General features: G+C 43.7%; 1 long non-coding RNA gene and 5 gene segments (V, D, J or C); 3 read left to right on the top strand and 3 right to left on the bottom strand.

Moving 5' to 3' along the window:
- Window positions 1–24117: 24117 nt before the first annotated feature.
- Window positions 24118–25218, bottom strand: LOC140678970 (uncharacterized). The gene is made up of 3 exons (XR_012050555.1): window positions 24803–25218; window positions 24642–24732; window positions 24118–24202 (listed from the first exon to the last, which is right to left on the bottom strand). It is a non-coding gene; the product is annotated as an uncharacterized lncRNA (long non-coding RNA).
- A 3876-nt stretch (window positions 25219–29094) lies between these two features.
- LOC133612020 (Ig kappa chain V region 3547-like) lies at window positions 29095–29656 on the bottom strand. The segment is given in 3 exon segments: window positions 29095–29188; window positions 29236–29533; window positions 29605–29656. Coding segments are annotated over 3 exon segments (444 nt in total).
- An 80-nt stretch (window positions 29657–29736) lies between these two features.
- On the top strand, window positions 29737–35087 carry LOC133612021 (Ig lambda-3 chain C region-like). The segment is given in 3 exon segments: window positions 29737–29773; window positions 33052–33177; window positions 34644–35087. Coding segments are annotated over 3 exon segments (492 nt in total).
- A 15772-nt stretch (window positions 35088–50859) lies between these two features.
- On the bottom strand, window positions 50860–51421 carry LOC133612024 (Ig kappa chain V region 120-like). The segment is given in 3 exon segments: window positions 50860–50953; window positions 51001–51298; window positions 51370–51421. Coding segments are annotated over 3 exon segments (444 nt in total).
- An 80-nt stretch (window positions 51422–51501) lies between these two features.
- On the top strand, window positions 51502–59452 carry LOC133612025 (Ig lambda-3 chain C region-like). The segment is given in 3 exon segments: window positions 51502–51538; window positions 57422–57547; window positions 59009–59452. Coding segments are annotated over 3 exon segments (492 nt in total).
- A 5804-nt stretch (window positions 59453–65256) lies between these two features.
- LOC133612027 (Ig lambda-3 chain C region-like) lies at window positions 65257–70639 on the top strand. The segment is given in 3 exon segments: window positions 65257–65293; window positions 68608–68733; window positions 70196–70639. Coding segments are annotated over 3 exon segments (492 nt in total).
- The last annotated feature ends 1450 nt before the right edge of the window (window positions 70640–72089 follow it).

Below are 72089 nucleotides of genomic sequence, written 5' to 3' on the forward strand. Positions count from 1 at the left end.
GGGAGGAGCGACTGATTGCAGTTGGGAGCGCAAGCCACGCCCCCTGCAGGCTCTTCTATAAAACCTCGTTTTGCAATTCTGGCTCATTTTTCCTCCAGCAGATGAGGGGACATCTTGCTCAGAGAGAGGTAATGAGGCCAATTTCTCAAAATTTCATGCCTGATGAGGTCATGCAGACCGAAACGCGCGTCGCATGATGAAATTTGATTGAATAATGTGTCTGACGCCACGTTCGGCGGTGTTCGTTCGGGGTCCCTGGGGGGTTTGCGTCTGGTGGGGGGTCACTGGGCGGATTGTTGATGGACAGTGCCTAACCCTAACCCTACCCCCAACCCTAACCCTAACCTTAACCCCCAACACCTAACTAGCCCGTGCCTCCGGTCTGTCCGTTGGGTGGCGCCCTGCCCTTCGTACGGCCCCCTGGTGGCTCTGTTTGGCATCGTTTGAGTGTGGTGTTGGCCGATTGGCAGACCCAATTAAGAAAAAATAGGGGTCAGAGGTCACAGACATGGAGAACTTATCTGGATTTTTTTCTTGAAGTGATTTAATGATTTAATACTTCTTTAATTGTGTGTGGTGATATTGACTTGATATTTACTTGTGTGCAGTGCTGTGATATTAGAGTGCTCCACCCAGCTGGTCTGGATGAATTATACTTACCTTCTGGAGTGATTATGTAACCAGATAGTTCTCTTTTGTCTGTGGAGTGACTAAGTATTGCAGTTGTGTGCAGACGCCACCTGCAGGCACTCGGGAGGAGCGACTGATTGCAGTTGGGAGCGCAAGCCACGCCCCCTGCAGGCTCTTCTATAAAACCTCGTTTTGCAATTCTGGCTCATTTTTCCTCCAGCAGATGAGGGGACATCTTGCTCAGAGAGAGGTAATGAGGCCAATTTCTCAAAATTTCATGCCTGATGAGGTCATGCAGACCGAAACGCGCGTCGCATGATGAAATTTGATTGAATAATGTGTCTGACGCCACGTTCGGCGGTGTTCGTTCGGGGTCCCTGGGGGGTTTGCGTCTGGTGGGGGGTCACTGGGCGGATTGTTGATGGACAGTGCCTAACCCTAACCCTACCCCCAACCCTAACCCTAACCTTAACCCCCAACACCTAACTAGCCCGTGCCTCCGGTCTGTCCGTTGGGTGGCGCCCTGCCCTTCGTACGGCCCCCTGGTGGCTCTGTTTGGCATCGTTTGAGTGTGGTGTTGGCCGATTGGCAGACCCAATTAAGAAAAAATAGGGGTCAGAGGTCACAGACATGGAGAACTTATCTGGATTTTTTTCTTGAAGTGATTTAATGATTTAATACTTCTTTAATTGTGTGTGGTGATATTGACTTGATATTTACTTGTGTGCAGTGCTGTGATATTAGAGTGCTCCACCCAGCTGGTCTGGATGAATTATACTTACCTTCTGGAGTGATTATGTAACCAGATAGTTCTCTTTTGTCTGTGGAGTGACTAAGTATTGCAGTTGTGTGCAGACGCCACCTGCAGGCACTCGGGAGGAGCGACTGATTGCAGTTGGGAGCGCAAGCCACGCCCCCTGCAGGCTCTTCTATAAAACCTCGTTTTGCAATTCTGGCTCATTTTTCCTCCAGCAGATGAGGGGACATCTTGCTCAGAGAGAGGTAATGAGGCCAATTTCTCAAAATTTCATGCCTGATGAGGTCATGCAGACCGAAACGCGCGTCGCATGATGAAATTTGATTGAATAATGTGTCTGACGCCACGTTCGGCGGTGTTCGTTCGGGGTCCCTGGGGGGTTTGCGTCTGGTGGGGGGTCACTGGGCGGATTGTTGATGGACAGTGCCTAACCCTAACCCTACCCCCAACCCTAACCCTAACCTTAACCCCCAACACCTAACTAGCCCGTGCCTCCGGTCTGTCCGTTGGGTGGCGCCCTGCCCTTCGTACGGCCCCCTGGTGGCTCTGTTTGGCATCGTTTGAGTGTGGTGTTGGCCGATTGGCAGACCCAATTAAGAAAAAATAGGGGTCAGAGGTCACAGACATGGAGAACTTATCTGGATTTTTTTCTTGAAGTGATTTAATGATTTAATACTTCTTTAATTGTGTGTGGTGATATTGACTTGATATTTACTTGTGTGCAGTGCTGTGATATTAGAGTGCTCCACCCAGCTGGTCTGGATGAATTATACTTACCTTCTGGAGTGATTATGTAACCAGATAGTTCTCTTTTGTCTGTGGAGTGACTAAGTATTGCAGTTGTGTGCAGACGCCACCTGCAGGCACTCGGGAGGAGCGACTGATTGCAGTTGGGAGCGCAAGCCACGCCCCCTGCAGGCTCTTCTATAAAACCTCGTTTTGCAATTCTGGCTCATTTTTCCTCCAGCAGATGAGGGGACATCTTGCTCAGAGAGAGGTAATGAGGCCAATTTCTCAAAATTTCATGCCTGATGAGGTCATGCAGACCGAAACGCGCGTCGCATGATGAAATTTGATTGAATAATGTGTCTGACGCCACGTTCGGCGGTGTTCGTTCGGGGTCCCTGGGGGGTTTGCGTCTGGTGGGGGGTCACTGGGCGGATTGTTGATGGACAGTGCCTAACCCTAACCCTACCCCCAACCCTAACCCTAACCTTAACCCCCAACACCTAACTAGCCCGTGCCTCCGGTCTGTCCGTTGGGTGGCGCCCTGCCCTTCGTACGGCCCCCTGGTGGCTCTGTTTGGCATCGTTTGAGTGTGGTGTTGGCCGATTGGCAGACCCAATTAAGAAAAAATAGGGGTCAGAGGTCACAGACATGGAGAACTTATCTGGATTTTTTTCTTGAAGTGATTTAATGATTTAATACTTCTTTAATTGTGTGTGGTGATATTGACTTGATATTTACTTGTGTGCAGTGCTGTGATATTAGAGTGCTCCACCCAGCTGGTCTGGATGAATTATACTTACCTTCTGGAGTGATTATGTAACCAGATAGTTCTCTTTTGTCTGTGGAGTGACTAAGTATTGCAGTTGTGTGCAGACGCCACCTGCAGGCACTCGGGAGGAGCGACTGATTGCAGTTGGGAGCGCAAGCCACGCCCCCTGCAGGCTCTTCTATAAAACCTCGTTTTGCAATTCTGGCTCATTTTTCCTCCAGCAGATGAGGGGACATCTTGCTCAGAGAGAGGTAATGAGGCCAATTTCTCAAAATTTCATGCCTGATGAGGTCATGCAGACCGAAACGCGCGTCGCATGATGAAATTTGATTGAATAATGTGTCTGACGCCACGTTCGGCGGTGTTCGTTCGGGGTCCCTGGGGGGTTTGCGTCTGGTGGGGGGTCACTGGGCGGATTGTTGATGGACAGTGCCTAACCCTAACCCTACCCCCAACCCTAACCCTAACCTTAACCCCCAACACCTAACTAGCCCGTGCCTCCGGTCTGTCCGTTGGGTGGCGCCCTGCCCTTCGTACGGCCCCCTGGTGGCTCTGTTTGGCATCGTTTGAGTGTGGTGTTGGCCGATTGGCAGACCCAATTAAGAAAAAATAGGGGTCAGAGGTCACAGACATGGAGAACTTATCTGGATTTTTTTCTTGAAGTGATTTAATGATTTAATACTTCTTTAATTGTGTGTGGTGATATTGACTTGATATTTACTTGTGTGCAGTGCTGTGATATTAGAGTGCTCCACCCAGCTGGTCTGGATGAATTATACTTACCTTCTGGAGTGATTATGTAACCAGATAGTTCTCTTTTGTCTGTGGAGTGACTAAGTATTGCAGTTGTGTGCAGACGCCACCTGCAGGCACTCGGGAGGAGCGACTGATTGCAGTTGGGAGCGCAAGCCACGCCCCCTGCAGGCTCTTCTATAAAACCTCGTTTTGCAATTCTGGCTCATTTTTCCTCCAGCAGATGAGGGGACATCTTGCTCAGAGAGAGGTAATGAGGCCAATTTCTCAAAATTTCATGCCTGATGAGGTCATGCAGACCGAAACGCGCGTCGCATGATGAAATTTGATTGAATAATGTGTCTGACGCCACGTTCGGCGGTGTTCGTTCGGGGTCCCTGGGGGGTTTGCGTCTGGTGGGGGGTCACTGGGCGGATTGTTGATGGACAGTGCCTAACCCTAACCCTACCCCCAACCCTAACCCTAACCTTAACCCCCAACACCTAACTAGCCCGTGCCTCCGGTCTGTCCGTTGGGTGGCGCCCTGCCCTTCGTACGGCCCCCTGGTGGCTCTGTTTGGCATCGTTTGAGTGTGGTGTTGGCCGATTGGCAGACCCAATTAAGAAAAAATAGGGGTCAGAGGTCACAGACATGGAGAACTTATCTGGATTTTTTTCTTGAAGTGATTTAATGATTTAATACTTCTTTAATTGTGTGTGGTGATATTGACTTGATATTTACTTGTGTGCAGTGCTGTGATATTAGAGTGCTCCACCCAGCTGGTCTGGATGAATTATACTTACCTTCTGGAGTGATTATGTAACCAGATAGTTCTCTTTTGTCTGTGGAGTGACTAAGTATTGCAGTTGTGTGCAGACGCCACCTGCAGGCACTCGGGAGGAGCGACTGATTGCAGTTGGGAGCGCAAGCCACGCCCCCTGCAGGCTCTTCTATAAAACCTCGTTTTGCAATTCTGGCTCATTTTTCCTCCAGCAGATGAGGGGACATCTTGCTCAGAGAGAGGTAATGAGGCCAATTTCTCAAAATTTCATGCCTGATGAGGTCATGCAGACCGAAACGCGCGTCGCATGATGAAATTTGATTGAATAATGTGTCTGACGCCACGTTCGGCGGTGTTCGTTCGGGGTCCCTGGGGGGTTTGCGTCTGGTGGGGGGTCACTGGGCGGATTGTTGATGGACAGTGCCTAACCCTAACCCTACCCCCAACCCTAACCCTAACCTTAACCCCCAACACCTAACTAGCCCGTGCCTCCGGTCTGTCCGTTGGGTGGCGCCCTGCCCTTCGTACGGCCCCCTGGTGGCTCTGTTTGGCATCGTTTGAGTGTGGTGTTGGCCGATTGGCAGACCCAATTAAGAAAAAATAGGGGTCAGAGGTCACAGACATGGAGAACTTATCTGGATTTTTTTCTTGAAGTGATTTAATGATTTAATACTTCTTTAATTGTGTGTGGTGATATTGACTTGATATTTACTTGTGTGCAGTGCTGTGATATTAGAGTGCTCCACCCAGCTGGTCTGGATGAATTATACTTACCTTCTGGAGTGATTATGTAACCAGATAGTTCTCTTTTGTCTGTGGAGTGACTAAGTATTGCAGTTGTGTGCAGACGCCACCTGCAGGCACTCGGGAGGAGCGACTGATTGCAGTTGGGAGCGCAAGCCACGCCCCCTGCAGGCTCTTCTATAAAACCTCGTTTTGCAATTCTGGCTCATTTTTCCTCCAGCAGATGAGGGGACATCTTGCTCAGAGAGAGGTAATGAGGCCAATTTCTCAAAATTTCATGCCTGATGAGGTCATGCAGACCGAAACGCGCGTCGCATGATGAAATTTGATTGAATAATGTGTCTGACGCCACGTTCGGCGGTGTTCGTTCGGGGTCCCTGGGGGGTTTGCGTCTGGTGGGGGGTCACTGGGCGGATTGTTGATGGACAGTGCCTAACCCTAACCCTACCCCCAACCCTAACCCTAACCTTAACCCCCAACACCTAACTAGCCCGTGCCTCCGGTCTGTCCGTTGGGTGGCGCCCTGCCCTTCGTACGGCCCCCTGGTGGCTCTGTTTGGCATCGTTTGAGTGTGGTGTTGGCCGATTGGCAGACCCAATTAAGAAAAAATAGGGGTCAGAGGTCACAGACATGGAGAACTTATCTGGATTTTTTTCTTGAAGTGATTTAATGATTTAATACTTCTTTAATTGTGTGTGGTGATATTGACTTGATATTTACTTGTGTGCAGTGCTGTGATATTAGAGTGCTCCACCCAGCTGGTCTGGATGAATTATACTTACCTTCTGGAGTGATTATGTAACCAGATAGTTCTCTTTTGTCTGTGGAGTGACTAAGTATTGCAGTTGTGTGCAGACGCCACCTGCAGGCACTCGGGAGGAGCGACTGATTGCAGTTGGGAGCGCAAGCCACGCCCCCTGCAGGCTCTTCTATAAAACCTCGTTTTGCAATTCTGGCTCATTTTTCCTCCAGCAGATGAGGGGACATCTTGCTCAGAGAGAGGTAATGAGGCCAATTTCTCAAAATTTCATGCCTGATGAGGTCATGCAGACCGAAACGCGCGTCGCATGATGAAATTTGATTGAATAATGTGTCTGACGCCACGTTCGGCGGTGTTCGTTCGGGGTCCCTGGGGGGTTTGCGTCTGGTGGGGGGTCACTGGGCGGATTGTTGATGGACAGTGCCTAACCCTAACCCTACCCCCAACCCTAACCCTAACCTTAACCCCCAACACCTAACTAGCCCGTGCCTCCGGTCTGTCCGTTGGGTGGCGCCCTGCCCTTCGTACGGCCCCCTGGTGGCTCTGTTTGGCATCGTTTGAGTGTGGTGTTGGCCGATTGGCAGACCCAATTAAGAAAAAATAGGGGTCAGAGGTCACAGACATGGAGAACTTATCTGGATTTTTTTCTTGAAGTGATTTAATGATTTAATACTTCTTTAATTGTGTGTGGTGATATTGACTTGATATTTACTTGTGTGCAGTGCTGTGATATTAGAGTGCTCCACCCAGCTGGTCTGGATGAATTATACTTACCTTCTGGAGTGATTATGTAACCAGATAGTTCTCTTTTGTCTGTGGAGTGACTAAGTATTGCAGTTGTGTGCAGACGCCACCTGCAGGCACTCGGGAGGAGCGACTGATTGCAGTTGGGAGCGCAAGCCACGCCCCCTGCAGGCTCTTCTATAAAACCTCGTTTTGCAATTCTGGCTCATTTTTCCTCCAGCAGATGAGGGGACATCTTGCTCAGAGAGAGGTAATGAGGCCAATTTCTCAAAATTTCATGCCTGATGAGGTCATGCAGACCGAAACGCGCGTCGCATGATGAAATTTGATTGAATAATGTGTCTGACGCCACGTTCGGCGGTGTTCGTTCGGGGTCCCTGGGGGGTTTGCGTCTGGTGGGGGGTCACTGGGCGGATTGTTGATGGACAGTGCCTAACCCTAACCCTACCCCCAACCCTAACCCTAACCTTAACCCCCAACACCTAACTAGCCCGTGCCTCCGGTCTGTCCGTTGGGTGGCGCCCTGCCCTTCGTACGGCCCCCTGGTGGCTCTGTTTGGCATCGTTTGAGTGTGGTGTTGGCCGATTGGCAGACCCAATTAAGAAAAAATAGGGGTCAGAGGTCACAGACATGGAGAACTTATCTGGATTTTTTTCTTGAAGTGATTTAATGATTTAATACTTCTTTAATTGTGTGTGGTGATATTGACTTGATATTTACTTGTGTGCAGTGCTGTGATATTAGAGTGCTCCACCCAGCTGGTCTGGATGAATTATACTTACCTTCTGGAGTGATTATGTAACCAGATAGTTCTCTTTTGTCTGTGGAGTGACTAAGTATTGCAGTTGTGTGCAGACGCCACCTGCAGGCACTCGGGAGGAGCGACTGATTGCAGTTGGGAGCGCAAGCCACGCCCCCTGCAGGCTCTTCTATAAAACCTCGTTTTGCAATTCTGGCTCATTTTTCCTCCAGCAGATGAGGGGACATCTTGCTCAGAGAGAGGTAATGAGGCCAATTTCTCAAAATTTCATGCCTGATGAGGTCATGCAGACCGAAACGCGCGTCGCATGATGAAATTTGATTGAATAATGTGTCTGACGCCACGTTCGGCGGTGTTCGTTCGGGGTCCCTGGGGGGTTTGCGTCTGGTGGGGGGTCACTGGGCGGATTGTTGATGGACAGTGCCTAACCCTAACCCTACCCCCAACCCTAACCCTAACCTTAACCCCCAACACCTAACTAGCCCGTGCCTCCGGTCTGTCCGTTGGGTGGCGCCCTGCCCTTCGTACGGCCCCCTGGTGGCTCTGTTTGGCATCGTTTGAGTGTGGTGTTGGCCGATTGGCAGACCCAATTAAGAAAAAATAGGGGTCAGAGGTCACAGACATGGAGAACTTATCTGGATTTTTTTCTTGAAGTGATTTAATGATTTAATACTTCTTTAATTGTGTGTGGTGATATTGACTTGATATTTACTTGTGTGCAGTGCTGTGATATTAGAGTGCTCCACCCAGCTGGTCTGGATGAATTATACTTACCTTCTGGAGTGATTATGTAACCAGATAGTTCTCTTTTGTCTGTGGAGTGACTAAGTATTGCAGTTGTGTGCAGACGCCACCTGCAGGCACTCGGGAGGAGCGACTGATTGCAGTTGGGAGCGCAAGCCACGCCCCCTGCAGGCTCTTCTATAAAACCTCGTTTTGCAATTCTGGCTCATTTTTCCTCCAGCAGATGAGGGGACATCTTGCTCAGAGAGAGGTAATGAGGCCAATTTCTCAAAATTTCATGCCTGATGAGGTCATGCAGACCGAAACGCGCGTCGCATGATGAAATTTGATTGAATAATGTGTCTGACGCCACGTTCGGCGGTGTTCGTTCGGGGTCCCTGGGGGGTTTGCGTCTGGTGGGGGGTCACTGGGCGGATTGTTGATGGACAGTGCCTAACCCTAACCCTACCCCCAACCCTAACCCTAACCTTAACCCCCAACACCTAACTAGCCCGTGCCTCCGGTCTGTCCGTTGGGTGGCGCCCTGCCCTTCGTACGGCCCCCTGGTGGCTCTGTTTGGCATCGTTTGAGTGTGGTGTTGGCCGATTGGCAGACCCAATTAAGAAAAAATAGGGGTCAGAGGTCACAGACATGGAGAACTTATCTGGATTTTTTTCTTGAAGTGATTTAATGATTTAATACTTCTTTAATTGTGTGTGGTGATATTGACTTGATATTTACTTGTGTGCAGTGCTGTGATATTAGAGTGCTCCACCCAGCTGGTCTGGATGAATTATACTTACCTTCTGGAGTGATTATGTAACCAGATAGTTCTCTTTTGTCTGTGGAGTGACTAAGTATTGCAGTTGTGTGCAGACGCCACCTGCAGGCACTCGGGAGGAGCGACTGATTGCAGTTGGGAGCGCAAGCCACGCCCCCTGCAGGCTCTTCTATAAAACCTCGTTTTGCAATTCTGGCTCATTTTTCCTCCAGCAGATGAGGGGACATCTTGCTCAGAGAGAGGTAATGAGGCCAATTTCTCAAAATTTCATGCCTGATGAGGTCATGCAGACCGAAACGCGCGTCGCATGATGAAATTTGATTGAATAATGTGTCTGACGCCACGTTCGGCGGTGTTCGTTCGGGGTCCCTGGGGGGTTTGCGTCTGGTGGGGGGTCACTGGGCGGATTGTTGATGGACAGTGCCTAACCCTAACCCTACCCCCAACCCTAACCCTAACCTTAACCCCCAACACCTAACTAGCCCGTGCCTCCGGTCTGTCCGTTGGGTGGCGCCCTGCCCTTCGTACGGCCCCCTGGTGGCTCTGTTTGGCATCGTTTGAGTGTGGTGTTGGCCGATTGGCAGACCCAATTAAGAAAAAATAGGGGTCAGAGGTCACAGACATGGAGAACTTATCTGGATTTTTTTCTTGAAGTGATTTAATGATTTAATACTTCTTTAATTGTGTGTGGTGATATTGACTTGATATTTACTTGTGTGCAGTGCTGTGATATTAGAGTGCTCCACCCAGCTGGTCTGGATGAATTATACTTACCTTCTGGAGTGATTATGTAACCAGATAGTTCTCTTTTGTCTGTGGAGTGACTAAGTATTGCAGTTGTGTGCAGACGCCACCTGCAGGCACTCGGGAGGAGCGACTGATTGCAGTTGGGAGCGCAAGCCACGCCCCCTGCAGGCTCTTCTATAAAACCTCGTTTTGCAATTCTGGCTCATTTTTCCTCCAGCAGATGAGGGGACATCTTGCTCAGAGAGAGGTAATGAGGCCAATTTCTCAAAATTTCATGCCTGATGAGGTCATGCAGACCGAAACGCGCGTCGCATGATGAAATTTGATTGAATAATGTGTCTGACGCCACGTTCGGCGGTGTTCGTTCGGGGTCCCTGGGGGGTTTGCGTCTGGTGGGGGGTCACTGGGCGGATTGTTGATGGACAGTGCCTAACCCTAACCCTACCCCCAACCCTAACCCTAACCTTAACCCCCAACACCTAACTAGCCCGTGCCTCCGGTCTGTCCGTTGGGTGGCGCCCTGCCCTTCGTACGGCCCCCTGGTGGCTCTGTTTGGCATCGTTTGAGTGTGGTGTTGGCCGATTGGCAGACCCAATTAAGAAAAAATAGGGGTCAGAGGTCACAGACATGGAGAACTTATCTGGATTTTTTTCTTGAAGTGATTTAATGATTTAATACTTCTTTAATTGTGTGTGGTGATATTGACTTGATATTTACTTGTGTGCAGTGCTGTGATATTAGAGTGCTCCACCCAGCTGGTCTGGATGAATTATACTTACCTTCTGGAGTGATTATGTAACCAGATAGTTCTCTTTTGTCTGTGGAGTGACTAAGTATTGCAGTTGTGTGCAGACGCCACCTGCAGGCACTCGGGAGGAGCGACTGATTGCAGTTGGGAGCGCAAGCCACGCCCCCTGCAGGCTCTTCTATAAAACCTCGTTTTGCAATTCTGGCTCATTTTTCCTCCAGCAGATGAGGGGACATCTTGCTCAGAGAGAGGTAATGAGGCCAATTTCTCAAAATTTCATGCCTGATGAGGTCATGCAGACCGAAACGCGCGTCGCATGATGAAATTTGATTGAATAATGTGTCTGACGCCACGTTCGGCGGTGTTCGTTCGGGGTCCCTGGGGGGTTTGCGTCTGGTGGGGGGTCACTGGGCGGATTGTTGATGGACAGTGCCTAACCCTAACCCTACCCCCAACCCTAACCCTAACCTTAACCCCCAACACCTAACTAGCCCGTGCCTCCGGTCTGTCCGTTGGGTGGCGCCCTGCCCTTCGTACGGCCCCCTGGTGGCTCTGTTTGGCATCGTTTGAGTGTGGTGTTGGCCGATTGGCAGACCCAATTAAGAAAAAATAGGGGTCAGAGGTCACAGACATGGAGAACTTATCTGGATTTTTTTCTTGAAGTGATTTAATGATTTAATACTTCTTTAATTGTGTGTGGTGATATTGACTTGATATTTACTTGTGTGCAGTGCTGTGATATTAGAGTGCTCCACCCAGCTGGTCTGGATGAATTATACTTACCTTCTGGAGTGATTATGTAACCAGATAGTTCTCTTTTGTCTGTGGAGTGACTAAGTATTGCAGTTGTGTGCAGACGCCACCTGCAGGCACTCGGGAGGAGCGACTGATTGCAGTTGGGAGCGCAAGCCACGCCCCCTGCAGGCTCTTCTATAAAACCTCGTTTTGCAATTCTGGCTCATTTTTCCTCCAGCAGATGAGGGGACATCTTGCTCAGAGAGAGGTAATGAGGCCAATTTCTCAAAATTTCATGCCTGATGAGGTCATGCAGACCGAAACGCGCGTCGCATGATGAAATTTGATTGAATAATGTGTCTGACGCCACGTTCGGCGGTGTTCGTTCGGGGTCCCTGGGGGGTTTGCGTCTGGTGGGGGGTCACTGGGCGGATTGTTGATGGACAGTGCCTAACCCTAACCCTACCCCCAACCCTAACCCTAACCTTAACCCCCAACACCTAACTAGCCCGTGCCTCCGGTCTGTCCGTTGGGTGGCGCCCTGCCCTTCGTACGGCCCCCTGGTGGCTCTGTTTGGCATCGTTTGAGTGTGGTGTTGGCCGATTGGCAGACCCAATTAAGAAAAAATAGGGGTCAGAGGTCACAGACATGGAGAACTTATCTGGATTTTTTTCTTGAAGTGATTTAATGATTTAATACTTCTTTAATTGTGTGTGGTGATATTGACTTGATATTTACTTGTGTGCAGTGCTGTGATATTAGAGTGCTCCACCCAGCTGGTCTGGATGAATTATACTTACCTTCTGGAGTGATTATGTAACCAGATAGTTCTCTTTTGTCTGTGGAGTGACTAAGTATTGCAGTTGTGTGCAGACGCCACCTGCAGGCACTCGGGAGGAGCGACTGATTGCAGTTGGGAGCGCAAGCCACGCCCCCTGCAGGCTCTTCTATAAAACCTCGTTTTGCAATTCTGGCTCATTTTTCCTCCAGCAGATGAGGGGACATCTTGCTCAGAGAGAGGTAATGAGGCCAATTTCTCAAAATTTCATGCCTGATGAGGTCATGCAGACCGAAACGCGCGTCGCATGATGAAATTTGATTGAATAATGTGTCTGACGCCACGTTCGGCGGTGTTCGTTCGGGGTCCCTGGGGGGTTTGCGTCTGGTGGGGGGTCACTGGGCGGATTGTTGATGGACAGTGCCTAACCCTAACCCTACCCCCAACCCTAACCCTAACCTTAACCCCCAACACCTAACTAGCCCGTGCCTCCGGTCTGTCCGTTGGGTGGCGCCCTGCCCTTCGTACGGCCCCCTGGTGGCTCTGTTTGGCATCGTTTGAGTGTGGTGTTGGCCGATTGGCAGACCCAATTAAGAAAAAATAGGGGTCAGAGGTCACAGACATGGAGAACTTATCTGGATTTTTTTCTTGAAGTGATTTAATGATTTAATACTTCTTTAATTGTGTGTGGTGATATTGACTTGATATTTACTTGTGTGCAGTGCTGTGATATTAGAGTGCTCCACCCAGCTGGTCTGGATGAATTATACTTACCTTCTGGAGTGATTATGTAACCAGATAGTTCTCTTTTGTCTGTGGAGTGACTAAGTATTGCAGTTGTGTGCAGACGCCACCTGCAGGCACTCGGGAGGAGCGACTGATTGCAGTTGGGAGCGCAAGCCACGCCCCCTGCAGGCTCTTCTATAAAACCTCGTTTTGCAATTCTGGCTCATTTTTCCTCCAGCAGATGAGGGGACATCTTGCTCAGAGAGAGGTAATGAGGCCAATTTCTCAAAATTTCATGCCTGATGAGGTCATGCAGACCGAAACGCGCGTCGCATGATGAAATTTGATTGAATAATGTGTCTGACGCCACGTTCGGCGGTGTTCGTTCGGGGTCCCTGGGGGGTTTGCGTCTGGTGGGGGGTCACTGGGCGGATTGTTGATGGACAGTGCCTAACCCTAACCCTACCCCCAACCCTAACCCTAACCTTAACCCCCAACACCTAACTAGCCCGTGCCTCCGGTCTGTCCGTTGGGTGGCGCCCTGCCCTTCGTACGGCCCCCTGGTGGCTCTGTTTGGCATCGTTTGAGTGTGGTGTTGGCCGATTGGCAGACCCAATTAAGAAAAAATAGGGGTCAGAGGTCACAGACATGGAGAACTTATCTGGATTTTTTTCTTGAAGTGATTTAATGATTTAATACTTCTTTAATTGTGTGTGGTGATATTGACTTGATATTTACTTGTGTGCAGTGCTGTGATATTAGAGTGCTCCACCCAGCTGGTCTGGATGAATTATACTTACCTTCTGGAGTGATTATGTAACCAGATAGTTCTCTTTTGTCTGTGGAGTGACTAAGTATTGCAGTTGTGTGCAGACGCCACCTGCAGGCACTCGGGAGGAGCGACTGATTGCAGTTGGGAGCGCAAGCCACGCCCCCTGCAGGCTCTTCTATAAAACCTCGTTTTGCAATTCTGGCTCATTTTTCCTCCAGCAGATGAGGGGACATCTTGCTCAGAGAGAGGTAATGAGGCCAATTTCTCAAAATTTCATGCCTGATGAGGTCATGCAGACCGAAACGCGCGTCGCATGATGAAATTTGATTGAATAATGTGTCTGACGCCACGTTCGGCGGTGTTCGTTCGGGGTCCCTGGGGGGTTTGCGTCTGGTGGGGGGTCACTGGGCGGATTGTTGATGGACAGTGCCTAACCCTAACCCTACCCCCAACCCTAACCCTAACCTTAACCCCCAACACCTAACTAGCCCGTGCCTCCGGTCTGTCCGTTGGGTGGCGCCCTGCCCTTCGTACGGCCCCCTGGTGGCTCTGTTTGGCATCGTTTGAGTGTGGTGTTGGCCGATTGGCAGACCCAATTAAGAAAAAATAGGGGTCAGAGGTCACAGACATGGAGAACTTATCTGGATTTTTTTCTTGAAGTGATTTAATGATTTAATACTTCTTTAATTGTGTGTGGTGATATTGACTTGATATTTACTTGTGTGCAGTGCTGTGATATTAGAGTGCTCCACCCAGCTGGTCTGGATGAATTATACTTACCTTCTGGAGTGATTATGTAACCAGATAGTTCTCTTTTGTCTGTGGAGTGACTAAGTATTGCAGTTGTGTGCAGACGCCACCTGCAGGCACTCGGGAGGAGCGACTGATTGCAGTTGGGAGCGCAAGCCACGCCCCCTGCAGGCTCTTCTATAAAACCTCGTTTTGCAATTCTGGCTCATTTTTCCTCCAGCAGATGAGGGGACATCTTGCTCAGAGAGAGGTAATGAGGCCAATTTCTCAAAATTTCATGCCTGATGAGGTCATGCAGACCGAAACGCGCGTCGCATGATGAAATTTGATTGAATAATGTGTCTGACGCCACGTTCGGCGGTGTTCGTTCGGGGTCCCTGGGGGGTTTGCGTCTGGTGGGGGGTCACTGGGCGGATTGTTGATGGACAGTGCCTAACCCTAACCCTACCCCCAACCCTAACCCTAACCTTAACCCCCAACACCTAACTAGCCCGTGCCTCCGGTCTGTCCGTTGGGTGGCGCCCTGCCCTTCGTACGGCCCCCTGGTGGCTCTGTTTGGCATCGTTTGAGTGTGGTGTTGGCCGATTGGCAGACCCAATTAAGAAAAAATAGGGGTCAGAGGTCACAGACATGGAGAACTTATCTGGATTTTTTTCTTGAAGTGATTTAATGATTTAATACTTCTTTAATTGTGTGTGGTGATATTGACTTGATATTTACTTGTGTGCAGTGCTGTGATATTAGAGTGCTCCACCCAGCTGGTCTGGATGAATTATACTTACCTTCTGGAGTGATTATGTAACCAGATAGTTCTCTTTTGTCTGTGGAGTGACTAAGTATTGCAGTTGTGTGCAGACGCCACCTGCAGGCACTCGGGAGGAGCGACTGATTGCAGTTGGGAGCGCAAGCCACGCCCCCTGCAGGCTCTTCTATAAAACCTCGTTTTGCAATTCTGGCTCATTTTTCCTCCAGCAGATGAGGGGACATCTTGCTCAGAGAGAGGTAATGAGGCCAATTTCTCAAAATTTCATGCCTGATGAGGTCATGCAGACCGAAACGCGCGTCGCATGATGAAATTTGATTGAATAATGTGTCTGACGCCACGTTCGGCGGTGTTCGTTCGGGGTCCCTGGGGGGTTTGCGTCTGGTGGGGGGTCACTGGGCGGATTGTTGATGGACAGTGCCTAACCCTAACCCTACCCCCAACCCTAACCCTAACCTTAACCCCCAACACCTAACTAGCCCGTGCCTCCGGTCTGTCCGTTGGGTGGCGCCCTGCCCTTCGTACGGCCCCCTGGTGGCTCTGTTTGGCATCGTTTGAGTGTGGTGTTGGCCGATTGGCAGACCCAATTAAGAAAAAATAGGGGTCAGAGGTCACAGACATGGAGAACTTATCTGGATTTTTTTCTTGAAGTGATTTAATGATTTAATACTTCTTTAATTGTGTGTGGTGATATTGACTTGATATTTACTTGTGTGCAGTGCTGTGATATTAGAGTGCTCCACCCAGCTGGTCTGGATGAATTATACTTACCTTCTGGAGTGATTATGTAACCAGATAGTTCTCTTTTGTCTGTGGAGTGACTAAGTATTGCAGTTGTGTGCAGACGCCACCTGCAGGCACTCGGGAGGAGCGACTGATTGCAGTTGGGAGCGCAAGCCACGCCCCCTGCAGGCTCTTCTATAAAACCTCGTTTTGCAATTCTGGCTCATTTTTCCTCCAGCAGATGAGGGGACATCTTGCTCAGAGAGAGGTAATGAGGCCAATTTCTCAAAATTTCATGCCTGATGAGGTCATGCAGACCGAAACGCGCGTCGCATGATGAAATTTGATTGAATAATGTGTCTGACGCCACGTTCGGCGGTGTTCGTTCGGGGTCCCTGGGGGGTTTGCGTCTGGTGGGGGGTCACTGGGCGGATTGTTGATGGACAGTGCCTAACCCTAACCCTACCCCCAACCCTAACCCTAACCTTAACCCCCAACACCTAACCCTAACCCTAACCCTAACCCTAACCCTAACCCTAACCCTAACCCTAACCCTAACCCTAACCCTAACCCTAACCCTAACCCTAACCCTAACCCTAACCCTAACCCTAAACCCTAACCCTAACCCTAACCCTAACCCTAAACCCTAACCCTAACCCTAACCCTAACCCTAACCCTAACCCTAACCCTAACCCTAACCCTAACCCTAACCCTAACCCTAACCCTAACCCTAACCCTAACCCTAACCCTAACCCTAACCCTAACCCTAACCCTAACCCTAACCCTAACCCTAACCCTAACCCTATTAGAGTGCTCCACCCAGCTGGTCTGGATGAATTATACTTACCTTCTGGAGTGATTATGTAACCAGATAGTTCTCTTTTGTCTGTGGAGTGACTAAGTATTGCAGTTGTGTGCAGACGCCACCTGCAGGCACTCGGGAGGAGCGACTGATTGCAGTTGGGAGCGCAAGCCACGCCCCCTGCAGGCTCTTCTATAAAACCTCGTTTTGCAATTTTGGCTCATTTTTCCTCCAGCAGATGAGGGGACATCTTGCTCAGAGAGAGGTAATGAGGCCAATTTCTCAAAATTTCATGCCTGATGAGGTCATGCAGACCGAAACGCGCGTCGCATGATGAAATTTGATTGAATAATGTGTCTGACGCCACGTTCGGCGGTGTTCGTTCGGGGTCCCTGGGGGGTGTGCGTCTGGTGGGGGGTCACTGGGCGGATTGTTGATGGACAGTGCCTAACCCTAACCCTACCCCCAACCCTAACCCTAACCTTAACCCCCAACACCTAACTAGCCCGTGCCTCCGGTCTGTCCGTTGGGTGGCGCCCTGCCCTTCGTACGGCCCCCTGGTGGCTCTGTTTGGCATCGTTTGAGTGTGGTGTTGGCCGATTGGCAGACCCAATTAAGAAAAAATAGGGGTCAGAGGTCACAGACATGGAGAACTTATCTGGATTTTTTTCTTGAAGTGATTTAATGATTTAATACTTCTTTAATTGTGTGTGGTGATATTGACTTGATATTTACTTGTGTGCAGTGCTGTGATATTAGAGTGCTCCACCCAGCTGGTCTGGATGAATTATACTTACCTTCTGGAGTGATTATGTAACCAGATAGTTCTCTTTTGTCTGTGGAGTGACTAAGTATTGCAGTTGTGTGCAGACGCCACCTGCAGGCACTCGGGAGGAGCGACTGATTGCAGTTGGGAGCGCAAGCCACGCCCCCTGCAGGCTCTTCTATAAAACCTCGTTTTGCAATTTTGGCTCATTTTTCCTCCAGCAGATGAGGGGACATCTTGCTCAGAGAGAGGTAATGAGGCCAATTTCTCAAAATTTCATGCCTGATGAGGTCATGCAGACCGAAACGCGCGTCGCATGATGAAATTTGATTGAATAATGTGTCTGACGCCACGTTCGGCGGTGTTCGTTCGGGGTCCCTGGGGGGTGTGCGTCTGGTGGGGGGTCACTGGGCGGATTGTTGATGGACAGTGCCTAACCCTAACCCTACCCCCAACCCTAACCCTAACCTTAACCCCCAACACCTAACCCTAACCCTAACCCTAACCCTAACCCTAACCCTAACCCTAACCCTAACCCTAACCCTAACCCTAACCCTAACCCTAACCCCCTGCAGAACTCAATCACATAAATCCTCCTCCTGCCTTGCCGGCTCATTTGAGCTCCAGTTGTTGATGAGGGGACATCACGCTGTTGAGAAGAGTGACAAAAGCCGAGATATTTTAGCCTTAGGGGATTAGTAGTGCCCCATCTACTAGTGGAATTAGAAGTGTCCCGGTAGACAAAAGGTTCGCAGTAAAAAGATGGTGAACATCCTGCGTGATTCAAGTCATGCCTGAAGAGGTCCAGAAGACCGAAACGCGTCGCATGAAACATACTTGATTAGGTCAATGTGTCTGACACCGCGTCTGACGGTGTTCTTTCGGGGTCCCTGGGGGGTGTGCGTCTGGTGGGGTGTCACTGGGCAGATTGTTGACGGACAGTGCCTAGCCCTACCCCTTTCCCTAACCCTAACCCTAACCTTAACCCCCAACACCTAACTAGCCCGTGCCTCCGGTCTGTCCGTTGGGTGGCGCCCTGCCCTTCGTACGGCCCCCCGGGGGCTCTGTTTGCCATCGTTTGGATGCGGTGATGGGCTCATATAAAAATCAGACACATTTTAAAATAGGGGTCAGAGGTCACACACACCAAGGATTTATCTGGATGTTTTTATTATGAAATACTTACCTGGATTTGTTTGCAGTGTTTATGTGTGTGCAGTGATTATACTTACTTTTATTCTTTGGCGTGCTTTGTGAACACCAGATACTTACCTTGGTGATTGTGGAGTTACTAAATGACTGCAGCTGTGAGCGATAGCCCCGCCCCCTGCAGAACTCAATCACATAAATCCTCCTCCTGCCTTGCCGGCTCATTTGAGCTCCAGTTGTTGATGAGGGGACATCACGCTGTTGAGAAGAGTGACAAAAGCCGAGATATTTTAGCCTTAGGGGATTAGTAGTGCCCCATCTACTAGTGGAATTAGAAGTGTCCCGGTAGACAAAAGGTTCGCAGTAAAAAGATGGTGAACATCCTGCGTGATTCAAGTCATGCCTGAAGAGGTCCAGAAGACCGAAACGCGTCGCATGAAACATACTTGATTAGGTCAATGTGTCTGACACCGCGTCTGACGGTGTTCTTTCGGGGTCCCTGGGGGGTGTGCGTCTGGTGGGGTGTCACTGGGCAGATTGTTGACGGACAGTGCCTAGCCCTACCCCTTTCCCTAACCCTAACCCTAACCTTAACCCCCAACACCTAACTAGCCCGTGCCTCCGGTCTGTCCGTTGGGTGGCGCCCTGCCCTTCGTACGGCCCCCCGGGGGCTCTGTTTGCCATCGTTTGGATGCGGTGATGGGCTCATATAAAAATCAGACACATTTTAAAATAGGGGTCAGAGGTCACACACACCAAGGATTTATCTGGATGTTTTTATTATGAAATACTTACCTGGATTTGTTTGCAGTGTTTATGTGTGTGCAGTGATTATACTTACTTTTATTCTTTGGCGTGCTTTGTGAACACCAGATACTTACCTTGGTGATTGTGGAGTTACTAAATGACTGCAGCTGTGAGCGATAGCCCCGCCCCCTGCAGAACTCAATCACATAAATCCTCCTCCTGCCTTGCCGGCTCATTTGAGCTCCAGTTGTTGATGAGGGGACATCACGCTGTTGAGAAGAGTGACAAAAGCCGAGATATTTTAGCCTTAGGGGATTAGTAGTGCCCCATCTACTAGTGGAATTAGAAGTGTCCCGGTAGACAAAAGGTTCGCAGTAAAAAGATGGTGAACATCCTGCGTGATTCAAGTCATGCCTGAAGAGGTCCAGAAGACCGAAACGCGTCGCATGAAACATACTTGATTAGGTCAATGTGTCTGACACCGCGTCTGACGGTGTTCTTTCGGGGTCCCTGGGGGGTGTGCGTCTGGTGGGGTGTCACTGGGCAGATTGTTGACGGACAGTGCCTAGCCCTACCCCTTTCCCTAACCCTAACCCTAACCTTAACCCCCAACACCTAACCCTAACCCTAACCCTAACCCTAACCCTAACCCTAACCCTAACCCTACCTAAAACCTACCCCCAAACCTAACCCTAACCCTAACCCTAACCCTAACCCTAACCCTAACCCTAACCCTGTCTACGGACAGTGCCTCTATCCCCTTCCCCCACCCCCTACTCCTAAACCTAACCTGCCAGTGCCTACAATCTGCTGTCGGGCTACAAGTCAGCAAATTGCATAAAAAAGACTTGATTCAGACACATTATATCAGGAGTTGAGGTACATCAAAGAAAACATTTTTGTGCTTTGATCAAACACCCCGATATTCAAGGGGGTGTTTGTCCCCTATGTGATGCACATAATATGTTAATTTGATGCATCACATAGGAAGGAGTGTATTTTGAGGGTCTATAGACTCCACTGCAGTGGAGAGCATATAAGCCCCGCCCCCTGCAGCACTCATATAAAGCCTCCTCCTGCCAGAACGGCTCATTCCCTCTCCAGCAGTCGATGAGAAAGCATCCTGCTGTGGAGAAACGGGGAAGCCGATAGCCAAGGGGATTAGAAGCGCCCCACCTACTAGGGAACTAGAAGAGTCCCAGTAGGCATGGCTCAGCCAGCCTGACGAGGTCTGAAAGACCGAAACGCGCGTCGCTGGATACCAATCCAACATGTGTTTGACACCGCATTTGACGCAGACTCGGATTGCTTTCTTTCAGGGTCCTTGGGGGGTCTTGCGGTTGGTGTGGACGTTGCCTGGACAGGTTGCTAACGGACAGTGCCTTTATCCCCTTCCCCCACCCCCTACTCCTAAACCTAACCTGCCAGTGCCTACAATCTGCTGTCAGGCGACGTCCTGCCTTCGTGAGCCCACTGGGGACCTTGTCGGTGAGTAGTTCGTTTCACTTTGTTGAGTGTGGTGAGGGGCTACAAGTCAGCAAATTGCATAAAAAAGACTTGATTCAGACACATTATATCAGGAGTTGAGGTACATCAAAGAAAACATTTTTGTGCTTTGATCAAACACCCCGATATTCAAGGGGGTGTTTGTCCCCTATGTGATGCACATAATATGTTAATTTGATGCATCACATAGGAAGGAGTGTATTTTGAGGGTCTATAGACTCCACTGCAGTGGAGAGCATATAAGCCCCGCCCCCTGCAGCACTCATATAAAGCCTCCTCCTGCCAGAACGGCTCATTCCCTCTCCAGCAGTCGATGAGAAAGCATCCTGCTGTGGAGAAACGGGGAAGCCGATAGCCAAGGGGATTAGAAGCGCCCCACCTACTAGGGAACTAGAAGAGTCCCAGTAGGCATGGCTCAGCCAGCCTGACGAGGTCTGAAAGACCGAAACGCGCGTCGCTGGATACCAATCCAACATGTGTTTGACACCGCATTTGACGCAGACTCGGATTGCTTTCTTTCAGGGTCCTTGGGGGGTCTTGCGGTTGGTGTGGACGTTGCCTGGACAGGTTGCTAACGGACAGTGCCTTTATCCCCTTCCCCCACCCCCTACTCCTAACCCTAACCCTAACCCTAACCCTAACCCTAACCCCTAACCCTAACCCTAACCCTAACCCTAACCCCTAACCCCTAACCCTAACCCTAACCCTAACCCTAACCCTAACCCCATGCCCCCTGCAGGCTCTTCTATAAAACCTCGTTTTGCAATTCTGGCTCATTTTTCCTCCAGCAGATGAGGGGACATCTTGCTCAGAGAGAGGTAATGAGGCCAATTTCTCAAAATTTCATGCCTGATGAGGTCATGCAGACCGAAACGCGCGTCGCATGATGAAATTTGATTGAATAATGTGTCTGACGCCACGTTCGGCGGTGTTCGTTCGGGGTCCCTGGGGGGTGTGCGTCTGGTGGGGGGTCACCTGGGCGGATTGTTGATGGACAGTGCCTAACCCTAACCCCAACCCCAACCCTAACCCTAACCCCCAACACCTAACCCTAACCCTAACCCTAACCCTAACCCTAACCCTAACCCTCTGATGCGGTGTGGGCTCTGATTTTTTCAGACACATCCTAAAATAGGGGTCAGAGGTCACAGACACCGGGGATTTATCTGGATGTTATTTATGAAATACTTACCTGGATTTGTTTGCAGTGATATACTTACCTGTATTTGTTTGCCGTGACCTTTTACCTGCGGCTGGTTTGCTGTGATTATTTGTTTTGTGTGCAGTGATTACCCATGAATATTTATTTTGATATTTTTTGGAATGATTTGTGTAACACCAGATATTTCCCTTGGTGATCAGTGGAGTGACTGATGACTGCAGGTGTGAGCAATTGCCCCGCCCCCTGCAGCACTCAAATAAAACCTCCTCCTGCCAATTGCTCCATTTGGCCTCCAGCTGATGAGGGGACATCATGCTGTTGAGAGTAAAAAAATGTTGAAGCTCAGATAATACATGCCTGAAGAGGCCAAAGAAGGCCGAAACGCGTCGCATGTTGAAAATTGTATCAGTGGTTGATGTGTCTGACACCGTGTTCGATGGTGTTCATTTGGGGTCCCTGGGGGGTGTGCGTCTGGTGGGGTGTCACTGGGCAGACCGTTGATGGACAGTGCCTAACCCTAACCCTAACCCTAACCCTAATTCCTAACCCTAACCCCCAACACCTAACTAGCCCGTGCCTCCGATCTGTCCGTTGGGTGGCGCCTTGCCCTTCGTACGGCCCCCCGGGGGCTCTATTTGGCATCGTCTGATGCGGTGTGGGCTCTGATTTTTTCAGACACATCCTAAAATAGGGGTCAGAGGTCACAGACACCGGGGATTTATCTGGATGTTATTTATGAAATACTTACCTGGATTTGTTTGCAGTGATATACTTACCTGTATTTGTTTGCCGTGACCTTTTTACCTGCGGCTGGTTTGCTGTGATTATTTGTTTTTTGTGTGCAGTGATTACCCATGAATATTTATTTTGATATTTTTTGGAATGATTTGTGTAACACCAGATATTTCCCTTGGTGATCAGTGGAGTGACTGATGACTGCAGGTGTGAGCAATTGCCCCGCCCCCTGCAGCACTCAAATAAAACCTCCTCCTGCCAATTGCTCCATTTGGCCTCCAGCTGATGAGGGGACATCATGCTGTTGAGAGTAAAAAAATGTTGAAGCTCAGATAATACATGCCTGAAGAGGCCAAAGAAGGCCGAAACGCGTCGCATGTTGAAAATTGTATCAGTGGTTGATGTGTCTGACACCGTGTTCGATGGTGTTCATTTGGGGTCCCTGGGGGGTGTGCGTCTGGTGGGGTGTCACTGGGCAGACCGTTGATGGACAGTGCCTAACCCTAACCCTAACCCTAACCCTAATTCCTAACCCTAACCCCCAACACCTAACCCTAGCCCTAACCCTAACCCTAACCCTAACCCTAACCCTAACCCTAACCCCTAACCCTAACCCTAACCCCTAACCCTAACCCTTCCACCCCAAGCATACCTTCGCGGGGTTGGTGAAATCCCAATTGTTGAGGTTTCATCGTGTCTGCACCAGAAGGGAGGACTTCCTGACGGCCTCGGGGACCCTCTTTTCTGCCCTGAGGGGGAGGGGCTATTCCAGGTCCTTCCTCCGACGGCAGTTGAGGGTCTTCTTGGACCCGAAGGGGCCTCCCCCTGGGACCGACATGATCCCTCTCATCACCACCTACTCTCCCTCGGCCGTGCGGGTCGCCAGGAAGGTCAAAGACCACTTCCGGACCTTTGTGGAGAGTAGCGGGAGGCTGCCGGGGCGCTACGTGGTGCCGGCCTACCGCAAGAACCCCAACTTGAATGATCTGTTGGTCAGGGCCAGGGTCAGCTCATTGAGAGACCCGCCCTCCACTAGGAGGGACACCCTTGTCCGCCACTCACCATGGTTGGTGAACCCCCACAACCGCAAGGTTTTCCAGCCGTTGTGCCGTGGCGGCCGACACACCCGAAACTGTGTGTACGTGATTCGGTGCCAACGATGTGGCGATATGTACGTGGGCGAGACGGGCAATACCTTAGCTAGGAGATTCGCCCAACACAAGTACAACATCGTTAGGCATAAAAATACCAACACTCACCTGGTGCAGCATTTTCTCCGACACGGGTGGTCTTCCGTCCGGGCGACTGTCGTAGAGACGGATCCCAAATGGAGCCTCGCCCAACGCCACCGGGCGGAGCTCCTTTGGATCTCCAAATTGGGCACCAGACATCCAGGGGGCCTAAATGAGGTGTGAGTGTGAGCCCGTTGGATTGTGACGGACAGTGCACATTCCCGTTTTTTCCCTTCTTTATTTTTCCCATATCCCCCACCCCCCCTCTATCCTAACCCTAACCATTCCCTTCTCCTTACCTAAAACCTACCCCCAAACCTAACCCTAACCCTAACCCTAACCCTAACCCTAACCCTAACCCTAACCCATCAGTCGCCTTCCACCCACCCGTCACCCGGACCTCCAGATTGACAGCTACCCGGGGGCCAAATTTCTCCACGCAGAGGCCATCCTGCAAAAAACGGCAGTGAGTCCTGAGGTGGAGAAGGTCATCCTAGCATTCGGCATCAACCATAGGGAGCAAAAACCCAAGGTTACCACCCTCAAACAGCTCCTAAGGGCCCTTAAAGCGGCCAGAACGGCCTTCCCAAATGCCGAAATCTCTATCCCCCTCCTCAATTTCTCTGAATCCCTGCCCGAGGAACACAAGGCCAACCTCCGCATGATCAACACCTACATCAAAGACCGCCACAACTTCATCCCGACACTCGCCAACGAGGAGTTCGCTACAGGGAGGGACAAGATCCACTGGACCCATGACACAGCCAAGAAAATGATGGAGCACTGGCTTCGCTATTTAAACTTGACCTCCCCAAAATCCCGACCTCTCGGGGGGGGAACATAAACACAAACAAAAACATTGTAAATTTAACAAAACATTTCAGACTTACCTCCTCGCAGCGCTCCCTCCTTGACAAGGGCCTCAGTTTCGTCCCGTCCACCAGCCTCAGTCCCGAGTGGCACCATCAGGTAAAATTCGACCTGCAAGAATACCACAGGAGGGTCAAACTTGCAGTTTTTTATGAAAAGCAAGGGTCCCTCGGGCCGCGACCTTTCACTCCGAGGTCCGAATGGGAGCCCTCACCGGGACTGCTTCCTCCAGAGGTCCACACGCTGGTCCTGGCGGACGAGCACCCAACGCTCCTATCGGGTTGCGCCCTCGCGGTCGCGCCCAACCTGACGCGGGACGAAACTGAGGCCCTGCATAGTCTGAAAAACAACAATAACATAGTAATTAAACCGGCAGACAAGGGTAGCGCAGTGGTAATTATGGACAGGTCTCAATATGTCTGGGAGGGCACCAGACAATTGAGTGACACCACTTATTATAAATCATTGGCCGCGCCCATCTACCCCGAAACTATCCCTATGATAGAAAGCATAATTCAAAATTTATTGAAAAAGCGATTTATAAATGACAAACAAAAGACCTACCTCTTGGGCGAATCGGAGCCCCGCCCCCGCAGGTTCTACTTGCTACCCAAGATCCACAAGGAACGACACAAGTGGAGCCGACCACACGAGATACCCCCGGGCAGGCCCATTGTGTCCGACTGCGGCAGTGAAACCTACCGGACGGCGGCGCTCTTAGATAATTTTTTGACCCCACTCTCCATCAAACATGAGAGCTACCTCAAAGACACCTACGATTTTATAGAAAAGGTAAAAAATATTGTTATTCCCCAAGAGGCCATATTATTCACTATAGACATAGATAGTTTATATACCAATATAGATATAGACCAGGGCATCCAAGCCGTAAAAAACATATTCTATAAATATCGAGATGTTAGCAGACCAGAAAAAGAACTTCTGCAACTTCTCGATATTGACCTGAGGAGGAATGACTTTGAGTTCAACGGCCGATTTTTTCTACAAATCAAGGGCACGGCCATGGGTAAGAAATTCGCTCCAGCCTATGCTAACATCTTCATGGCAGAATGGGAGACCTCTGCCCTGGCTGCCTGCCCAATTAGGCCCCTCCATTATCTACGCTACTTGGATGATATCTGGGGGGTTTGGACTCATTCCATGGAGGAATTTGAGGTGTTCCGCCACACCCTGAACACCCACAACCCCAGTATCACCATCAAGTCCACCACCAGCCCCACGTCAGTGGATTTCCTTGACACTACCACCTTCAAGGGTCCGGACTTCACCTCCACCCACCATTTGGACATTAAGGTCTTCTTTAAAGAGACGGACACCCATGCCCTCCTCCACAAAACCAGCTTCCACCCCCGACACACCTATGCGGGTTTGGTGAAGTCCCAACTTTTGAGGTTCCACCGGATCTGCACCAGACGGGAGGACTTTGTGACGGCCACGGGAGCCCTGTTCACTGCCCTGAGGAAGAGAGGGTATTCCAGGTCCTTCCTCAGGAGACAGTTCAGGTGCTTCCTGGACCCGAAAGGGCCTCCCCCTGGCGAGCACATGATCCCCCTCATCACTACCTTCTCGCCTGCAGCGGTACAGGTTACCAGAAGGGTGAAGGAGAATTTTGGTACCTTTATCGAGAAGAGCGGCAAACTCAAGGACCATTATCTCGTCTCCGCTTACCGCAAAAATCCCAGCCTGGGCGATCTGCTGGTCAGGGCTCGGATCAGCTCTGCCGGAGATCCGCCCCCGGCTCGGAGCAGCGCTCCCTTGCGGCAAATCCCGTGGCTGGTCAATCGCCACAGCGGGAAGGTCTTTCGACCGCTGTGCAGAGGGGACGGGCAGACCAAAAACTGCATATATGTCATCCTCTGCCAGCGTTGCCACATCATGTATGTTGGGGAAACGGGCAACACCATCGCCACCCGTTTCCACCAGCACAAACACAATATCGTCCGGCGGAAGAACACCACCACCTACCTCGTGCAACATTTCATCCGGCACGGGTGGGCTTCTGTCCGGGCGTGTGTGGTCCAGGCCAACTCCAGATGGAGTGTCGCCCAACGGAGGCGGGCGGAACGCCTCTGGATCCACAAACTGGGGACCAGACACCCGGGGGGCCTCAACGAGGCGTGAGTGCGAGCCCGCTGGACCACAGACGGACCGTGCACACCCTTCTTTTTTATTTTTTCCTTATGCCTAAACCTAACCCTAACCCTAATCCTAACCCCACCCCCAACCCTAGCCCTAACCCTAACCAACTCTTTTCTTTATGCCTAACCCTAACCCTAATCCTAAACCTAACCCTAACCCTAACCCCAACCCTAACCCTAACCCTAACCCTAACCCTAATCCTAGCCCTAACCCTAACCCTAACCCTAACCCCAACCCCAACCCCAACCCTAACCCTAACCCTAACCCTAACCCTTAACCCTAACCCTAACCCTAACCCCTGACCCTGACCCTGACCCTGACCCTAACCCTAACCCTAACCCTAACCCTACCCTAACCCTAACCCTAACCCTAACCCTCTAACCCTAACCCTAACCCTAACCCTAACCCTAACCCCCTAACCCTAACCCTAACCCTTAAAAAAGACTTGATTCAGACACATTATATCAGGAGTTGAGGTACATCAAAGAAAACATTTTTGTGCTTTGATCAAACACCCCGATATTCAAGGGGGTGTTTGTCCCCTATGTGATGCACATAATATGTTAATTTGATGCATCACATAGGAAGGAGTGTATTTTGAGGGTCTATAGACTCCACTGCAGTGGAGAGCATATAAGCACCGCCCCCTGCAGCACTCATATAAAGCCTCCTCCTGCCAGAACGGCTCATTCCCTCTCCAGCAGTCGATGAGCAAGCATCCTGCTGTGGAGAAACAGGGAAGCCGATAGCCAAGGGGATTAGAAGCGCCCCACCTACTAGCGAATTAGAAGAGTCCCAGTAGGCATGGCTCAGCCAGCCTGACGAGGTCTGAAAGACCGAAACACGCGTCGCTGGATACCAATCCAACATGTGTTTGACACCGCATTTGACGCAGACTCGGATTGCTTTCTTTCAGGGTCCTTGGGGGGTCTTGCGGTTGGTTTGGACGTTGCCTTGACAGGTTGTCTACGGACAGTGCCTCTATCCCCTTCCCCCACCCCCTACTCCTAAACCTAACCCTAACCCTAACCCTAACCCTAACCCTAACCCTAACCTTAAAAAAATTGTATGAGCAAATCTGTGTATTTAAAAGTTTAATTTGTTAAAATTCAGTGTTTGAAAACACTTCCTGCTCCCTGGAAGTTTATTGTAGATCATAAATCATGCATCTCACCTGGACAGAAGAAATCTGAGGAGGTATTCCGACAAGTTGGTACACTCTGACAGCCATTTAGGACCCAAAAGTGGCGAGGATGACACGAAAAGACGCTTGCTTGTTGTAATGTGTTATACAAATAAACATAGATGGATTGATTGATTGATTGATTGATTGGTTGATTGAAAATAAATAATGAAATTAAACGAAATGAAAGTTTAATTGAATTGTCAGGTAAAAAAAAAATACGTTCACAAAATTCAAACAAAAAAATTCAGTTACATAAATTTAGTGTCAAAAGGAAAGTTTCATAAACACATAAACAAACAAACCTGCTTAGTTCATGCTCTAATCAACAAATCGGGTGCAAAATACTTAATTTAAGTCTTTAATTGATCTTTATTGCCTGAAAGTAATGAAAGTAAACAGTTTTTTCCCCCAAAATGTGCTCCAGTTTTTCACTTTTCCTATCATATCTGTGTCAGACTTTGAACACACTGTGCTCAATTCAAATAGAATATTATTGTTATCCATGCATTTTCAAATGTACTGTATCACAACAAAACAGGACAAATGCTGAAGCACATTCATATTTCTGGATTGGGACTTCAAACTATAGTTTAAATAATAGTTAATAATTCCTTTTTATCAATCGTGTGTGGCCCTAAACAACCACAAAGAGCATTGGTCTTCACCAAGGGGTTCACGGAGGCTGGGAGGGTCGTAACATTTTTGGCAATATAGACTATTTTTTGAATATATACTTTTCATAAATAATTGTATATATTTATAATTCTCACAAATGTGAATGTATTTAAATACATATTAGCAATAATCATCCATCTATCCATTTTCTACCCCTTGTCCCTCTAGGGGTCGCGGGGGGCTGGAGCCTATCCTAGCCAATAATCAGTTTAATGTATTAATAATCCATGTGTTTTGTGTTCTGGAGTTAATTTATGTAAAGTTCAGCTACTTTAAGGACCAATTTAATATAAAACCCAATTTTATACAAGATGTGTTAGTTGGGGGTCCTCACTCCATCTTTATTTCAGTTTGGGGGTCCTTGGCTTGGAAAACTTTGGCATGAAGTGTTTACGGGACGGGCCGGCCCTGAGTGTTAGTGTGACTTCTTCTTCCCTCATTTCAACTTTTTCTTACAAGTCAATCAACTTGTTCAGATTGACGCTGGTTCTGCTTGGTGATCTTTGTTCAGTGGACCAGTCATCATCATCTTCCACTTTCACTTCCCTCAAACAAAAGGAGGTTTTTGTACAGCTCTCAATCACCGTGTATACCTTCCACCTCTAAAACCGGCAAAACAGTAGTAATCAGCGACATCTTCTGCCTGAACACCACTGATAGTCAGAGTGTAGTCAGAGCCAGATTGTGTGCCACTGAATCGAGGTGGTGTTCCAGTAAAGCGACTTGTTGCATAATAGATCAGAAGTTTAGGAACCTGTCCAGGTTTCACTTGGTACCAACTGAGATCAGCACCAATATTTGAACTCCCTTTGGCGCTGATGGTCACCGTCCCACCAAGACTGACATCCTTGATTTTGTCCGTCTGGGTCAACAAATCCTGGGCAGAAGATCCTGAAAGGAGACGGCGATGATTACATCAACACTTTCCCTTTAGGGACGACTCAAAAGAGTCTTTGTCTCACCTTGAATCAGCAGAGCCGACTGGACGAGCAGAAGCACTGGTGCAGGCCACATCTTGATGCACTTTTCCAGCCCAGTGCGTGGAAAGAGTCCAGATTTATCAAGACGTGGCGGTGCGGCCAAGCGGAGCGCTCATGCAAATGAGCTCCGAGCGCACCTGTCTTTGTGAAAGTGAGAAGGAGGCGTGGCCAGGACCACTTCCTGTCCATGTTTGTGTTGCACATCTGCCTCAGACCCCTTCACTGACGCTCCACTTTCACCACAACTCCTCCATATTTCATGTACTACGAACCATACATGAACATGTTTTGTAAATAAGTCATTCATTAAAGTTAAGTCATTAAATGAATAATGATAATGTGACTAATGATTTATTTTCATTTTATTGGCACTTTTTTGTAAAGAAGACAACAACAATATAACTTAAAAAAAAACAATGTCAAACAATTTAGGGGGTTTTAAGGATATTTTAGGAAATCTTTAGCCCCCCTAAAAGATCTAATCATCCCATTGGTTCGACCGCTTGATGAAAATCATTATTGACCTAAATAAGGTATTTACATGTTTCTTTTTAAAAACAAACTATTTTCAACCAAATGAAGACAAGAATGAGCTTTTTAGTGCATGTTAACATACTGAGTGTGTATTTGTTGTCCTAACAGTGATCCGGCTGCAACTGTGACATCTACCCACTAGAGGGCGCCTGCCAGCCAAAATAAAAATGCTGATACAGAAGTGATGCATTGATATCGGGCCTCCGATGGCATTGCACCGAGACTGTGTCTGGACTTCGGACTAATGTTAGCATGCTAATATAAGAGATGTTAGCATACCGCCAAGATGGCACCGAGTATCAAATATAATGATTTGTAGGTTCAAACACTCAAGATTAGGGAAGGAGGCGAGCCAAAAATGGTAGCATGCTAACACTGGCATGCTAATATAAAATAGGTTTGCATACAATTATCAAAAATCATGATATTTAGGTTAAAACATATAAAAGTTGCTAAAAAGCTACCCTAAAATGTTAGCATGTTACCGTTAGCATGCTATTCTAACATTCAAGATGGTGCCAAGAATGCTAACGTTAGCATGTTAACACTTCGCATGTGTCATATACCAAGTTGTATGACACTGGGGTAAACGCTTGCAAAATGAGCAAAACGTTAGCATGCTAACGTTTCAAAAAAAATTCAGTTACATAAATTCAGTGTCAAATAAATGCTTTTGTAATAAAGACACAAATTAGCCTCCTTAGTTCATGCTCTATTCAACAAATGAAGTGCAAAAACTTAATTTAAGCCTTTAATTGATCTTTTAGTTTGAATTGAACTCTTTAAATCAGTGAATTTACACAATATTGTCATTTATGGACATTTACTGTCTGTCAAGTGTTTTGCCTTTTTTCGCTGTGCTTATCCCACACTTGAAGGGATGTACCAATGCTGAATGTGGCTTCTGGATTTCACTCAAAAGACCAGACCGTAGTTACTTTTTTTCCTTTTATTTTCCTTTAGTTTGCAAAAGTTTTTCCAACAAAGAAACAGCTTCTTTTTTCTTCTTTAGTCTTTTTAGCAGTCTTTAGCAGTGTTAGTAGACTTTAGTAGACTTTAGTTTCTTTAGCTGTCATTAGCTGTCTTTAGTAGGTGAAAAACCTTTAAGGACAAAACACCACAAAATTAAGATGCTGTAAGAAATCAATCAATTATCAATCCCATAATTTACAATTAAAAATTGGGCTATCAAATTCTTAACTATTAAACAAGTGCAAGAAAATGGACTAATATTTTCCCTTTAAGTTAACACAGATTTTAAATAAATTGTCTCAACATAAATGCACCAAGATACATATAAAATACATTTAAACACCAGAAACACAATAGATAAATGCAGCAGAAAACCCAATATGTAAATACATAAATACCTAACCAATTAACCATCTATTTTAGATACATATTCAAAATCCATATCCAATATAAATATATTATTAATTTAGCAGTGAAACACTCAATCTTAAACGCTGTCTACTGGTAGAAAAATGCCCCTTTTTCTATGCCCTCACCAGCAGCCAATGATCCAACACAGTTAAATCCAACACTTTAAGTTGAGCGACTTCACCCTCCTGATGAAGCAAACTGCTCCAACATTTATCAAACTAAGCAAAGAATATCAACACTTCCTTACTAAACAACAGTTACACAAAACACCGTGTGTATTTAGCCTCCAGACTAAGCACGCTACATGCACACAACTCCCCCGCACCTCCCATCTCACCAGCGCAACAGGTGCGCCACACCCACAAAGAGAAATAAAGTGCAATCTTAGCGGCTGTCCGTTCAGCTTTTGGTTTTGGTACACTTTTGGCACAACTCTGAGTTATCTGTAATGAACTAAACCTTTTTCCACTCTGCGCTGGCGTCTTTTGTCCTCCTTGATTTGACACAGCTGTTTAATTACCGGGCTCGCGCACCAGCAGATGAGACGGGAGTGAGTGCGCCGCGTTATACTTGCGCGTGAACGTAAACTGATCGGCTCTGATCATATAAACCGACTGGCCGAAATAAGGCCGAATTATATACATTTCCTGGGGTTGCCTAGGTGAATAGGGATGCGGATGTGCTCTAAGATAAAATATAATTTTATTAAAGGGGTTTGGTTGGTTGCTAAGCAGCCACGGTTGCGAGCTCGTGCATCAGCTGACGAGACAGCTGTTCGCTGCTACACTGTCAATAGCTTTTGTCAGGTTCAAACACTGATGACATCTATTAAACAGACAAAGAAGCAAGGAATTAAACAGAGACAGGATTCAGTTTAGCTCAATGAGGAGAAACGCGTAGACCTGTACCCTTGTACAGTGTCGTCCCACGCTCTGACGAAAGGTTGCACACCTCCTCTTTTATTTGGACTTTCCCTGATTACATGGCAACAGCTGTTTCTAAAGGGAGGGGGTCGTAAACAGCCGTCGCCCTTGGTCACAAAACAGTTCAAAGAAAAGATGCCTGGAGCTTGCGTCAGGTCCTGCTTCCTCTCGGCTTTGTAGATCTCGGGTCAAGACAAGATCTTCCTGTGGATTACATTAGATTAAAGAAACCCACACCTTCATGTCGCTTCCCATTCTACACAGTGGAGTTTTACAAGCCTTTTGCTTTGTAAGATCAAAGACAGCTTTTGTCTGCTCGCCGGGAACTCATGGCAACACAAAGTTTTGTAATAACTTAGATACAATTATTCTCACAGCTTATTTGCCTGAAAGTAAAGAAAATGAAGAGATTTGGGGGGAGCAGGAAAATCCCCAAGATGTGCTCCAGTTTTTCCCTTTTCCTATCATATCTGTGTCAGACTTTGAACACACTGTGCTCAATTCAAATAGAATATTATTGTTATCCATGCATTTTCAAATGTACTGTATCACAACAAAACGCTGGTTCTGCTTGGTGATCTTTGTTCAGTGGACCAGTCATCATCATCTTCCACTTTCACTTCCCTCAAACCAAAGGAGGTTTTTGTACGAGCGCCTCACAACCTTGCATCACTGTGGTGGAGTTTCGGCGAAGGGACCAAACTGGTCATCGGCTGTGAGTACCAGATGTGTCCTTGTTTTTCACTCTGTGTGACAAAAGCTGGATTTTATTGTGTGGAATTTGGAATTAGAATGTGATGTCAATCTAGGAGCAGCTAACAATATGAGAGTCTGGTTGTCATGGTGACTATCATGTGATTGTTGTCTATTTCATGTCATCATGTGATTTCTTTCTGACATAATTATCAAACATTTCAACACATCAGGCGAAAAGAAGTAGGAAGAAGCCCAGCTTATTTCATCCTTCTCCTTCTGTGTGCTACTAATAGCTTTTGTAACAATAGAAAGATGGATTATGTAAAGAAGGGAGATAAAGGAAGGAGGAAAAAAGTGTAAAAATATTAAAATAAATCTTAAAGATAAGATAAAATAACTAAAATAAATATAAAATTAAATAATTAATGATTTATAAATATTTGTGTTTGCAAGTCAGCGAGTGCCACATACTGAAAAATCAAAGGATGCTTATTTTTAATACTTTTTAATCTAAAAAAAGATGAATCTAATGCAGGGGTGTCAAACGTAAGGTTTTATCCGGCCCGCGGGATGAGTTTGCTAAGTATAAAAATGAGCAGAAATTTTTGAATGAAAGAAACTGCTAATTTAAATGTGTCCACTAGATGTCGCAAAATCAAGATTTGTAGATGATGCTACATATGTAAAAAAACAAAACAAAACAAAAAACACATGATGTTAGTGCACCAGTTGAGGAAAATGATCAAAGTACATAAACAAAATCTTGTAATTATATTTTTGATATTATTTTTTCATCTTGATAGATTGAAAATTAACACCAACAAGTTGACCGATGAACATTATCACATCATTTATTCAGAAAGTATAAATAACAACAAATAAAGATAGCAACATGTAAGTGTAAAAAAAAAAAAAGAAAAACAACATTATGATTTGTAAATTTCCAGAATGTGCTTGTTCTATTTTTAAACAAAGAAAATAATCTGAAGTTGTCTTTATAAATTTATGTATTTTACTTGGAAGTAGATTTTTCTCCATGTGGCCGCCGATCTAAAATGAGTTTGACACCCCTGCTCTAATCCAATATGCTAATAAATTATATTTTGTATTATTGCTGTCAAAATGATTATTATTTAAATAAGATTATTCTCACTTTAAAATTTGGATTATTCGTGATTAATCACAGTAAAATACTCCCTTGCGTATTTAAAATAAACTATTAAAAAAGAGTCCAAAATTTCAACACAAATGCAGTTTTAATGTCAGAATGTCAAACAGGAACATTTTGTTGACATTTTTGACTTAAACGCACCTCATTTATTTACACAAAACTTTCTGACAGTTTTATTTCAAGTTTATTTGGAAGATAAATGTGTCAGTCGGAGTCTCCTCACTCATCTTTGCACTAGCAGGAGGTGTTGTCATGTTGATTGACAGCTTTAAAGTGTGACATATTAACTCTCTCCTCCCCCTCCCCCCTCCTAGCGGGTGAGGTGCGGCCCCCCACGCTGACCATCTTCCCCCCCTCCAAAGAGCAGCTGCAGACTGGCAGTGCCACGGCGGTGTGCGTGGCCAGCGGAGGCTCGCCTCAGGCCTGGACCCTGGGCTGGAAGGTGGGGGGCAGCAGCAGCACCTCGGGGGTGTCACACAGCTCGGACGAGGCCACCGGCGACGGCCGCTACAGCTGGACCAGCACCCTGAGCCTCAAGGCCGACCGCTGGAGCACGGCCGGCTCGGTGAGCTGCGAGGCCACCCTGCAGGGTCAGAACCCCGTGACCCAAACCCTGATGGACCCGGGCCGCTGCTCAGAGTAGAAGCTGAGACGCCCGTTCTTGTTTTTATTGCTTCCTGTTTCTTACTGCTTGATGCCGGAGAACTTGGCGCAGAACCTCAACATTTAAGCATTGTTCAATAAAATGTCCACGGTCATGATGAGTCAGCGCCTTTTTCTCTCAGGACCTCAAATGGACCCACTCACACCTCACTATGACCATTAGAAGCACATTCAACTACACTTTGTTTTTACATTCATAATATTTCATCTTAGCTTTTATTTGGAACTGACTTGACCTGTGAAGCACATCTCAAAGTGCTGTGACAATGCTCATAAAAATGTATACAAAAATAAATAAATGAGTAAATTAAAAATAATACATTTAAAGAAAAACTTTAGATTTGCAAAAACAAATTGACAACAATTTTAATGAACGATAAGCTATTTTTTTTTAGAATTGTATTAACAAATGGTCATGAAAATTAAATAGAGAAAAAAAACTATCAATGAAATAAAATGGTCATAAAAATGTATAAAGAAATTAACATATGAGTACATTAAAAAATAATAAATATAAAGAAAAACTTTGAATTTGCAAAAACAAACTAACAACTATTTTAATGAATTATATTTTTTTTAGAATTGTATTAACAAATGGTCATGAAAATTAAATTGAGAAAAAAAATGAAGCAATTAATGAAATAAAATGGTGATAAAAATGTATTACAAATTATGAAAATGTTTAAAATATTAAAAATAAAAGTCATAGAAGCCAAAAGGGGGTTAAGGTCATTTCAACTTAATGCTAAATAAATTTAAAAAAAGCATAATGTTTAAAAGACAAAATAAATCTACTATCATTTCTTTGACAAATGTCATTTATGTCAGTAATTCAATTCCTAAAGCGAAACTCATATCCTCATGAGAGCCAGCGTCCTCTGCAGTGGACGTTTGTTTTTCCCCCAAAATGTGTAACTGTGACAAAAGAAAAAGAGTGCAAGCAAATGTCCACTGCAGAGGACGCTGGCTCCTAATAGAATATTCCATAGATTCACTTCACATAGAGTGACATTTATTTACATTTTGAAGATCATACAAACAAATTCAGTTCTTGACAAAATGTGAAACATGTTTAAATATTTCAATGACTGGTTGACTATGGAGGTTCATTTGTGTCTTTATTACCAAGTGTGGACTGATTTTTCCCCATAAAATTATGATGTGAATTAAATTTTTTTTTAAATGTGTGAGCAAATCTGTTTGTTTAAAAATGTAATTTGTTAAAATTCAGTGTTTGAAAACACTTCCTGCTCCCTGGAAGTTTATTGTAGATCATAAATCATGCATCCCACCTGGACAGAAGAAGTCTGAGGAGGTATTCCGACAAGTTGGTACACTCTGACAGCCATTTAGGACCCAAAAGTGGCGAGGATGACACGAAAAGACGCTTGCTTGTTGTAATGTGTTATACAAATAAACATAGATTGATTGATTGATTGATTGATTGATTGATTGGTTGATTGAAAATAAATAATGAAATTAAACAAAATGAAAGTTTAATTGAATTGTCAGGTAAAAAAAAAATACGTTCACAAAATTCAAACAAAAAAATTCAGTTACATAAATTTAGTGTCAAAAGGAAAGTTTCATGAACACATAAACAAACAAACCTGCTTAAATCATGCTCTAATCAACAAATCGAGTGCAAAATACTTAATTTAAGTCTTTAATTGATCTTTATTGCCTGAAAGTAATGAAAGTAAAGAGTTTTTTTGGAGGGAGCAGGAAAATCCCCAAAATGTGCTCCAGTTTTTCCCTTTTCCTATCATATCTGTGTCAGACTTTGAACACACTGTGCTCAATTCAAATAGAATATTATTGTTATCCATGCATTTTCAAATGTACTGTATCACAACAAAACAGGACAAATGCTGAAGCACATTCATATTTCTGGATTGGGACTTCAAACTATAGTTTAAATTATAGTTAATAGTTCCTTTTTATCAATCGTGTGTGGCCCTAAACAACCACAAAGAGCATTGGTCTTCACCAAGGGGTTCGCGGAGGCTGGGAGGGTCGTAACATTTTTGGCAAAATAGACTATTTTTTAGATGTATACTTTTCATAAATAATTGTATATATTTATAATTCTCACAAATGTGAATGTTGTTAAATACATATTAGCAATAATCATCCATCTATCCATTTTCTACACCTTGTCCCTCTAGGGGTCGCGGGGGGCTGGAGCCTATCCTAGCTAATTATCAGTTTAATGTATTAATTAATCCATGTGTTCTGTGTTCTGGAGTTAATTTATGTAAAGTTTAGGAGTAAGAGCTACAGCTACTTTAATGACCAATTTAATATAAAACCCAATTTTATACAAGATGTGTTAGTTGGGGGTCCTCACTCCATCTTTATTTCAGTTTGGGGGTCCTTGGCTTGGAAAACTTTGGCATGAAGTGTTTACGGGACGGGCCGGCCCTGAGTGTTAGTGTGACTTCTTCTTCCCTCATTTCAACTTTTTCTTACAAGTCAATCAACTTGTTCAGATTGACGCTGGTTCTGTTTGGTGATCTTTGTTCAGTGGACCAGTCATCATCATCTTCCACTTTCACTTCCCTCAAACCAAAGGAGGTTTTTGTACAGCTCTCAATCACCGTGTATACCTTCCAACGTCAAAAGCGGCAAAACAGTAGTAATCAGCGACATCTTCTGCCTGAACACCACTGATAGTCAGAGTGTAGTCAGAGCCAGATTGTGTGCCACTGAATCGAGGTGGTGTTCCAGTAAAGCGACTTGTTGCATCATAGATCAGAAGTTTAGGAACCTGTCCAGGTTTCACTTGGTACCAACTGAGATCTTCACCAATATTTGAACTCCCTTTGGCGCTGATGGTCACCGTCCCACCAAGACTGACATACTTGATTTTGTCCGTCTGGGTCAACAAATCCTGGGCGGAAGATCCTGAAAGGAGACGGCGATGATTACATCAACACTTTCCCTTTAGGGACGACTCAAAAGAGTCTTTGTCTCACCTTGAATCAGCAGAGCCGACTGGACGAGCAGAAGCACTGGTGCAGGCCACATCTTGATGCACTTTTCCAGCCCAGTGCGTGGAAAGAGTCCAGATTTATCAAGACGTGGCGGTGCGGCCAAGCGGAGCGCTCATGCAAATGAGCTCCGAGCGCACCTGTCTTTGTGAAAGTGAGAGGGAGGCGTGGCCAGGACCACTTCCTGTCCATGTTTGTGTTGCACATCTGCCTCAGACCCCTTCACTGACGCTCCACTTTCACCACAACTCCTCCATATTTCATGTACTACGAACCATACATGAACATGTTTTGTAAATAAGTCATTCATTAAAGTAAAGTCATTAAATGAATAATGATAATGTGACTAATGATTTATTTTGATTTTATTGGCACTTTTTGTAAAGAAGACAACAACAATATAACTTAAAAAACCCCAATGTCAAACAATATAGGGGGTTTTAAGGATATTTTAGGAAATCTTTAGCCCCCATAAAAGTTCTAATCATGCCATTGATTCGACCGCTTGATGAAAATCATTATTGACCTAAATAAGGTATTCACATGTTTGTTTGTTTTTTAAATAAACTATTTTCAACCAAATGAAGACAAGAATGAGCTTTTTAGTGCATGTTAACATATTGAGTGTGTATTTGTTGTCCTAACAGTGATCCGGCTGCAACTGTGACATCTACCCACTAGAGGGCGCCTGCCAGCCAAAATAAAAATGCTGATACACAGGGGCGTCACTAGCTTTTAAGGACAGGGGGGGCTTAGCCCCCAGGAGATGCACAGGATGTGAGCGAACGTAGCGCACGAGCACAAAACCTCACAATTGGCTAACAAAGACTTAGAAATTATTCATTGTTATTATTATTATTTCAGTCAGTTTATTTTCAATCTGTGTTCAGTACAACAACAAACATGGCTTTGCACAGTGACATTTTGTTTACAGCATCAACAAGAAACAATGACTTGCATGATCCTTCAAGATACACTGAAACACAATGAAAGTCATGGCAATAGCCTCTATGTTATTACTTCACAACATAGAGGCTAATGCCATGACTTTAGCTCACAATACAATAATTGATCTAAATTGCACAGATTACATTTTGGGCACATATGTGACTAAAATGGTTGTAAATTCAAGCCCTGGAAATATTACTTAATTACTTGAATTAAAGTAATATCTGGATCGGGATAATGTGGCTTGTATATAATATATTTATATATATATATATATATTATGGCAAGTCGTTAAGGAAATTAAATATATATGGAAGTCTGAATAGAAATGAGAAACGTTTATATATACTGTAAATAAGAAAGACTTAGAGTCTGTCTGCTGATCTGAAAAAGAGCCAAAGCTGTCAAAGAGCTGAGGGACCATCTTCAAATTTCAATGCTGAAACAAATAATGCAAACAATAAAATGTAACTTCCAGGGCTTGAGATGAATGTAGTCCCGTCGTCCCGGGGACAGTAAAAAAAATGCACGGGACGAAATTAAATGCTCTCCGGGATGATGGCTTTTAACCATTTTTTTTCTTTTTATATATTTATTCATTTTACATTTTATATTAAATGTCTTGGTTTTTCCTCCCTCTGAAAATCCTATGAAATGTTTAACAAGCCATCCTATAACAATACAACAGCTATTAATGTAACAATACAATAAAACAAATATATTTAATGATGTTTTTTTCATTATTTTAACAATAGGCTAATGTATATTACTTTATATGGATTCTACAAGAAACACAAAACCTAAAAACTAAATTATTTACAATTGCAGACACAAGGTTTCATGCAGCTTCACTCATTGTAAAGGAAGACGGAAGTCCACGCAGGAGAAAAATGACTACAAAGATGGTGTCTGGGTTTTTCTTATATATATATATATATATATATATATATATATATATATATATATATATATATATATATATACATATATATATATATATATATATATATATATATATATATATATATATATATATATATATATATATATATATATATAACTTTGAACATGTCACGAGGGAGGTGCTGGACATTGAGTCCGAATGGACCATGTTCCACGCCTCTATTGTCGAGGCGGCTGATTGGAGCTGTGGCCGCAAGGTAGTTGGTGCCTGTCGTGGCGGTAATCCTAGAACCCGTTGGTGGACACCGGCGGTGAGGGATGCCGTCAAGCTGAAGAAGGAGTTCTATCGGGTTCTTTTGGCTCATAGGACTCCCGAGGCAGCGGACAGGTACCGACAGGCCAAGCGGTGTGCGGCTTCAGCGGTGGCAGAGGCAAAAACTCGGACATGGGAGGAATTCGGGGAAGCCATGGAAAACGACTTCCGGACGGCTTCGAAGCAATTCTGGACCACCATCCGCCGCCTCAGGAAGGGGAAGCAGTGCACTATCAACACCGTGTATGGCGAGGATGGTGTTCTGCTGACCTCGACTGCGGATGTTGTGGATCGGTGGAGGGAATACTTCGAAGACCTCCTCAATCCCACCAACACGTCTTCCTATGAGGAAGCAGTGCCTGGGGAGTCTGTGGTGGGCTCTCCTATTTCTGGGGCAGAGGTTGCTGAGGTAGTTAAAAAGCTCCTCGGTGGCAAGGCCCCGGGGATAGATGAGATCCGCCCGGAGTTCCTTAAGGCTCTGGATGCTGTGGGGCTGTCTTGGTTGACAAGACTCTGCAGCATCGCGTGGACATCGGGGGCGGTACCTCTGGATTGGCAGACCGGGGTGGTGGTTCCTCTCTTTAAGAAGGGGAACCGGAGGGTGTGCTCTAACTATCGTGGGATCACACTCCTCAGCCTTCCCGGTAAGGTCTATTCAGGTGTACTGGAGAGGAGGCTACGCCGGATAGTCGAACCTCGGATTCAGGAGGAACAGTGTGGTTTTCGTCCTGGTCGTGGAACTGTGGACCAGCTCTATACTCTCGGCAGGGTCCTTGAGGGTGCATGGGAGTTTGCCCAACCAGTCTACATGTGTTTTGTGGACTTGGAGAAGGCATTCGACCGTGTCCCTCGGGAAGTCCTGTGGGGAGTGCTCATAGAGTATGGGGTATCTGACTGTCTGATTGTGGCAGTCCGCTCCCTGTATGCTCAGTGCCAGAGCTTGGTCCGCATTGCCGGCAGTAAGTCGGGCACGTTTCCAGTGAGGGTTGGACTCCGCCAAGGCTGCCCTTTGTCACCGATTCTGTTCATAACTTTTATGGACAGAATTTCTAGGCGCAGTCAAGGCGTTGAGGGGATCTGGTTTGGTGGCTGCAGGATTAGGTCTCTGCTTTTTGCAGATGATGTGGTCCTGATGGCTTCATCTGGCCAGGATCTTCAGCTCTCACTGGATCGGTTCGCAGCCGAGTGTGAAGCGACTGGGATGAGAATCAGCACCTCCAAGTCCGAGTCCATGGTTCTCGCCCGGAAAAGGGTGGAGTGCCATCTCCGGGTTGGGGAGGAGATCTTGCCCCAAGTGGGGGAGTTCAAGTACCTCGGAGTCTTGTTCACGAGTGAGGGAAGAGTGGATCGTGAGATCGACAGGCGGATCGGTGCGGCATCTTCAGTAATGCGGACGCTGTATCGATCCGTTGTGGTGAAGAAGGAGCTGTGCCGGAAGGCAAAGCTCTCAATTTACCGGTCGATCTACGTTCCCATCCTCACCTATGGTCATGAGCTTTGGGTTATGACCGAAAGGACAAGATCACGGGTACAAGCGGCCGAAATGAGTTTCCTCCGCCGGGTGGCGGGGCTCTCCCTTAGAGATAGGGTGAGAAGCTCTGCCATCCGGGGGGAGCTCAAAGTAAAGCCGCTGCTCCTCCACATCGAGAGGAGCCAGATGAGGTGGTTCGGGCATCTGGTCAGGATGCCACCCGAACGCCTCCCTAGGGAGGTGTTTAGGGCACGTCCGACCGGTAGGAGGCCGCGGGGAAGACCCAGGACACACGTTGGGAAGACTATGTCTCCCGGCTGGCCTGGGAACGCCTCGGGTTCCCACAGGAAGAGCTGGACGAAGTGGCTGGGGAGAGGGAAGTCTGGGCTTTCCTGCTTAGGCTGCTGCCCCCGCGACCCGACCTCGTATAAGCGGAAGAAGATGGATGGATGGATGGATCTATATATATATATATATATATATATATATATATATATATATATATATATATATATATGAAAGACTTAAAGGTATACGAGATAGGCTCCCTCGGTTAATCCTACATATGTGTCGGATGTGTTAATGTCCTTGCGTATTACCTTAGATTGGTAGACAACTGATGTTTGTAAGCACCCCCCGTTGAGAGGGCAATCAGGTTTCTTTCGACAGTTACAGCCTTTGTTGGTTTTGGAGTCGCTCTGTCCGGGGGCCGACGGCTCATTTGCAATTGTTTTGTTGTGGTTTGAGATGATTTGTCGTATATTGTTCATGCAGCTGTAGCTCAATTTAATGTTGCTCTTGTTGAATACTTTTCTTAGGGTGTTGTCTTTGGGAAAGTGTTTGTCAATCAGATTGAGGAATTTGTGTCCAATGTTAGTTGAGACGTTTTTGCTGTATGGGGGGTTGTACCAGATGATGTCGTTTCGTTTTCTGTTCTTTTTTGGCTGGTTTCCTAGCGTGGGTTCATAGGTGAGGGTGAAATTGTATCCGCTTTCATCAAGGGCTTTTTGGTACGGGGGGGTTGCTTGGTCAAATTCAGCTTTGCTAGATGACAGCATCGATAGCCTTTTATTAATTCCGGTAGGTATTCTTTTCGTGGTGGTGGTTGGGTGGTTGCTGTCATGGTGCACGTATTGGAGTGTTGTGTTGGGTTTCGTGAATGGTTGGTAGCTGTTATTTCTCAGATTGAAAGTGACGTCAAGGAAGTTGACGGTTTGCTTGTTGGCTTCAATCGTGATCCGTAGGCCGTTCTCTTTGAAAATTTGGCATATGCGCTTCTTGGTATTCTCGCTGCTCCTTGGCGAGGCGCCACACACTGCCAGTCCGTCATCACGGTAAATACCAAGGTTCAGATTGAGGCTAGCGAGCTGGGAGAGGAGGAAACTCCCAACGAGTTCACACGTTTCTGCTCCGTCAAAACTTCCCATAGTGACGTCAAATGTTGCATTGTTCTTTTTTTGCCATGGTGTACTGTTGTAGATGAGAATGGCTCGCTAGCCTCAATCTGAACCTTGGTATTTACCGTGATGACGGACTGGCAGTGTGTCGCGCCTCGCCAAGGAGCAGCGAGAATACCAAGAAGCGCATATGCCAAATTTTCAAAGAGAACGGCCTACGGATCACGATTGAAGCCAACAAGCAAACCGTCAACTTCCTTGACGTCACTTTCAACCTGAGAAATAACAGCTACCAACCATTCACGAAACCCAACACAACACTCCAATACGTGCACCATGACAGCAACCACCCACCCACCACCACGAAAAGAATACCTACCGGAATTAATAAAAGGCTATCGATGCTGTCATCCAGCAAAGCTGAATTTGACCAAGCAACCCCCCCCCCGTACCAAAAAGCCCTTGATGAAAGCGGATACAATTTCACCCTCACCTATGAACCCACGCTAGGAAACCAGCCAAAAAAGAACAGAAAACAAAACGACATCATCTGGTACAACCCCCCATACAGCAAAAACGTCTCAACTAACATTGGACACAAATTCCTCAATCTGATTGACAAACACTTTCCCAAAGACAACATCCTAAGAAAAGTATTCAACAAGAACAACATTAAATTGAGCTACAGCTGCATGAACAATATACGACAAATCATCTCAAACCACAACAAAACAATTGCAAATGAGCCGCCGGCCCCCGGACAGAGCGACTCCAAAACCAACAAAGGCTGTAACTGTCGAAAGAAACCTGATTGCCCTCTCAACGGGGGGTGCTTACAAACATCAGTTGTCTACCAATCTAAGGTAATACGCAAGGACATTAACACATCCGACACATATGTAGGATTAACCGAGGGAGAATTCAAAACCAGATGGAACAATCACAAGGCTTCTTTCAGGAACCAAAACCTGCGAAATACCACAGAACTCAGCAAACACATTTGGGACCTCAAAGACAATAATGTTGAATATTCAATAACATGGCAAATTCTTGCATCCAGCACACCTTACAATAGTGGTAATAAAAGATGCAACCTATGCTTGAAAGAGAAACTGTTTATTATTTACCGTTCAGACCTGTCATCTCTCAACAAGCGCAGCGAAATTGTAACAGCATGCCGCCACAGACGGAAACACCTCCTAGGTAACACATGAGCCAATCACCACGCCCCTACGCCAGCCTGTACCCACCCACTCTGTGCCCTATATAAACCATGGTATGTGAATGCTCCCATTAAAATCTCCTGATGATTGAGGGTACCCCCCCCTCATGAAACAGGCCTGTAGAGATGAAATAGTCTTGTGATTTTTTTCCCCACACATACATGTATTGCGCTCTACTACGGTATCGAGCACTATTTTTTGGATAACCTTATTAAGACATATATATATATATATATATATATATATATATATATATATATATATATATATATATATATATATATATATATATATATATATATATATATATATATATACACATATATATATATATATATATATATATATATATATACATATATATATATATATATATGTGTATATATATATACACATATATATACATATATATATATATATATAAAATAAAACAAATGGCTTTTCGATAAGCCATTTTTTATTTATTTATTTATTACAAAGCCAAAATAGGCCTAACAACGCCAATGGTTGTAATTCTGTAGCACTTTGAGATTTGGAATCAAATGTAAAGTAGATTACAAATACAATATATTATATAAATACATTTTATATATATATATATATATGTCCTTACGTAACATCACCAGAATGATTGGCAATTAGGAGGACCAATAGTCAACATGATCCACCCAGAAATAAATAAAACAAATGGCTTATCGATAAGCCATTCAAAAAAAAATTTGTTTTACTATTTATTTATATATATCATTATTCTCCTACTCACCTTTCCAGTACAGGCCTCTCCCCTCTCACTTTATGTGCTCCTCTGCCCTGACTCCTACAGGTCAATAGGGGTTGTGGAGTGATTATTATTATTATTATCTACTGATGATAGTCATACGTGAATGAGCTCAGCTCCTGTTCTCCTCCATGTGTAAAGTGAGAAATACAGCTGATGCTCCAGAAGGAAGTAACCCCAAAGATAGCAAATGGTAAAAAGAGTGCACATTTAACTTTATAAATAACCAGGACCTTCATGATGCATTTCAGGCTAACTAGCTAACTAAGTAGCAGCATTGTTTTAGAGTGGGAATGTAACTTTTTGTCAAACACAGACCTGGTGTAAAGTGGAGCTAATACATTTTACTACAAGCAGTGATGAATACTTACTTTCTTGAAAAAGTTTCTTATGTCCATTTTGCATCTGTTCACGTTCTTGTTCTGCAGTGCTGTGTGCTAATTTGCTTAGTACCAGAGGTGGGTAGAGTAGCCAGAAATTGTACTCAAGTAAGAGTACTGTTACTTTAGAGATTTATTACTCAAGTAAAAGTAAGGAGTAGTCACCCAAATATTTACTTGAGTAAAAGTAAAAGTATGTTGTGAAAAAACTACTCAAGTACTGAGTAACTGATGAGTAACATACACACACATATCATAGCATTTAAGTCCCATCTTAAAACTCATTTGTATACTCTAGCCTTTAAATAGCCCCCCTGTTAGACCAGTTGATCTGCCGTTTCTTTTCTTTTCTCCTCTGCTCCCCTTTTCCTTGAGGGGCGGGGGTGCACAGGTCCGGTGGCCATGGATGAAGTGCTGGCTGTCCAGAGTCGGGACCCGGGGTGGACCGCTCGCCTGTGCATCGGCAGGGAACATCTCTGCGCTGCTGACCCGTCTCCGCTCGGGATGGTGTCCTGCTGGCCCCACTATGGACTGGACTCTTACTATTATGTTGGATCCACTATGGACTGGACTCTCACAATATTATGTCAGACCCACTCGACATCCATTGCTTTCGGTCTCCCCTAGAGGGGGGGGGGGGTTACCCACATATGCGGTCCTCTCCAAGGTTCCTCATAGTCATTCACATCGACGTCCCACTGGGGTGAGTTTTTCCTTGCCCGTATGTGGGCTTTGTACCGAGGATGTCGTTGTGGCTTGTGCAGCCCTTTGAGACACTTGTGATTTAGGGCTATATAAATAAAGATTGATTGATTGATTGATGATATATATACATATATACACACAAACATATATGCATGTTTAACACATATAGATTCCTTTCTTTCATGAAGACAAGAATATAAGTTGGTGTATTACCTGATTCTGATGACTTGCATTGATTGTAATCAGACAGTAGTGCTGATAACGTCCACGTTTTCAAATAGAGGAGAAAAAAAGTTCCTCCTTTCTGTCTAATAACACATGAAAGTGGTTAGTTTTTGGCATCTTATTTGTCAAGCTTCCATATTCGTTTTTATACACTTTACAAGAAATACATTGGCGGCAAACTCCGTAGCTTGCTAGCTTGTTTGCGCTGGCTTTCGGAGACTCTTATTTTGAAAGTGCAGGCGCGATGGAGCGGCACTTTTATTGTGAAGACAGGAACTGTGCAGTCAGACTTTAGGCTTTTGACGGGATGTACGGTTGAAATGGAAAAGGGTCTTTTTTCCTTCACACTTTTGATTGATTGGAACTTTTATTAGTAGATTGCACAGTACAGTACATATTCCGTACAAATGACCACTAAATGGTAACACCCGAATAAGTTTTTCAACTTGTTTAAGTCAGGTCATGTGACCCCTGGCTCTGTTTGATTGGTCCAACGTCACCAGTGACTGCATCTGATTGGTGGAACGGAGTGAACGTCACCAGTGACTGTATTTGTTGAAACGCAGGCACTTTGAAGGTCTGTCTGACAGACCAAAACAAACAAAGCGTGCATTAACAGATCGATAAAAATTAGTAGCGAGTAGCGAGCTGAATGTAGATAAAAGTAGCGGAGTAAAAGTAGCGTTTCTTCTCTATAAATATACTCAAGTAAAAGTAAAAGTATGTTGCATTAAAACTACTCTTAGAAGTACAATTCATCCCAAAAGTTACTCAAGTAGATGTAACGGAGTAAATGTAGCGCGTTACTACCCACCTCTGCTTAGTACACCTGCAGGACCGCAAGCAAGGTCGCAGAGAAAATGCGGACTGGATTTTGAGTGATGTTGGTATTTTCTATATGAACAAGTCCAAGGACCGCAAGCAAGGTCGCAGAGAAAATGCGGACTGGATTTTGAGTGATGTTGGCATTTTCTATATGAACAAGTGGAATGGATTCGATACTGACGCACTAAAGGGGCTCTCTATCTAACGCTATGAAGTGAGGGGAAACTGAGTGAATAATGACAGGTTATATGATTATTTATTTAAACCCATATTCGGGCCACTTTATAATGAATATGACGGCATGTATTTGTAAAAAAAAAATTAAATTTTTTTTTTTTTTTTTTTAACACCAAATTATTTAGGGGAGCTTAAGAATATTTTAGGGGGGCTTGAGCCCCCCTAAAATAGGCCTAGCAATGCCAATGGTTTAAAATAAATCATGTACCCACCTTCAAGCCATATCCGATCCAAGTTCACTTGTATCTCGGGAAAACAAACTCCACAGTCCAAGTTCTGACATTATGACACCAGCAAATCTTTTTCCCGCAAGGAATTTGGTCGAGGAAGGAAATTGGGAGTCGCTCGGAGCCATGGCGGCGCGAGACCTGACGTGGGGGACAAATGGCAAGCTTATTCCAATTTGCTCCATTTGGCCCGATGACGGCACTGCGTCACCGCAATCCCGGAAGCGCCGCTCCAGACCGAGGACGTCAGGGAAGGCGAGCAGACCGCGCGCAGCGCTCCCACAGGCTTCTCCCACAGGCTCCTCCCACAGGCTCCTCCCACTCTGGGCGGAAGCAGGCTGCTGCCAGCTCTGCAGTTCCAAAATGACGTAACAGACCAGGATTTTTTTTCCAACTCTTTTTCTTTTGATCACTCACCTCCAGCAAAAGACTCTAATCCCATGACCATGATTCAACACTACCAAAATATGATTTTGAACATTAGATCCTGTCAAGACAAGCCACCCAAATTTCATGCCCCGCACCCCAGGACTCAAGTCACGCCCAAGTCACACAATTTTTTTTTTCTCCCACAAAATCCCAGGTATAAAATAGACTTTTTGTACAATTTAAAGGGGAAGTTTCTGCCCCCCTCCTGACCTCCCTCCACCCACCCCTAAAGAGAGTTCCAGACCGCAGGGAGTGCGTCTGGTATCTGTCCCTTGAGGGGGGGCTAGGGCTGGGAATTGTTCAGGTGGGGTGGTTCAGCATCACCAGGCCAAGCCACAGCCGCCAGCACGGTTGCCGCCACCGGTCTTTCGGCTTGCTAAGCCGCAACCTCCGGTTTGGCCACCACCACCGGTCTTTCAGCCTGCCAAACCGCAACCCCCAGGTAGGCCACCTCCACCTGCACCAAGGCTAGCACCAGTAGCAGCACCACGGCTAGCTGCTCCAAGGCTAGCACCTGTAGCTAGCACCACGGCTAGCTGCTCCAAGGCTAGCACCTGTAGCTGCTCCACGGCTAGCACCACGGCTAGCTGCTCCACGGCTAGCACCACGGCTAGCTGCTCCACGGCTAGCACCATGGCTAGCTGCTCCACGGCTAGCACTACGGCTAGCTGCTCCGAGGCTGGCACCACGGCTAGCTGCTCCGAGGCTGGCACCACGGCTAGCTGCTCCACGGCTAGCACCTGTCGCTGCTCCACGGCTAGCACCTGTCGCTGCTCCACGGCTAGCACCTGTCGCAGCACCACGGCTAGCACCTGTCGCAGCACCACGACTAGCACCTGTCGCAGCACCACGACTAGCACCTGTCGCAGCACCACGGCTAGCACCTGTCGCAGCACCACGGCTAGCACTTGTCGCAGCACCACGGCTAGCACCAGCTCCACCACGCCAAGTTCCACGGCAGGCTCCAGTACCAGCTCCACGCCGCCATGCGCCGCCAAGCCAAGACCAAGCACCGTCATGCCAAGACCAAGCACCGTCATGCCAAGACCAAGCACCGTCATGCCAAGACCAAGACCTGCCATGCCAAGACCAAGACCCGCCAAGACCAAGACCCGCCACGCCAAGACCAAGACCAAGACCCACGCCAAGACCAAGACGCGCCACGCCGAGCTTCGCCGCCTGACGCGCCACGCCGAGCTTCGCCGCCTGACGCGCCACGCCGAGCTTCGCCGCCTGACGCCCCACGCCGAGCTTCGCCGCCTGCTTCATCTGCAGTTTCCACGATGACGACGTGCCTGCCTCCTCGTCGGCCACGGATATGGCCGCTACCTGGTCGCCCGCCACGCCAAGTAAGCCCACCTCCCAGTCGGCCACGAATGTGGCCATTCCCTGGGCGCCCGCCTCGCCTGCTGCAGCGGCGTTCCACTCGCCGCCGCCACCTAACTCTGCCCCGGTGGATACGGGGACACGTGGTCTGGCGACCCACCGCCATGTCCCCCACCTGCCCTCCCATGACTATTGATCATTGTTTTTTTTGTTTTTTTTATGGACATCTGGTATCTGTCCTTAAGGGAGGGGCTCTGTCATGTCTGTGTAATCATGTTTTGTTTTAGTCATGTTTTGTTTTGTTTAGTTATTGACTCTTTAGTTTCTGGCTTTTCACTCCCTTGTCTTGTTTGCATTGTTACCCATTAGTTTCACCTGTTCCACGTTTGGACTCATTATGCACTCTTGTTTGTCACCATAGCAACCCATTAGTTTTCACCTGTCATGTCACGCACCTGTTTTGAGTCACACACCTGTTGTTAATCATGTCTGTGTTATTTAAGCTATTCATTTTCTGTTGTTCATCCTGGTGTCATATCTTTTCTAACCCTGCTATCATCTCGTATCAAGCCACAGTAAGTGTTTTTATTTCGTGTTCACAGTTTCTGCCTTAGAGCAAGTTTTGTTTTCATTCGCCAAGTTTTTTACCTCCGCCATTGTGCACGCCTTTTGTTTGCTTCTGTTTTGTAGTTTGTTAGTGTTTCAAATAAATCATGTATCCACCTTTCAAGCCATGTCCGATCCAAGTTCACATGCATCTCGGGAAAACAAACTCCACAGTCCAAGTTCTGACAATATCTGTGTCAGACTTTGAACACACTGTGCTCAATTCAAATAGAATATTATTGTTATCCATGCATTTTCAAATGTACTGTATCACAACAAAACAGGACAAATGCTGAAGCACATTCATATTTCTGGATTGGGACTTCAAACTATAATTTAAATTATAGTTAATAATTCCTTTTTATCAATGATGTGTGTGTGTGTGTGGCCCTAAACCACAAAGAGCATTAGTCTTCACCAAGGGGTTCGCGGAGGCTGGGAGGGTCGTAACATTTTTGGCAATATAGACAATTTTTTGAATATATACTTTTCATAAATAATTGTATAAATTTATAATTTTCACAAATGTGAATGTATTTAAATACATATTAGCATTAACCATCCACATATCCATTTTCTACCCCTTGTTCCTCTAGGGGTTGCGGGGTGCTGGAGCCTATCCTAGCTAATTATCAATTTAATGTATTAATTAATCCATGTGTTCTGTGTTCTGGAGTTAATTTATGTAAAGTTCAGCTACTTTAAGGACCAATTTAATATAAAACCCAATTTTATACAAGATGTGTTAGTTGGGGGTCCTCACTCCATCTTTATTTCAGTTTGGGGGTCCTTGGCTTGGAAAACTTTGGCATGAAGTGTTTACGGGACGGGCCGGCCCTGAGTGTTAGTGTGACTTCTTCTTCCCTCATTTCAACTTTTTCTTACAAGTCAATCAACTTGTTCAGATTGACGCTGGTTCTGCTTGGTGATCTTTGTTCAGTGGACCAGTCATCATCATCTTCCACTTTCACTTCCCTCAAACCAAAGGAGGTTTTTGTACAGCTCTCAATCACCGTGTATACCTTCCAGCTCCAAAAGCGGCAAAACAGTAGTAATCAGCGACATCTTCTGCCTGAACACCACTGATAGTCAGAGTGTAGTCAGAGCCAGATCGTGTGCCACTGAATCGAGGTGGTGTTCCAGAAGAAAGGGTTGATGCAGCATAGATCAGAAGTTTAGGAACCTGTCCAGGTTTCACTTGGTACCAACTGAGAGCATCACCAATATTTGAACTCCCTTTGGCGCTGATGGTCACCGTCCCACCAAGACTGACATACTTGATTTTGTCCGTCTGGGTCAACAAATCCTGGGCGGAAGATCCTGAAAGGAGACGGCGATGATTACATCAACACTTTCCCTTTAGGGACGACTCAAAAGAGTCTTTGTCTCACCTTGAATCAGCAGAGCCGACTGGACGAGCAGAAGCACTGGTGCAGGCCACATCTTGATGCACTTTTCCAGCCCAGTGCGTGGAAAGAGTCCAGATTTATCAAGACGTGGCGGTGCGGCCAAGCGGAGCGCTCATGCAAATGAGCTCCGAGCGCACCTGTCTTTGTGAAAGTGAGAGGGAGGCGTGGCCAGGACCACTTCCTGTCCATGTTTGTGTTGCACATCTGCCTCAGACCCCTTCACTGACGCTCCACTTTCACCACAACTCCTCCATATTTCATGTACTACGAACCATACATGAACATGTTTTGTATATAAGTCATTCATTAAAGTTAAGTCATTAAATGAATAATGATAATGTGACTAATGATTTATTTAGATTTTATTGCCACTTTTTTGTAAAGAAGACAACAACAATATAACTTAAAAAAAACAATGTCAAACAATATAGGGGGTTTTAAGGATATTTTAGGAAGTCTTTAGCCCCCCTAGAAGTTCTAATCATGCCATTGGTTCGACCGCTTGATGAAAATCATTATTGACCTAAATAAGGTATTTACATGTTTCTTTTTAAAAACAAACTATTTTCAACCAAATGAAGACAAGAATGAGCTTTTTAGTGCATGTTAACATACTGAGTGTGTATTTGTTGTCCTAACAGTGATCCGGCTGCAACTGTGACATCTACCCACTAGAGGGCGCCTGCCAGCCAAAATAAAAATGCTGATACAGAAAGTGATGCATTGATATCGGGCCTCCGATAGCATTGCACCGAGCCTGTGTCTGGACTTCGGACTAATGTTAGCATGCTAATATAAGAGATGTTAACATATCTCCAAGATGGCACCGAGTATCAAATATAATGATTTGATTGATTGATTGAGACTTTTATTAGTAGATTGCGCAGTACAGTACATATTCTGTACAATTGACCACTAAATAGTAACACCCGAATAAGTTGTTCAACTTGTTTAAGTCGGGGTCCAATTTGTAGGTTGAAACACTCAAAATTAGCAAAGGAGGCGAGCCAAAAACGTGAGCATACTAACACTGGCATGCTAATATAAAATCGGTTAACATACTTCCATGTGTCATGTCTGTTTGATCATGTTTTGTTTTAGTCATGTTCGGTTTTGTTTTTGGACTTTTTGTGCACTTTTGTTTGTTTTGTCACAATAGCAACCATTAGTTTTCACCTGTCACGTCACTTACCTGTTTCACGTTTTGAGTCACGCACCTGTTTTCACTAATCATGTCTGTAGTATTTAAGTTCATTGTTTTCAATTTGTCTTTCTGGCGACACCCACATTCATACCCCTGTCACACTCTGTTTACCTCTGCGCACTTCATAGTCCATGCCAAGTAAGTTTTTGTTTATTAATGCCACAGTTAGTGTTTTTGTTCCATTGTTCACAGTTTCTGCCTATGTGCAAGTTTTGTTTTCATTAGCCAAGTTTTATACCTCCACAATTGTGCGTGCTTTTCCTTTGTTCTTTTTTGATGTATTAAATAAAATATGTACTCACATTCCCGTCTCGCCCGAGCCAACTTTCCGTTGCCTTCAGGAAAAACAAAATCCAAGGACCAAGTCATGACACCATGATGACGCCAAGTATCAAAAATCATGATATTTAGGTTAAAACATAAAATTAGCTAAAGAGCTACCCTAAAACGTTAGCATGCTATGCTAACTTTCAAGATGGTGCCAAGAATGCTAACGTTAGCATGCTAACACTTAGCATGTGTCATATACCTAGACTGACCATACGTCGTGTTTTCCCCGGACATGTCCTCTTTTGCGGGGCTATCCGGGCTGTCCGGGCGGGGTTTCTTAAATGCCTCAAATGTCCGGTATTTTGAGTCAGTGTTGCGTGTATTTTCAATGTACGTCCAGGGTTAAGAAGGGGTTAAAAACAAAACAAATTGTGAAGGTGTGCACACGCAGCTGCATTCGTGAGGGAGGGGCAGAGACAGAGAGAGCGAGGGAGTGGATTGATTGACATACTTGCCAACCCTCCCGATTTTCCCGGGAGACTCCCGAATTTCTCCCGATTTTCTCCCGATTCCCACAAAGATTACAATATTGGGGGCGTGCCTTAAAGGCACTACCTTTGCGTGCCGGCCTGGGCACACGTTATTTATGGCTCCCCACACACACAAATGAATGCAAATCATACTTGGTCATCAGCCATACAGGTCACACTGAGGGTGGCCGTATAAACAACTTTAACACTGTTACAAATATGCGCCACACTGTGAACCCACACCAAACAAGAATGACAAACACATTTCGGGAGAACATCCGCACCGTAACACAACATATTCACAACAGAACTAATACCCAGAACCCCTTGCAACACTAACTCTTCCGGGACGCTACAATATACACCCCCGCTACCCTCTACCCCCCCCCACCTCATATATATATATATATATATATATATATATATATATATATATATATATATATATATATATCAGTGACATGCGGTCACTAGAGGCAGGTGAGGCGGGGCCTCACCTGCCATCATGGAAAGAAAAAAATGTAAAAAGAAAAAAAAAAATTAAATTGTTATACGTATCCAGTGATTATACTATAAAGTTATTTTCCATTTAACTTCACCAGTTTTCGATAATTTTTATTCAAAATCGCTGAATTTTCACATTTTCCGTTCAAATACTGAGAAGAGACGGTGCGGTGAACAGCAGCCAGTCGAGGCACGTCACTCAGTGCCTCAACATGGACGGACTCGGGTAACTGCTGGTCTGCTGTGCAGTGAGACTGTATTGCTATATGAATTATATTATACATTTCCATAGTTTAGTTAGCTGAGGTATATAATGTACAGTGTATTTTGTCAACAACTGTATGTGTGTCAAGTATTTCTTGTGCTGAGCGATCATAAAACTGCTGCAAAGACGCACTGGCTGAGGCTCGCGTAGCCCCGCCTCCTGGTGCTTAAGGCACCTTCGCCGCAGACTGCACCCCCCGACGAGAGCGCCACACCAACCAAAGTCCACACCCAAACCCTCCACGTGCAAGACCAAATCCACCCAAAAAAAGTCACTTAACAAGAAGCCAAAAAGTGCAAAAACAACAATGCTCGCGCCGGAGGAGACGTGAAAGACTGCAAGGACACTACATTAGGTACACCTGCAGACTGCAGCACGGATTTCATATTTCATTCATTCACAACTCCTCCAACACGAACACCACTGTTCCCGCACTTATAAGTAAAGGTAAGACCATAATAACGTTTTTTTTAATTAAATGTGCTTTTTTGTGTGCTACAGTTTCTATGTGTAAAGTTAAAGTTAAGTTAAAGCAGGGGCGTCACTAGCTTTTAAGAACAGGGGGGGCTTTGCCCCCAGGAGATGCACAGGATGCGAGCGAATGTTACGCACGAGCACAAAACTTCACAAACGGCTAACAAAGACTTAGAAATTATTCATTGTTATTATTATTATTTTTTTTAAAATGCACGGGACGAAATGAAATGCTCCCCGGGACGATGGCTTTTAACCATATATTTTCTTTTTCTTTTTATATATTTATTCATTTTACATTTTATATTAAATGTCTTGGTTTTTCCTTCCTCTGAAAATCCTATTAAATGTTTAACAAGCCATCCTATAATAATAAAACAGCTATTAATGTAACAATACAATAAAACAAATATATTTAATGAGGTTTTTTTCATTATTTTAACAACAGGCTTATGTATATTACTTTATATAGATTCTACAAGAAACACAAAACTTGAAAAATAAATGATTTACAATTGCACACACAAGGTTTTGTGCAGCTTCACTCATTGTAAAGGAAGATAATGTGCTTCGTACACTTGCAGGACCGCAAGCAAGGTCGCAGAGAAAATGCGGGCTGGAATTTGAGTGATGTGGGCATTTTCTATATGAACAAGTGGAATGGATTGGATACCGACGCACGAAAGGGGCTCTCTACCTTACGCTACGAAGTGGGGGGGAAACTGAGTGAATAATAACAGGTTATATGATTATTTATTTAAACTCATATTTGGGCCACTTTATCATGAATATGTCGGCATTTATTTGTAAAAACAAAACAAAAAAACACCAAATTATTTAGGGGTGCTTAAGAATATTTTAGGGGGGCTTGAGCCCCCCTAAAATAGGCCTAACAACGCCAATGAGTTAAAGTACCAATGATTGTCACACACACACTAGGTGTGGTGAAATATGTCCTCTGCATTTGACCCATCCCCTTGTTCGCCCCCTGGGATGTGAGGGGAGCAGTGGGCAGCAGCGGCGCCACGCCCGGGAATAATTGTTGGTGATTTAACCCCCAATTCCAAGCCTTGATGCTGAGTGCCAAGCAGGGAAGAATGCTGGTATGAGCTTTTAAACATAACCCGTTAACTGCTGCCAGTCAAATGGTGAATAAGATACTCTTTAGGGTTCATATGTTTGTAAATCTGACTGTGATGAAGTCAGTGCCTCACCAGCCATCAACCTCACCGCACGTCACTGATATACACATATATATATATATATATATATATATATATATATATATATATATATATATATATATATATATATATATATATATATATATATATATATATACATATATATATATATATATATATATATATATACAATCAGAATCAGAATCAGAAATACTTTATTAATCCCAGTGGGGAAATTAAAATTTAGAGGTTATTTTGAATATTTCTACCTATGCACATTTATTCCAAAACTGTGAATGTTACAGAATATAAGTGTGACTTATTTTGTTATACTGTCAAGCAGTGTTGGCGTTAACACACTTTTTGTGTCTTTTTAACGCATTGAAATCAGAAAGGACGCAGATTTTTTTTTTTTTTTTTTTTTACCATTTGAGTCCCACAGCTAATGTTTAAAGGCCCACGGCACATTCTAAAAATACTATTAAAATCAACAAAAACATAACAAAAGTGAAATAAAAAAGCTTACAGGTGAAATGTAATTTAGAAAAAGTTGCAATGTTGACTAATAAAACAAAGCTGTCATTGCTCAAAACATAATATTGAATCAAAATAAATGTTATTATGAATTATTGACCTATCCAAGGTTCCCATTACTTCACATCAAATATTCCACTTTGAAAAATATTTTTGTGTGTTTGCCATAAAAAACATAGTTTTGTTTGACAAAAAAGGGCGGAAAACAAATAAACAAAAAAACAACATGAAAAAAACAAAACATTTTGAAATGAGGGATAGATGTGAAGTTGATGTAGACTCCAGAGATTTAAGCGTTAAATATAAAATGTATGTATGCCCTGACACACCATTATCATCATTTCATCACCCAAGCAAAACACTTTTTACACTTTTATACAGAAATAAATACACCTACAACTTATTCAATAAAAACATAGAAAAACTACCAGCAGCGGTAAAGTTTAGATCCATGAAGGAAAGAAGAAAGTGAATGAATGTTTATAACTGAATACATTTACATATGTATACACATTTGTTTTCTTTTGTATTATTGTTTTTATGAATAAAGTAACGTTTATGACAACCTTTTTCCAAAACATAATATAGAATGTGAGATATAACAGGATAATGCATACATTTGTCATTTGTTTTCAAAACGCTTACAAAAAAGTGGGACTCCAAATATTTACTGTGGGACCCCATTTTTATGACTTGATGGGGTCCCTGGGACCCCATTTTGAAAATTCCTAGCGCCAACACTGCTGTCAACAGAGGAGAAAAAATGCTTTATTTAGTTCGAGTATCATTGGCAAATTTTCACCTAGTCCCGGCCTTGGCACGCATATATGTGTCCTCTTTTTGGGATTTCACAATATGGTCGGCCTAATTTAGATATGAAAATGAAGAGATTTGGGGGGAGCAGGAAAATCCCCAAAATGTGCTCCAGTTGTTCCCTTTTCCTATCATATCTGTGTCAGACTTTGAACACACTGTGCTCAATTCAAATAGAATATTATTGTTATCCATGCATTTTCAAATGTACTGTATCACAACAAAACGCTGGTTCTGCTTGGTGATCTTTGTTCAGTGGACCAGTCATCATCATCTTCCACTTTCACTTCCCTCAAACCAAAGGAGGTTTTTGTACGAGCGCCTCACAACCTTGCATCACTGTGGTGGAGTTTCGGCGAAGGGACCAAACTGGTCATCGGCTGTGAGTACCAGATGTGTCCTTGTTTTTCACTCTGTGTGACAAAAGCAGGATTTTATTGTGTGGAATTTGGAATTAGAATGTGATGTCAATCTAGGAGCAGCTAACAATATGAGAGTCTGGTTGTCATGGTGACTATCATGTGATTGTTGTCTATTTCATGTCATCATGTGATTTCTTTCTGACATAATTATCAAACATTTCAACACGTCAGGCGAAAAGAAGTAGGAAGAAGCCCAGCTTATTTCATCCTTCTCCTTCTGTGTGCTACTAATAGCTTTTGTAACAATAGAAAGATGGATTATGTAAAGAAGGGAGATAAAGGAAGGAGGAAAAAAGTGTTAAAATATTCAAATAAATCTTAAAGATAAGATAAAATAACCAAAATAAATATAAAATTAAATAATTAATGATTTATAAATATTTGTGTTTGCAAGTCAGCGAGTGCCACATACTGAAAAATCAAAGGATGCTTATTTTTAATACTTTTTAATCTAAAAAAAGATTAATCTAATGCAGGGGTGTCAAACGTAAGATTTTATCCGGCCCGCGGGATGAGTTTGCTAAGTATAAAAATGAGCAGAAATTTTTGAATGAAAGAAACTGCTAATTTAAATGTGTCCACTAGATGTCGCAAAATCAAGATTTGTAGATGATGCTACATATGTAAAAAAAAAAAAAAAAAAAAAAAAACACATGATGTTAGTGCACCAGTTGAGGAAAATGATCAAAGTACATAAACAAAATTTTGTAATTATATTTTTGATATTATTTTTTCATCTTGATAGATTGAAAATTAACACCAACAAGTTGACCGATGAACATTATCACATCATTTATTCAGAAAGTATAAATAACAACAAATAAAGATAGCAACATGTAAGTGTAAAAAAAAGAAAAACAACATTATGATTTGTAAATTTCCAGAATGTGCTTGTTCTATTTTTAAACAAAGAAAATAATCTGAAGTTGTCTTTATAAATGTATGTATTTTACTTGGAAGTAGATTTTTCTTATTGTGGCCACCGATCTAAAATGAGTTTGACACCCCTGCTCTAATCCAATATGCTAATAAATTATATTTTGTATTAGTGCTGTCAAAATGATTATTATTTAAATAAGATTATTCTCACTTTAAAATTTAGATTATTCGTGATTAATCACAGTAAAATACTCCCTTGCGTATTTAAAATAAACTATTAAAAAAGAGTCCAAAATTTCAACACAAATGCAGTTTTAATGTCAGAATGTCAAACAGGAACATTTTTTGACATTTTTGACTTAAGCGCACCTCATTTATTTACACAAAACTTTCTGACAGTTTTATTTCAAGTTTATTTGGAAGATAAATGTGTCAGTCGGAGTCTCCTCACTCATCTTTGCACTAGCAGGAGGTGTTGTCATGTTGATTGACAGCTTTAAAGTGTGACATATTAACTCTCTCCTCCCCCTCCCCCCTCCTAGCGGGTGAGGTGCGGCCCCCCACGCTGACCATTTTCCCCCCCTCCAAAGAGCAGCTGCAGACTGGCAGTGCCACGGCGGTGTGCGTGGCCAGCGGAGGCTCGCCTCAGGCCTGGACCCTGGGCTGGAAGGTGGGGGGCAGCAGCAGCACCTCGGGGGTGTCACACAGCTCGGACGAGGCCACCGGCGACGGCCGCTACAGCTGGACCAGCACCCTGAGCCTCAAGGCCGACCGCTGGAGCACGGCCGGCTCGGTGAGCTGCGAGGCCACCCTGCAGGGTCAGAACCCCGTGACCCAAACCCTGATGGACCCGGGCCGCTGCTCAGAGTAGAAGCTGAGACGCCCGTTCTTGTTTTTATTGCTTCCTGTTTCTTACTGCTTGATGCCGGAGAACTTGGCGCAGAACCTCAACATTTAAGCATTGTTCAATAAAATGTCCACGGTCATGATGAGTCAGCGCCTTTTTCTCTCAGGACCTCAAATGGACCCACTCACACCTCACTATGACCATTAGAAGCACATTCAACTACACTTTGTTTTTACATTCATAATATTTCATCTTAGCTCTTATTTGGAACTGACTTGACCTGTGAAGCACATCTCAAAGTGCTGTGACAATGCTCATAAAAATGTATACAAAAATAAATAAATGAGTAAATTAAAAATAATACATTTAAAGAACAACTTTAGATTTGCAAAAACAAATTAACAGCAATTTTAATGAACGATAAGCTATTTTTTTTTAGAATTGTATTAACAAATGGTCATGAAAATTTAATAGAGAAAAAAAAACTATCAATGAAATAAAATGGTCATAAAAATGTATAAAGAAATTAACATATGAGTACATTAAAAATATTAAATATAAAGAAAAACTTTGAATTTGCAAAAACAAACTAACAATTATTTTAATGAATTATATATTTTTTAGAATTGTATTAACAAATGGTCATGAAAATTAAATTGAGATAAAAAATGAAGCAATTAATGAAATAAAATGGTGATAAAAATGTATTACAAATTATGAAAATGTTTAAAATATTAAAAATAAAAGTCATAGAAGCCAAAAGGGGGTTAAGGTAATTTCAACTTAATGCTAAATAAATTTTAAAAAAAGCATAATGTTTAAAAGACAAAATAAATCTGCTATCATTTCTTTGACAAATGTCATTTATGTCAGTAATTCAATTCCTAAAGTGAAACTAATATCCTCATGAGAGCCAGCGTCCTCTACAGTGGACGTTTGTTTTCCCCCCAAAATGTATAATGTGATAAAAGAAATAGAGCGCAAGCAAATGTCCACTGCAGAGGACGCTGGCTCCTAATAGAATATTCCATAGATTCACTTCACATAGACTGACATTTATTCATCATTTTGAAGATCATACAAACAAATTCAGTCCTTGACAAAATGTGAAACATGGTTAAATATTTCAATGACTGGTTGACTATGGAGGTTCATTTCTGTCTTTATTACCAAGTGTGGACTGATTTTTTCCCATAAAATTATGATGAGAATTTTATTTTTAAAATGTGTGAGCAAATCTGTGTGTTTAAAAATGCAATTTGTTAAAATTCAGTGTTTGAAAACACTTCCTGCTCCCTGGAAGTTTATTGTAGATCATAAATCATGCATCTCACCTGGACAGAAGAAGTCTGAGGAGGTATTCCGACAAGTTGGTACACTCTGACAGCCATTTAGGACCCAAAAGTGGAGAGGATGACACGAAAAGACGCTTGCTTGTTGTAATGTGTTATACAAATAAACATAGATTGATTGATTGATTGATTGATTGATTGATTGATTGATTGATTGATTGATTGATTGGTTGACTGAAAATAAATAATGAAATTAAACGAAATGAAAGTTTAATTGAATTGTCAGGTAAAAAAAAAAATACGTTCACAAAATTCAAACAAAAAAATTCAGTTACATAAATTTAGTGTCAAAAGGAAAGTTTCATGAACACATAAACAAACAAACCTGCTTAAATCATGCTCTAATCAACAAATCGAGTGCAAAATACTTAATTTAAGTATTTAATTGATCTTTATTGCCTGAAAGTAAAAGAGTTTTTTTGGAGGGAGCAGGAAAATCCCCAAAATGTGCTCCAGTTTTTCCCTTTTCCTATCATATCTGTGTCAGACTTTGAACACACTGTGCTCAATTCAAATAGAATATTATTGTTATCCATTAGAGATGCAAGGATAGGCAATTATTTCATTCGCAACCGCATCACAAAAGTCGTCAACCATCCGCCATCCACCCGAACCAACATTTTATCAAAACCAGACCCGCCCGCACCCGCCCGTTGTTATATATCTAATATAGACGATGCAAGGCATTAGTGAGGTTATAAAGCTTTTGCCTGTTAAAGAAAGGAGACTGATCCAATGTAGCAGAGACATTCAATGCGTGCCACGCTGTCACGGCCCAGACGCACACCAGTGCACAATCATCTGGGAGCCGCGCTGAGCGCACCTCCAAGCGCGCTCGTGCGCGCGTCACTCAAACTGCTGCGTTCCCTCTCATCTCACTGATGAGAGGGACGACTACTTAAACAACCGCCACCAGAGATCCTCCTCCTGCCTCCCGACCACGCTTCCGCCCCTGGACAAACCCTGCCTGCCTCGCCCTTGTCTGACAGCACCGCTCCTCTCAACACGCACCTCCAACACTTACGGTAAAACCCTCCAGTTAAATTCCACACATAGTCTGAAACCCATTTCCTGTTTGGTTACATACATATCTAATATATATATATATATATATATATATATATATATATATATATATATATATATATATATATATATATATATATATATATTGTTATGATCCGCTGCCCGGATCATATTTTCTGTTTACGTTTTCAAGATACTTGTGTTTTTGGTTAGTTTTGGACTCCTTGAGTACCTGTTTTGTACACCTGAGTTTGTTGCCATGGCTGCTTATTATTTTCACCTGCCGCGTTTGTTCCCGACACGCACCTGTTTGTCATCACTGACATTATTATTTAAGCCTGTCCTCCCTGTCATTCGTTCTTGCTTCGTAGTTTGTTTTTATGCAACAGTTGACGACTTCTGGCTCTGTACCTGTTAGCTTCCACGCTAAACTCCTTTTTTACCTTCTAGCTCCCATGCTAGTTCTTTTAGTTTTTGCCTTATGTGCTATGAGCACCCTTTTCTTTGTTCCAGTATAATTTATTCCGGTAAATAAATCATTTATTTTACCTTCACGCTGTGTCCGAAGTCCGTTGCATCCTGGGAGAACGAAACCCCGCATCACCATGCGTCCCGGTCGTCACATATATATTGATATATATATATATATATATATATATATATATATATATATATATATATATATATATATATATATATATATATATATTGATATATATAATATAATATATAGTACAATATCATATAATATATTGGATAATATATTGTATGAATTATACATATATATTATTAGTATTATTATATATATATATATTTATATAAAGATATATATAAATCCCTTTTGAATAAATACGCCCCAGGCGTATTTATTCAAAAGGGAATAAATACCCGGTATCATCACACACAAATTAATATCTCTTGGCCACGCATTAGTGGCTAAGAGATATTAATGCGTGATAATATTATTTATCATTATTATAATATTATTGTCATTTCCATTAAGAAAGTGTTGACTATTGTTGCTAATGCCCTCAGATCAGGAGTGCGTTCCTCACACTTTGTGTGCGCAGTTGCAGCAAGCAGAACGAGGCTTTTAAGAAGTTAAAACAATGTTTTAGAAAGACTAGGCCTATATTTTCGTTAGGTAAAAAAAGTGTTCTGAATTTATTTCAATGAATATTAACTTGTTAACGTTATAATGCTCAAATAGGGACGAGGGCGGGGTGCACAGTGAAGCAGTGAACAATTTCGCGACAAAGATGAACCTTTATTGATTGATCTGCAGCCATGACAAAATATCAGACAATCTCCATTGTCAACGACAGGCAGGAAAATAAAGATAAACACATAGCCTATGTTGTAGGCATAGGCATAGGCTCATACGTTTTTAAGTTGAAATAAAAAAAATTAAAAAAAATGTGCCTCATAAGCCTTAGGCTGTCAATCACGTGCACAAACTTAAATTATACAATAACATATGTATGTCATCTCTATTTAAACAAAAATAAATTAAATAAATAATAATAACAAATTACCTGCAACTTATTGGCCAAGGCAAATAGCTGAAGGGGGGAAATCAAACCCATCAGACTGCACTTTATCATCAAACTTGAATTATAATGAAAATAGATGGTCGCGACAAACAAAGCAGGCTAAATATCCTTACATTGTCGCCAATCGGAGATGCGCTTCACTTGAAAGCGAGGCCAAATAATTATTCACACATAGTAGTATATCTCAAATAGAAAAAAAACAGAATAAACAACGCAATTGCCTTAATTCCTTTGCATTGTAGTGCGCCCAAACAACACGTAACCATCAAAATTATTTAGCTGACCGAACTCAATATAGGTTAGACATGGGCTTATTTGGTATATCCTATAGGTAACGTAGACTAATTCGTTTAACATATCCAACCGTATGTCTACTTACTTTTTTTTTTGTTAGCACTATGCAGGAATAAAATGGCATCTACAGTGCCAGGATTCATGCGAGAGTGCCTGGCCTCTAAAATGCGCCCTGCTGCGCTGAAGGAGCGCTCACTTGCGCCACTTGTTGCTGGGACGCGGTGCCTGATGAATAATTGACTGTTTCAAAGAGTGCTGCTCGTTTTTCGTATGTGGGTAACAACATTTAACTATGTATATATATTTCCGAATTGGTTTAACCGCCACCCGCCTGAATCTATTTAAAATCTAATTTTTTTAAATTTCACCCGCCTGACCCGCGGATTATCCACGGACTCCGCGGTTGTGTCCACAAACCGCGCATCTCTATTATCCATGCATTTTCAAATGTACTGTATCACAACAAAACAGGACAAATGCTGAAGCACATTCATATTTCTGGATTGGGACTTCAAACTATAGTTTAAATTATAGTTAATAATTCCTTTTTATCAATGGTGTGTGGCCCTAAACAACCACAAAGAGCATTGGTCTTCACCAAGGGGTTCACGGAGGCTGGGAGGGTCGTAACATTTTTGGCAATATAGACTATTTTTTGAATATATACTTTTCATAAATAATTGTATAAATTTATAATTTTCACAAATGTGAATGTATTTAAATACAAATTAGCAATAATCATCCACCTTTCCATTTTCTACCCCTTGTCCCTCTAGGGGTCGCGGGGGGCTGGAGCCTATCCTAGCCAATAATCAGTTTAATGTATTAATTAATCCATGTGTTCTGTGTTCTGGAGTTAATTTACGTAAAGTTTAGGAGTAAGAGCTACAGCTACTTTAAGGACCAATTTAATATAAAACCCAATTTTATACAAGATGTGTTAGTTGGGGGTCCTCACTCCATCTTTATTTCAGTTTGGGGGTCCTTGGCTTGGAAAACTTTGGCATGAAGTGTTTACGGGACGGGCCGGCCCTGAGTGTTGGTGTGACTTCTTCTTCCCTCATTTGAACTTTTTCTTACAAGTCAATCAACTTGTTCAGATTGACGCTGGTTCTGCTTGGTGATCTTTGTTCAGTGGACCAGTCATCATCATCTTCCACTTTCACTTCCCTCAAACCAAAGGAGGTTTTTGTACAGCTCTCAATCACCGTGTATACCTTCCATCTCCAAAATTGGCAAAACAGTAGTAATCAGCGACATCTTCTGCCTGAACACCACTGATAGTCAGAGTGTAGTCAGAGCCAGATCGTGTGCCACTGAATCGAGGTGGTGTTCCAGAAGAAAGGGTTGATGCAGCATAGATCAGAAGTTTAGGAACCTGTCCAGGTTTCACTTGGTACCAACTGAGATCAGCACCAATATTTGAACTCCCTTTGGCGCTGATGGTCACCGTCCCACCAAGACTGACATACTTGATTTTGTCCGTCTGGGTCAACAAATCCTGGGCGGAAGATCCTGAAAGGAGACGGCGATGATTACATCAACACTTTCCCTTTAGGGACGACTCAAAAGAGTCTTTGTCTCACCTTGAATCAGCAGAGCCGACTGGACGAGCAGAAGCACTGGTGCAGGCCACATCTTGATGCACTTTTCCAGCCCAGTGCGTGGAAAGAGTCCAGATTTATCAAGACGTGGCGGTGCGGCCAAGCGGAGCGCTCATGCAAATGAGCTCCGAGCGCACCTGTCTTTGTGAAAGTGAGAGGGAGGCGTGGCCAGGACCACTTCCTGTCCATGTTTGTGTTGCACATCTGCCTCAGACCCCTTCACTGACGCTCCACTTTCACCACAACTCCTCCATATTTCATGTACTACGAACCATACATGAACATGTTTTGTATATAAGTCATTCATTAAAGTTAAGGCATTAAATGAATAATGATAATGTGACTAATGATTTATTTTGATTTTATTGGCACTTTTTTGTAAAGAAGACAACAACAATATAACTTAAAAAACAATGTCAAACAATATAGGGGGTTTTAAGGATATTTTAGGAAATCTTTAGCCCCCATAAAAGATCTAATCATGCCATTGATTCGACCGCTTGATGAAAATCATTATTGACCTAAATAAGGTATTTACATGTTTTTTTTTAAAACAAACTATTTTCAACCAAATGAAGACAAGAATGAGCTTTTTAGTGCATGTTAACATACTGAGTGTGTATTTGTTGTCCTAACAGTGATCCGGCTGCAACTGTGACATCTACCCACCAGAGGGCGCCTGCCAGCCAAAATAAAAATGCTGATACAGAAAGTGATGCATTGATATCGGGCCTCCGATAGCATTGCACCGAGACTGTGTCTGGACTTCAGACTAATGTTAGCATGCTAATATAAGAGATGTTAGCATACCTCCAAGATGGCACCGAGTATCAAATATAATGATTTGTAGGTTCAAACACTCAAAATTAGCGAAGGAGGCGAGCCAAAAACGTGAGCATACTAACACTGGCATGCTAATATAAAATTGTTAGCATACTTCCAAGATGGCGCCAATTGTCAAAATTCATGATATTTAGGTTAAAACATATAAAAGTTGCTAAAAAGCTACCCTAAAACGTTAGCATGCTATCGTTAGCATGCTATGCTAACTTTAAAGATGGTGCCAAGAATGCTAACGTTAGCATGCTAACACTTAGCATGTGTCATACACCAAGTTATATGACACTGGGGTAAACGCTTGCAAAATGAGCAAAACGTAAGCATGCTAACGTTTCAAAAAAAATTCAGTTACATAAATTCAGTATCAAATAAATGCTTTTGTAATAAAGACACAAATTAGCCTCCTTAGTTCATGCTCTATTCAACAAATGAAGTGCAAAAACTTAATTTAAGCCTTTAATTGATCTTTTAGTTTGAATTGAACTCTTTAAATCAGTGAATTTACACAATATTGTCATTTATGGACATTTACTGTCTGTCAAGTGTTTTAACTTTTTTCGCTGTGCTTATCCCACACTTGAAGGGATGTACCAATGCTGAATGTGGCTTCTGGATTTCACTCAAAAGACCAGACCGTAGTTACTTTTTTTCCTTTTATTTTCCTTTAGTTTGCAACAGTTTTTCCAACAAAGAAACAGCTTCTTTTTTCTTCTTTAGTCTTTTTAGCAGTCTTTAGCAGTGTTAGTAGACTTTAGTAGACTTTAGTTTCTTTAGTTTCTTTAGCTGTCATTAGCTGTCTTTAGTAGTCTTTAGTAGCCTTTAGTAGGTGAAAAACCTTCAAGAACAAAACACCACAAAATTAAAATGCTGTAAAAAATCAATCAATTATCAATCCCATAATTTACAATTAAAAATTAGGCTAGCAAATTATTAACTATTAAACAAGTGCAAGAAAATGGACTAATATTTTCCCTTTAAGTTAACACAGATTTTAAATAAATTGTCTCAACATAAATGCACCAAGATACATATAAAATACATTTAAACACCAGAAACACAATAGATAAATGCAGCAGAAAACCCAATATGCAAATACATAAATACCTAACCAATTAACCACCTATTTTAGATACATATTTAAAATCCATATCCAATATAAATATATTATTAATTTAGCAGTGAAACACTCAATCTTAAACGCTGTCTACTGGTAGAAAAATGCCCCTTTTTCTATGCCCTCACCAGCAGCCAATGATCCAACACAGTTAAATCCAACACTTGAAGTTGAGCGACTTCACCCTCCTGATGAAGCAAACTGCTCCAACATTTATCAAACTAAGCAAAGAATATCAACACTTCCTTACTAAACAACAGTTACACAAAACACCGTGTGTATTTAGCCTCCAGACTAAGCACGCTACATGCACACAACTCCCCCGCACCCCCCATCTCACCAGCGCAACAAGTTCGCCACACCCACAAAGAGAAATAAAGTGCAATCTTAGCGGCTGTCCGTTCAGCTTTTGGTTTTGGTACACTTTTGGCACAACTCTGAGTTATCTGTAATGAACTAAACCTTTTTCCACTCTGCGCTGGCGTCTTTTGTCCTCCTTGATTTGACACAGCTGTTTAATTACCGGGCTCGCGCACCAGCAGATGATTCGGGAGCGCGCCGCGTTATACCTGCGCGTGAACGTAAACTGATCGGCTCTGATCATATAAGCCGACTGGCCGAAATAAGGCCGAATTATATACATTTCCTGGGGTTGCCTAGGTGAATAGGGATGCGGATGTGCTCTAAGATAAAATATAATTTTATTAAAGGGGTTTGGCTGGTTGCTAAGCAGCCACGGTTGCGAGCTCGTGCATCAGCTGACGAGACAGCTGTTCGCTGCTACACTGTCAATAGCTTTTGTCAGGTTCAAACACCGATGACATCTATTAAACAGACAAAGAAGCAAGGAATTAAACAGAGACAGGATTCAATTTAGCTCAACGAGGAGAAACGCGTCGACCTGTACCCTTGTACAGTGTCGTCCCACGCTCTGACGAAAGCTTGCACGCCTCCTCTTTTATTTGGACTTTCCCTGATTACATGGCAACAGCTGTTTCTAAGGGGAGGGGGTCGTAAACAACCGTCGCCTTTGGTCACAAAACAGTTCAAAGAAAAGATGCCTGGAGCTTGCGTCAGGTCCTGCTTCCTCTCGGCTTTGTAGATCTCGGGTCAAGACAAGATCTTCCTGTGGATTAAATTAGATTAAAGAAACCCACACCTTCATGTCGCTTCCCATTCTACACAGTGGAGTTTTACAAGCCTTTTGCTTTGTAAGATCAAAGACAGCTTTTGTCTGCTCGCCGGGAACTCATGGCAACACAAAGTTTTATGATAACTTAGATACAATTATTCTCACAGCTTTGTTGCCTGAAAGTAAAGAAAATGAAGAGATTTGGGGGGAGCAGGAAAATCCCCAAAATGTGCTCCAGTTGTTCCCTTTTCCTATCATATCTGTGTCAGACTTTGAACACACTGTGCTCAATTCAAATAGAATATTATTGTTATCCATGCATTTTCAAATGTACTGTATCACAACAAAACGCTGGTTCTGCTTGGTGATCTTTGTTCAGTGGACCAGTCATCATCATCTTCCACTTTCACTTCCCTCAAACCAAAGGAGGTTTTTGTACGAGCGCCTCACAACCTTGCATCACTGTGGTGGAGTTTCGGCGAAGGGACCAAACTGGTCATCGGCTGTGAGTACCAGATGTGTCCTTGTTTTTCACTCTGTGTGACAAAAGCTGGATTTTATTGTGTGGAATTTGGAATTAGAATGTGATGTCAATCTAGGAGCAGCTAACAATATGAGAGTCTGGTTGTCATGGTGACTATCATGTGATTGTTGTCTATTTCATGTCATCATGTGATTTCTTCCTGACATAATTATCAAACATTTCAACACGTCAGGCGAAAAGAAGTAGGAAGAAGCCCAGCTTATTTCATCCTTCTCCTTCTGTGTGCTACTAATAGCTTTTGTAACAATAGAAAGATGGATTATGTAAAGAAGGGAGATAAAGGAAGGAGGAAAAAAGTGTAAATATATTCAAATAAATCTTAAAGATAAGATAAAATTACTAAAATGAATATAAAATTTAATAATTAATGATTTATATGTGTTTGCAAGTCAGCGAGTGCCACATACTGAAAAATCAAAGGATGCTTTTTTTTATACTTTTTAAATCTAAAAAAAGATGAATCTAATGCAGGGGTGTCAAACGTAAGGTTTTATCCGGCCCGCGGGATGAGTTTGCTAAGTATAAAAATGAGCAGAAATTTTTGAATAAAAGAAACTGCTGTTCTAAATGTTTCCACTAGATGTCACAATAGCAAGATTTGTAGATGATGCTACATATGTAAAAAAAAAAACACATGATGTTAGTGCACCAGTTGAGGAAAATGATCAAACTACATAAACAAAATCTTGTAATTTTATTTTTGATATTATTTTTTCATCTTGATAAATTGAAAATTAACACCAACGAGTTGACTGATGAACATTATCACATCATTTATTCAGAAAGTATAAATAACAACAAATAAAGATAGAATACTATTAACCGCAACATGTAAGTGTAAAAAAAAAAACAACAACATTAGGATTTGTACATTTCCAGAATGTGCTTGTTCTATTTTTAAACAAAGAAAATAATCTGAAGTTGTCTTTACTTATTTTTTTATTTTTTTTATTTTTTTTACCAGTCCGGCCCACTTGGGAGTAGATTTTTCTCCATTTGGCCCCCGGACTAAAATGAGTTTGACACCCCTGCTCTAATCCAATATACTAATAAATTGTATTTTTATTATTGCTGTCAAAATGATTATTATTTAAATAAGATTATTCTCACTTTTAAAGTTGGATTATACGTGATTAATCACAGTAAAATACTCCCTTGCGTAGTTAAAATAAACTATTTCAACACAAATGCAGTTTTAATGTCAGAATGTCAAACAGGAACATTTTTTGACATTTTTGACTTAAGCGCACCTCATTTATTTACACAAAACTTTCTGACAGTTTTATTTCAAGTTTATTTGGAAGATAAATGTGTCAGTCGGAGTCTCCTCACTCATCTTTGCACTAGCAGGAGGTGTTGTCATGTTGATTGACAGCTTTAAAGTGTGACATATTAACTCTCTCCTCCCCCTCCCCCCTCCTAGCGGGTGAGGTGCGGCCCCCCACGCTGACCATCTTCCCCCCCTCCAAAGAGCAGCTGCAGACTGGCAGTGCCACGGCGGTGTGCGTGGCCAGCGGAGGCTCGCCTCAGGCCTGGACCCTGGGCTGGAAGGTGGGGGGCAGCAGCAGCACCTCGGGGGTGTCACACAGCTCGGACGAGGCCACCGGCGACGGCCGCTACAGCTGGACCAGCACCCTGAGCCTCAAGGCCGACCGCTGGAGCACGGCCGGCTCGGTGAGCTGCGAGGCCACCCTGCAGGGTCAGAACCCCGTGACCCAAACCCTGATGGACCCGGGCCGCTGCTCAGAGTAGAAGCTGAGACGCCCGTTCTTGTTTTTATTGCTTCCTGTTTCTTACTGCTTGATGCCGGAGAACTTGGCGCAGAACCTCAACATTTAAGCATTGTTCAATAAAATGTCCACGGTCATGATGAGTCAGCGCCTTTTTCTCTCAGGACCTCAAATGGACCCACTCACACCTCACTATGACCATTAGAAGCACATTCAACTACGCTTTGTTTTTACATTCATAATATTTCATCTTAGCTTTTATTTGGAACTGACTTGACCTGTGAAGCACATCTCAAAGTGCTGTGACAATGCTCATAAAAATGTATACAAAAATAAATAAATGAGTAAATTAAAAATAATACATTTAAAGAAAAACTTTAGATTTGCAAAAACAAATTGACAACAATTTTAATGAACGATAAGCTATTTTTTTTACAATTGTATTAACAAATGGTCATGAAAATTAAATAGAGAAAAAAAAACTATTCATGAAATAAAATGGTCATAAAAATGTATTAAAAAAATAATAAATTAGTAAATTAAAAATAATAAATGTAAAAACAACTTTAGATTTGCAAAAACAAATTAACAGCCATTTTAATGAACCATAAGCTATTTTTTTAGAATTTGTATTAACAAATGGTCATGAAAATTAAATAGAGAAAAAAAAACTATCAATTAAATAAAATGGTCATAAAAATGTGTAAAGAAATTAACATATGAGTACATTAAAAATAATAAATATAAAGAAAAACTTTACATCTGCAAAAACAAACTAACAACTATTTTAATGATTTATATTTTTTTTAGAATTGTATTAACAAATGGGCATCAAAACTAAATTGAGATTTAAAAAAAAGAATGAAGCAATTAATTAAATAAAATGGTGATAAAATGTATTAAAAATTATGAAAATGTTTAAAATATCAAATTAAAAGTCATAGAAGTCAAAAGGGGGTTGAAGGCAGTGACGTGCGGTGAGGTTCATGACTGGTGAGGCACTGACTTCATCACAGTCACATTTACAAACATATGAACCCTAAAGAGTATCTTATTCACCATTTGATTGGCAGCAGTTAACGGGTTATGTTTAAAAGCTCATACCAGCATTCTTCCCTGCTTGGCACTCAGCATCAAGGGTTGGAATTGGGGGTTAAATCACCAGAAATGATTCCCAGGCGCGGCGTCGCTGCTGCCCACTGCTCCCCTCACCTCCCAGGGGGTGATCAAGGGGATGGGTCGAATGCAGAGGACAAATTTCATTACACCTAGTGTGTGTGTGACAATCATTGCTACTTTAACTTAACTTTAACTTTACACATACAAACTGTAGCACACAAAAAAGCACATTTAATAAAAAAAACGTTATTATGGTCTTACCTTTACTTAGAAATTAAGTCCATGCGCCGCAACTAAAGCCCTCACTTAAACTTTCCACGTGCAAGATTGAATCTATTTAAAAAAATTATTTCATAAGAAGCCAAAAAGTGCCAAAACAATAATTGTGGGCTTTAGTTGATATAACAATTTTACGGCGGGGGTGCAGGAGGCGAGCCTCAGCCAGTGCGTCTTTTGCAGCTGTTTTAT

This window comes from Nerophis lumbriciformis, linkage group LG08 (genome assembly GCF_033978685.3).
Source record: "Nerophis lumbriciformis linkage group LG08, RoL_Nlum_v2.1, whole genome shotgun sequence".
In the NCBI taxonomy this organism is placed as follows: Eukaryota; Metazoa; Chordata; class Actinopteri; order Syngnathiformes; family Syngnathidae; genus Nerophis; species Nerophis lumbriciformis.